The sequence below is a fragment of the Ixodes scapularis genome, unplaced genomic scaffold, assembly GCF_016920785.2.
Source record: "Ixodes scapularis isolate PalLabHiFi unplaced genomic scaffold, ASM1692078v2 PGA_scaffold4__175_contigs__length_147842914, whole genome shotgun sequence".
Lineage (NCBI taxonomy): Eukaryota > Metazoa > Arthropoda > Arachnida > Ixodida > Ixodidae > Ixodes > Ixodes scapularis.
In genome coordinates this window covers 82,443,016-82,504,862 of record NW_024609879.1, presented here as the reverse complement: position 1 = coordinate 82,504,862, position 61,847 = coordinate 82,443,016, and the positions used below count along the sequence as shown (strand labels likewise).

Here is a 61,847-nt window from a genome sequence, read left to right as displayed (position 1 = left end):
ATAGCCGCAACAGCTACGACCGGGTTCGATTTTTACACCGTAGACTGGTTCCGCTCAAGCCTAGCTACTTTCAAAACCAAGAGCCACAACGGTTGAGAGCTGAGCGATCGAGCTTGATCCACATGCACACAAAACGATTTCCTAAAAAACAAATAAGAGTGCGCTCGAACTATGTACAGGGGTGACACTAAAAACATTATTGTGGATTGTACTCAGGGTTAGCAAAGCACCAGTCAATGTGCGGCCAGCAACTAACGTGGTTGGCCCGAAAGGTTGGGCCTTCAGCCACAAGGTCTTTGTGGCCCCCGGGGTCATTTTCCTCAAGATGCCGAAGTCCGGGGAACGAAAGATTACCAGCCTTTGGACTGGCAATTGGACGAGGATGAGGCATCCCTTCAGCCTGAGGCAGCACTGCTGCCGTTGGAAGGGCGACCACCACCATCAGGCCTACGCTGACCAGGACCGTGTTGTCCAGAACCAGCTTGGAGGCCCAGCATACCACCTGCAGGTTGCAGACAGGCAGTATTATAAATACCTGTTTGCGCAACAGGCGGAAAACATGCCACTTAAATGAAAATGTGTCCTTCCTTGGCTAAATACAGCCCTCGAGGAGCTCAGAATGGCACAAGCAGAGCACAAAGCAACAAGGGAGACACAGATTGCGGCTATTTTTTATGGAGAACAGTGCAAAAAAGTCTTAGCCCTGCTAGGGCAGGCTGCTCAACAAGAAGGCCCATAAAAAAAAGGGGGGGGGATTGTAAATATATTAAAATATTTTTTCTTAGTCCTCTTCAATGCCCCCACCTTTAGTTTCTAGCATGCACAAACATTCCACTTCATTATTTCGTTTGGAAGCATGCAAGACTAAAGAAATGATGGCTTCATAGAAAGGTTGCAACAACTTTTACACACTCGGCCAATTAAAAGCGAACATCATAACCACAAAAACACCTGCCACGGCCACACCTCAAGCAAAATGTTTGCCTTCCGCACCATTGCATTTGTACAGGCTTTTTGAGACTTCACCGCCGAGTGGCATGCAGGCAGCGTCAATGCGTTTAGTATTTGTGTCGTGCCGTGAATGCCGTGAAGTTCCGTGCCGTGAAGTTCACTGGCACTGCAGTTTTGAGGTTATTGATATATTAACTCTTCTGGTGCTGGAAAATCACAGTGTCTGCACAATACACCAAAATAGGAACACGCACAAGCTACGGCACAAAGCGAAATCATATTTGGATACCATTCAATTACTGTTGGCTCTAGGGAGGGTCAGTGGCGTACCACAGTTCGGAAATTGTATAGCAAAAACTCGCAATGCAGAACCCAGGGACCCTGAGTTCAAAGCTCGTAGCTCAATCCACACCCCTGCCCATTGCACAAGAGAAAGACACCATGTTTGTTCAACAGGAAACTATACTGTCTCACCGTCACTTGGCAAAAAGCAAGTGATATGGTCCCCTCCAGCCAATCGGTGACAAAGGCAAAGCGTAACCCAAGCAGCTGAAGAAGTGGGGAAGGCGGAACTTGGGAAGTTGCTTTCCCTCCCCTGAAACTTAACCTGTAACTCAAAATTGTCCCAAGCGCAAAATTAAGATACTCGGAACGTACCGCACCCTTTAGAACAGAAAACAGCGTGATGTACCCAAAAGCTATAAATCTAACAAACTGAGGTAATAGGACCTGTGAGGATCATGGACACAGAGAAGTCAGGATCGGGTGTTTCAGCTCATTGTCTGTGGGGTTACAACAACAAACAGAACCCTTCACTCCACTTATTGTGATGCTCGATACAACTGTACTCAGCAGTTCTTTTGCCAGGCCCCATGATACAGCTGCTGTTTGCCATTCGGTGCAGTCTGTCTACAATCAAATTTTATCTACAACCTGGCATGGTGGCTATCTTAGGATACACTGTGCACATAAACCGGTTTGTTCATAGCCTGGCTATTCAATGCGCAGTGTGCCCTTTGCGCTTTAGAAAAATGTAGCTCTGAGACATCTCACAGACACAGTTTTTCTGAAAGCAGCTCTCCATAACACCTACCTTTCGATTACAAACCGTGTTGTTCCGTAAGCCTGGTTGTACGCACACTCCACTGGCGCAGTCGGCGATCGGAAAGGCGCTATCACCCACGCCCTGCACGGGTAGCCGCAATGGTCAGGCCGCCGTACGCGCCCGTCGCGACGTTCTCCCCGTCACTGCTCTGCGACAGCACGTAGGAATCGTGGATGCTTCCGGGTCACATGGCACCACAATCAGGATCCTCGAGCGCGCGTCCACAATCAGCTGCAAGTTGATAGAGTGACCGTAGTGCTTGTTGACGAACAGTTCCTCGTGCACGGCGGCCCTTGGATCCGAACGTGGGTGACGTCGATGACTCCCACGACGCCCGGAAAGCCGCCCATGACGTAAAACTTCTGCTGCAGTTCGGGGAGTTCCGCTGCTGTTGACCACCCGAAGGAGGAAACATGGTTTACACCGTCAGTTGAATACTATAGCAGTTTTCATTGCCGACATAGTCCTCAAAAGAACGAAGCTTGCCGCGAGATATGATCAATACATGTCATTCGCTACCGTTTTGAAGAGTCTGCTCCTTTTCAAAACTCACTCAAGTATCCACCAGCTGTTTCCACTGACAAGTTGTGAAACTCGTTATTTCAAAACTGTTTTCGTAATGAGGAACTCACCGTGATACGAAAGACCGTGCCGCACCAAAGACAATAAAAATAGAGTGAGCTTGGGGAAGGACCACTACACAACGTTTTGAGGACGCAGTGACGGCGCTGCATGTTGACCAGAAGGGGGTTTTAACTGACGAAAACAAAAGTCTCGATTGCTCCAAAATTACTTCGCGGCTGGCCGCTTAATAAATGTAACATATAGTCAAAGAGGAACGTTAGAAATAAGACTGTTTTCTCACCTCCAAGACTCCGGTGATGCGCATGTTGCTGTCGCGGCGAAGGCGAAACCGAAACCTCGTCAGAAACGTCGAAGGTGTCGAGGGGGCGAAATCGGTCCTGGAAAACACGGTCCGACGGTGCCGCGGAGTGCATTCATGCGGCGAAGATTGTTTGGAGCCGGTGTCTTGTGGCCACGTCCGACATTTTGTTTACTCTGAGACCGCCAGTGAGCCTCCTCGGTTACTGTCTCAAGATCTGAGACTAGAGTTGAGTCAGAGACTCGGTTTTGGTCTCAAGTCCAGACTAAGTTTCGTTTCGAGCAAGTGGCTAACCTCTGAGACTGTCTCAGTTTGGGTCTCCGTTTGGGTCTCAGTTTGGGTCTTAAATCGGCCGCCAGCTAATTTGCTACCGGGCTGTCTCCCGGCTTGAGACACAACTTGAGTCAGAGACTCGGTTTCAGTCTCAAGTCCAGACTAAGTTTCGTTTCGAGCAAGTGGCTCACGTTCGGTCTCGGCTGAGACTGTCTCAAGTTGTGTCTCAACTCTTTCGAGCAAGCGGCCCCAGCATTTTTCAGCGAATATGCTGGTCTTGCCACGGTATTTTACTAACGCGAGGCCATGCCGCGAAGTCTCAACGGTAACGACTTGCGTTCGCAGTAGCTTTTGTGCGACGACATGATGATCCGGCGATGGTGTCGCCATCGGAAAGTTCGAAGCGGACGCAAGGCTTAGCATCGCTGGGCCGCTCGTCTGACGTCGTCTTCTTTTTTTCCTCTCGTTGGAGGTCTGCGTTCCCTGCCTCGAGTCGCCTGTCAATACAGTGCCGGTGTTATGTTCGTGTGTTTAGTACATCCGCATGGCGGCGCCAGCGGCGAGCAGTCTGGCAACCGGGGACGCATGCGCCATCACGTTCTGCGCTGCGGCGCGTGTGGAACATCAAGTCGGACACAGACCGTTGTTGGAGCTAGTCTGGCCCGCAATAAATGTTGACGCCACGGAGTGTTTGTTTCCTGGAACCCGACATAACAGTGGCGACGAGGATGGGATTCCTGCAGGACGGCGGCACTGCGGCCGCCAAGGAAAGCTAACTCCGTTGCCCGGCCGCTCAGCATGGCCACCGCTCCCACCGAGGCCTACATCGAGGCTTTCGACTTCTCCCGACCTGAGGACTGGGAGGATTACGCACAGCGGTTCGAATTCTTCCTGGATGCGCAAGGTATCACAGATGCCGGTAAGAAGCGGGCGACGTTCCTCAGCCGTTGCGGCTCCGCTACGTTCCAGTTGGCCAAAGCGCTCGTGGCGCCGGCCCCGCTCGGGGATACGCCCCTCGAAACAATCCTCACCGCGCTGAGTTAGCACCTGGCCCCGAAGCCTCCAGAGCTTGCGAGGCGACACGAGTTCCATCGCCGTGATCAGGCACAGGGAGAGTCTGCGGCGGCCTACCTCGCTGCCCTTCGTACCACAGCGCAGCATTGCCAGTTCACCGCCCTCGACACTGCGCTCCGGGATCGTTTTGTGTTCGGGTTTCGGAGCGACAAAGTGAAGCAACGACTCTTGGCTAAAAAAGAAGTGACCCTCGCCAGTGCTGTCGAGGAAGCAATCGCTGCCGAGGTCATCGACCGGGAAGCCTGCCGCGACTCCCGCCCAAGCGTAAGCGCACCACGCATCGAGGCCGTGCACCAGGGGACAAGCGCGGGTATCGACAACGAGCAAGACGCCGCCGAGGACGTCTTGCGCCTAAGGATAGACTAGCGGAGGGACCCGGAAGGAACGGGAGGCGCCTTCTGTGCTGGCTGCGGAGGCTCCCACGAACGGCGGCTGTGCCGTTTCCGGGATGCCCAGTGCAGGGGCTGCGGAAAAACGGGTCATATACTTCGAGTCTGCCGGTCCCGAAGGCCACGGGACTACCGCCAGAATTCTGAGACGGACTGCAAGACGCCTCGCGTCAGGGCCACGACTCGCACAAACATTGCCCACTGCGACGATCAAACCGTGACTGCTATCCACGATGTGCCCGCGCCGGCCCTGAGGAAGATACATGTGGAGGTCATGCTTGAGGGCAAGCCATGCCAAATGGAGGTGGATTCTGGGTCAACTTTTTCGCTCATTTCTGAGGCCACAGCCAGGCGGATCTTCCCAAATGGCTGCTTGCCAGCCCTGGAACCACTGGATATCACGATGAAGGACTATCAGGCCAACCGCATCGCAGTGCATGGCTATGGCATGTTCAGGGTGAAATTCAAGGACTTTGATGGCCTATTGCGTCTCGTCATCGTCAAGGGTGAGCGTCAGAGCCTCCTGGGGCTGGACTGGTTCCCAGCCCTGGGCATCAACATCATAGGAGTGCAGCACATCACCCAGCCATCTCATGCGATCAGTAACATCCTTAAGGAATTTGGGTCCGTGTTTGATGGAGCGTTGGGATGCTACAAAGGACCACCTGTGCAGTTTTCACTCAATCCTGAGGTCATGCCCGTGCGGTTGAAGGCAAAAAGAGTACCCTTTGCTCTTCGGCCAAAAATCGATGCCGAGCTAGACAAGCTCATACAACAAGGGGTGCTGGAGCCTGTGGATCAAGCTAAATGGGAAACACCTATTGTCACGCCCTTGAAGGCAAATGGGGATGTGCGTATCTGTGCAGACTACAAGTGCACGATTAATAGGGCATTGCAACAACATGCATACCCAGTGCCAGTCGTGAACCATCTCCTGGCAGCCCTTGGAGGTGCCACAATCTTTGCAAAGCTTGATTTGGCACAGGCCTATCAGCAGCTGCCAGTGACCGAAGAAGCAGCAGAGGCCCAGACCATCGTAACTCATAGGGGAGCTTTCCGCGTCCGCAGGCTTCAGTTTGGGGTCTGTGTCGCACCCGGCATCTTCCAAAGTCTCATGGAAGACATCCTGAGGGGACTACCGGGTGTCATCGCCTATTTTGATGACGTGATTATTGCTGGAGCCTCACAGGAAGAACTGCTCGTTCGCCTACGTGACGTTCTAGGACGGTTTCAAGCCGTAGGGCTCAAGGTCAAGAAAGAAAAATGCCAACTCGGTGTGACACAAGTAGACTTTTTAGGGTTTCGAGTGGACGCTGAGGGAATACATCCGACACCGGGAAAGACCGAGGCCATCATGAATGCCCCATGCCCTGCAAACAAGACTGAACTACAGGCATTCCTGGGACTCCTAAACTTCTACCATGCTTTCCTACACCACAAGGCAACCATTGCAGAACCACTGCACCGTCTATTGAACAAGAATGCTAAGTGGGCCTGGGGCCGAACACAACAGAGAGCCTTTGACGCGGTGAAAGAGCTCTTGGCATCCAACCAAGTCTTAACACACTTTGATGAAAAGAAACCCTTGATCCTGGCTTGTGATGCCTCCCCATACGGAATAGGAGCTGTGCTGAGTCACCACATGCCTGATGGGAAAGAAGCACCTATCGCATTCTATTCCAGGACACTGTCTACCACCGAGCGCAATTATGCTCAGATTGATAAGGAGGCGCTTGCAGTGGTCGCAGGTGTAAAAAAGTTTCATGACTACGTATGGGGCCGCCTATTTCAGATCCACACGGACCACAAGCCACTTCTGAGGCTGTTCACCCCTGACCGTCAGACACCGCAGATGTTGTCACCACGGATGCTGCGCTGGTCGATATTTCTAAATGGGTACCAGTACTCTCTCCTCCATCGGCCTGGGAAGCGGCTGGGCCACGCAGACAGCCTCAGCAGAATTCCCTTAATGCAACAGCACCAGGACGACCCGGCCCCAGCAGAGATCATTATGCTCCTGGACATGCTCCCAGAACCCCCACTCCAAGCCGCTGACATCGCCACACAGTCTGCAAGGGACCGTACCATGTCTCGTGTACTCAACTGGGTGTGGAAGGGGTGGCCACCAAGGCACAGCATCACTTCTGAGTTCACACCATTCGTGTCAAGGCAACATGAGCTGTCTGCCCACAAAGGTTGTTTACTGTGGGGTGACCGTGTGGTGATACCGCTGAAGCTACGGTCCCGGATTCTCGAAGCCTTGCACGCCGGACATCCAGGAATTGTTCGGATGAAGGCACTTGTCCGCAGCTATGTATGGTGGCCAGGAATGGATGCGGCTATCGAGGAATGGGTGCGACGATGTTCTCCCTGCCAGGAAACACGGCCAGAGATGCCCCGAGCACCAGTCCATCCATGGGGGATGACCCGGGCGCCGTGGTGTCGCCTGCACATTGATTTCGCAGGGCCGTTCCAAGGAAAGACATTCCTGATCATAGTGGACTCCTATTCAAAGTGGCTGGAGGTCATCGCAGTGTCATCCTTGACATCGCTCACCGTGATCAATGCCTTACGGAGGCTGTTCGCAACACATGGTCTTCCAGACACAGTAGTGTCGGACAATGGGCCACAATTTACGTCCGCCGAGTTCCGGGAGTTTCTGGAGGCCAACCTGATCCGCCATGTGACATCTGCACCTTTTCATCCATCTACACATTTCCAGGCTGAAAGGATGGTGCGAACCACCAAGGATTCTCTGTCGCGCATTGTGCAGGGAGATTGGTCACGGCGACTGGCAGATTTCTTGCTACAGCAGCATGTAACTCCACACTCAAGCACGGGGCGATCACCGGCCGAACTGTTAATAGGCCGCCGGGTATCGACCATGCTGGACCGGCTGCATCCCGACAGGGCTCCGGCCAAGTCATCCCAGCAAACAGGACTGCTGCCAGTGCCACGCTCATTCCTGCCTGAGGACCCTGTATTTGCACGCAACTGTGGCCGTGGCCCCCCATGGGTCCCCGCTGTGATTGGCCGAGCGACGGGGCCAATCTCCTACGAAGTGACCCTCCCAGATGGCAGGGTGTTGCGGCGGCACGTTGACCAGCTCCGGCGCCGGGCAATGGCGCCTTGCACAAGCGAGGGACCGGCACCAACAGAACAACAGCCAGAGGTCTACCCCACACAAGGGCCATCATCAAGGGAAGTTTATCCTCGGCAAGGGATACCTCCAGGGCAAGTGAGCAATGAGCCAGCCGAGAGTTCGTTGGAAGAGCAGCCAACGGCTGAACCCTCTTCAGGCGACACAACCATGTCCCAACCTGTGCCAACGACCGCACCACGGCCAGTGTCGCCGGAAGGACTAGAGGGGGATCCTGAACCAGCGACCCTGCGCCGTTCGCAGCGAACTCGGAAAGCCCCATCCCGCCTGCGAGACTTTGTGCTGGCACTGGCCGAGTGTTGAGCCTGAACTTAGGGGGAAGGGGTGTTATGTTCGTGTGTTTAGTACATCCGCATGGCGGCGCCAGCGGCGAGCAGTCTGGCAACCGGGGATGCATGCGCCATCACGTTCTGCGCTGCTGCGCGTATGGAACATCAAGTCGGACACAGACCGTTGTTGGAGCTAGTCTGGCCCGCAATAAATGTTGACGCCACGGAGTGTTTGTTTCCGCGAACCCGACATAACAGCCGGTATCGCCGTTTTTCTTCCCTGTGGACTCCGTGGGGCGAGATGAAAATGCAGCGCTCATCATCCAGTGATAACAACAGTATGTATGAGCGAGATTAGCAGCACGAGTGAACTGCCGGCACCCCCAGCACCGGGTTCCTTTGCTAGGCATTGCCTGCGCCCTCGCTTGCAACGGTGGATAAATAAACGAAGTGTAACTACTGAAACGACGTTGTACGGCGTCATTTGCTCGGCAGCAGTGGCGGCAAGGAGAGCATCCGCTAAACCTCGTCGTCGAATTTTTCAGAAGTCGCATCTGCTGACCGCTGAACGTATTGGCCCTGGGATCGTCAACTTGCGTATCTGCTGACCGCTGAACGCATTGGCCCTGGGATCGTCAACGCACGAAGAGACACGAGGCAAGCCAGCGAAGCCACGTCATCAGGGATCTGCGATAAAGGCGATCAGCGCGATCGGCCAGTTCACATTTGCTCGGCAGCAGTGGCGGCAAGGAGAGCATCCGCTAAACCTCGTCGTCGAATTTTTCAGAAGTCGCATCTGCTGACCGCTGAACGTATTGGCCCTGGGATCGTCAACTTGCGTATCTGCTGACCGCTGAACGCATTGGCCCTGGGATCGTCAACGCACGAAGAGACACGAGGCAAGCCAGCGAAGCCACGTCATCAGGGATCTGCGATAAAGGCGATCAGCGCGATCGGCCAGTTCACATTTGCTCGGCAGCAGTGGCGGCAAGGAGAGCATCCGCTAAACCTCGTCGTCGAATTTTTCAGAAGTCGCATCTGCTGACCGCTGAACGTATTGGCCCTGGGATCGTCAACTTGCGTATCTGCTGACCGCTGAACGCATTGGCCCTGGGATCGTCAACGCACGAAGAGACACGAGGCAAGCCAGCGAAGCCACGTCATCAGGGATCTGCGATAAAGGCGATCAGCGCGATCGGCCAGTTCACATTTGCTCGGCAGCAGTGGCGGCAAGGAGAGCATCCGCTAAACCTCGTCGTCGAATTTTTCAGGTTGGTGAATTATATTTATAGGATCGTATACGTATATGTTCCTCATTTCCTTGCCGCTGCTGCTGCTGCTTCTGTGAAAAAGCATTAGGTTCTGTGTTGAATGGCCAATGGCGAACCATTTGACTCTGATTTGTGCATGCATTGTAATCAGTCGCTTCCAGATGATGGCATGTTTTCTAAATGTTGTGACTGTGAGTATGCCTATCACCTGGGTGCTTGCTCGGGTGTCAGCGAAAGCACGTTTAAGTCTAGGGGGGAAAACGCAAAGAAAACCTGGAGATGCCCGACGTGTCGTACTTCAAAAGCTCGGGGAGCACAGGCGCAGAGCAGAGACAAACGAGAGCCGGAGCTTGACTTAGGAAGACTGCTGCTTGAAATGAACAACAAACTGGGCGATCTCGTAACCATACGGGAAAAGGTGGACTCGTTGATGTCGGTGAAAGATACTGTCTCTAACATTGAAAAGAAAGTCCAGGAATTGTCGGATAAGTATGACCAAGTGCTCGCGCAAATGAAGGAACAGTCTAAAGAGATCTCCGACCTCAAAAAACGAGTTTCAAATGTCGAGACGCAGGGCAGCACCGAAGAAGTAAAGAGGTTAACACTAGAAGTAAACAGCCTGGAGCAGTATAGCCGACGGCAGAACTTAGAAATACATGGACTTCCACGGAGCGAAAATGAAAATCTGCTAAGCAAAGTAAATGAAATCGCAAGAAAACTAGAGTTGAGTGAACTGACGGAAAATGATTTGGATGGGCTACACAGGCTGCCGCCCAAGCAAGAAAAGAGTCCGGTAATCTTGGTACGCTTTTTGTCGCGGGTGACGCGTGATCAGTGGCTGGCGAAACGGGGCGGCTTAAGAGATAGCGGTCTGAATGTCCGCTTCTTTGATAATTTGACTGCCTCCAACAAAAAGCTGCTGTGGATGACGAAGACAAAGGCTCGTGAACAAGGGTACGCGTTTACATGGCAGAAAAACGGAACGGTGTTTGTACGAAAGGCACAAGGCCTGCGCGCTATTAAGATTGAATCCGAGGATGATCTCGGCAAAATAACGTAAAATGGCTGACACAACATTCATGTCCCTGTACTACAGCCAGGATACATTTAAACAACTTCTGCAAGATAACGTATCGTTTCTTAAAAGACATTTTTCTATTTGTCATTTGAATGCGAGGAGTATTGTAAATAAACATGATGATGTTACTATGTTTTTGAACTCTCTGAGTTATAGTTTCGACGTCTTGGCTTTCACGGAAACTTGGGTCTATAATACAAGTGATCAGGTTAGTTTTGAGGGCTATAAGAGCGAAGGCGTATTCAGATCTAATAAAAAAGGAGGGGGCGTTTCACTGTATTTTCGTAAAAGCATAGGGTATAGTGTTATGTCCGAATACTCGTATGTAACTAGGGACTACGAATCAATTGTTGCCATATGTGAAGGATCCGTAGTGGCTGCTCTATATCGTCCACCTTCTGGGGCGATATCCGAATTTATGAATTACGTAGTTAAACTTTTGGGGCATATTACCTCACTGAATTTAAGAATCATACTAATAGGGGACTTTAATATTGATCTGTCGGGCTCGCATCCGCTGTGCCGACAGTTCCTCGATACTATTGAATCATTCGGGTGCAGTAACGTAATTACTGCGCCAACAAGAATAACTCGGGATAGTGCGACCATAATTGATTTATGTATCACAAGTGACCTACCGAGTGAAACAATTTCTGGAATCTTTTCCTGTCCAGTCAGTGATCACTTACCTATATTTTGCATTCTTCCTTCTCAACGCAAACGAATAGACACAAAGCACTCTGTAGCTATCACAACTTGTAGGAGTATCAATGCTGCCAATATAACCAAGTTCTATGACCTTGTATCAAAGATTAATTGGGATGACTTATACAGTCAAAGGGATCCAAGTATTTGCTACGACATTTTCATAACTAGGATTAAAGAATGTTATGACGAAGCGTTTCCTTTGCGAAATGTTAGAAAACACAAAAAAATAAGAAAACCATGGATCACTCATGATATGTATAGAAGAATAAAACGGCGAGATAAACTTTATGCTACTTTTATCAATACAAGAGATGAGTCGGTGTTACGCGAATATAAAAAGATAAGGAATAAGCTAAACGCAGACATTAAGAAAGCACGCAAGCAGTATTACGGCGATAAATTCGCGTCCGTTTATAATGATCCCAAAAAAGTATGGAACACGGTGAGGTGTCTTACCTCCCAGCCCCACAATATACTTCCAAATGAACTGGTAATTGATGGTATCTTATATTCGAATTCCTTCCTTGCTAACAAGTTTAACGCTCACTTCTTAAGTTGCGGCGCCTGCCCCACTACATCCGTATCAAGTAGTAGCTATGAGCCTTATATGTTGCCAGCTGCAACTACAAATTCAGTTTTCCTCTGCCCTGTGACGGAGGCGGAGATAACGAGGCTCCTCCAGAATTTAAGTAATAACACAGCGGCCGGATCAGATGATATAAAAGCGGCTCCGATTAAGGCAATTACGCACTTCATAAGCTCCCCTCTAGAACATATCTGTAACACATCGTTATTGACTGGTATATTTCCGGAAAAAATGAAACTTGCCAGAGTTTGCGTTATACATAAAGGTGGTCCACGCAATAATATAAATAACTATAGGCCAATTTCTGTGCTACCTTTATTCTCAAAAATTCTAGAGCAGGTAATCAACGTTAGGCTTTCTAGTTACCTTGAAAAAAATAACATAATTGTAAAGCAACAGTATGGCTTCCAGAAAAACAAATCTACGGAAAAAGCCTTGCTATATATAAAAGATAAGCTAATTAATAGTTTTGAAAATCAATTATATACAGTAGGAATTTTTTTGGATTTTCGCAAGGCATTTGATTCGATTAAACATGACATTCTTCTAAAAAAGCTGACGCACTATGGCATAAGGGGGATAACTTGGAACCTAATTCACAGCTATTTATCTCGACGATCACAATATGTAAAAATCAATGAGTATGAATCGCAACTAATGAAAATAAATTACGGTGTACCTCAGGGGTCAATTCTGGGACCATTACTTTTTCTGTTGTACATAAATGATATAGTAAACATTCCGCAAACTCCAGATATTATACTTTATGCAGACGACACCAATGTGTTTTTTACTCATAAGGATCTTAGTGTAATAGAAGGCTTATCAAACATTTGGTTACGCGAACTTGCGCTGTGGCTAGAGTCTAGTCAAATAGAATTGAATATTAACAAAACAAAATATGTTATTTTCAAGCCTGTGCATAAGCAACTCTGTAGTAACTTCTCGGTACAATTTAGAAACTCAGAATTAGAAAGAGTGTCCTCCCTAAAATTTTTAGGTGTCTGGTTCGAAGAAACCTTAAGCTGGACAGACCACATCAATCATATTCGCTCTAGCGTATCCAGATCTATTGGAATCTTGTATAAACTTAAACATCTCCTTCCCTGTTGGCTTAAGTGCCAACTCTACTACAGTCTTGTGCAATCTCATTTACATTATTGCTTACTAGTTTGGGGAACTACAACAAAAACAAATCTAGACAGACTATTCGGCCTACAAAAAAAAGCTGTTCGTTGCATCGAAAACCTTCACTATACCGATCATTCAGCCCCATATTTTGTCAAATATAGAATTTTAAATATCCATCAGCTCTTTCTTTTAAAGCTAGCGATGATAATATACGGCGAATACAGCAGTGACCAAAATTATTTTTGTGACATCTACCACCCTAAAACAACACAATATAATTTAAGAAATGAAATATACACAAAGCCCAAAATACGGACGAATTATGGCTCCCAAGCTCTAGCGTATAGAATACCACAGCTTTTGAACGATCATCCAAGTGTTTTTGAATTAATGAGGAATGCTACTTCCCTTATTGCCTTCAAAGGCAACATGAAACGTTATATTTTGCAATAGGAAATTGCGTTTTGGTTATTCATTGGGTTGAACAGCGTATAATCGGCTCTGATCACCGTTATTTGTGTTAATTCACTTGAAAGCTCATTGCTCCCCTGCCAGTTTGTACTTTAATAATTCATTTTTCTGTAGAAGGATTGTTTCGTTTTTCGTTTCGCACAGTGACACATTTTTTGATAAGATTTATTGTCGTTTTTACTTGTGTTCATTTCTAGTCTGTTCTGATTCTCTGCTGAGCAATGTACAGGGTGGTGGGGCCTCGTCAGGTAAATCTGTTTACCTTTTGCCCCTCCACCTGAGACTCAAGGAGTCCAAATAAAGATTATTATTCACTCAGTTGTGAACCGTGCAACTCCTGCCAAGTTTTCGTCGCTATCAATCAAATGGTAAGTGACGATTGCTATAGCGGCCTCCTTTGCACCTTCGATTGCATGTAGGGAGGATAAAACCAGTGGTATGCACGATACCTACCTTTTCCCGGTGTCGTTTGAACTGACATTCTTTGTGTTAACGCTCATCCGAGAGAGCTATAAAACATTAACAGTACTAAAAGAAACGAGCTATAGAAGTAAACAGACAAAGTGCAAAGCTTGTTAAATAGCGCGAATCTTGGCAAGTGAAAGTTAGCTCTCCCCATTTCTAACACGAGTCGCTGTTCTCGTAATGCTCGGCATTACGAGAATGTAAACCATAAAACTCGGCATGATAGTAAAGACTGAGGTTGTAGGCAAGCCCTATAAGCTCAGCCTCGCTATTGCACCGCACAATTTGTGAATTGGGGTGATATCCATACAGATATCAATACGGACTCTCCGTTTCCGTTCTAACTGCGCTTACCACAGGCGGTGACCCAGTTGGTCGACGTGCATGGAGGAACTCTAAGCTCTGAGTTGCACCTTCTAAGCCTTTGGGCCAGCCGATTCAAGGAAGTGGAACAGTGCTGAGGGATTGGAAACTCTATGCTGCTCACTTACGGCCCAGTGGAATATGTAAGGCAGACCTTAAAGACCTCAAAAAGCCTTGACCAGTGCAATGAGGTAATGAAGCACAACATCACGTCAACAACATGAGACACGGGAGACGTGTACGACACGCATCCGATTTTACAGCATATGAGTGGTCCTTAAAAGGACCGTTTTGTTTTTAGGGTTGATCCCCCTTGATGTTGACATCACGGGTCGTCGAGGGGCCCCACACTGGACATGTCACTCTCAGAAGAAGTGTCACCTTCATTAAGAGCGATGACGATTGGCTCGATGTGAGCACTTGTCGTTCCTCCTTGTTTGAAGCTTTCTTCCACTTCGACGACATGCCTCACAGCGTTGCACCAGTTACTAGCCGTGACCTGCTCAGCTTCTTCTTTGAGGAGTCTCTCAACGTCGCCAATCTTGAACATTGTGTTTCGGGCTGCGACACGATTCTTGATCTGTGCCCAGATGAGTTCAATTGGGTTGAACTCACAGTGGTAGGGTGGAAGCCTGACCACTGTGCAACCAGCCCTTTCTGCAGCAGTGTCCACACGGTACTTCACGTACTGCGGCTTGACCGACGACACGATCTCAAGGAGCTGCCTCTTCAGCATCTTGGCGTCCCAAGCAATACCTTTCGACGTGAGCCAGCCCTGGATGAGCTCCTTCCGGGAACTGGTCGTCGGCACCGTTTCTAACCGCCGGGAATGGTACGGGGCATTGTCCATTACGATGACACTCCCCGTCGGCAGTTTTTGGAGGACATCGTCGAACCACTTTTCGAACCGAGGGCCGTCCATTTCCTCGTGGTAGTCGCCGGTTTTTTTGCCGCGGAAGACGTCCAGGCACCCAGGGACAAATCCATCTTCGCTGCCGATATGCGTAACGATGAGGCGCTGGCCCTTCCCCGACGGCTGCTTCAGGCCCGTTGTGAGACCTCGCATGAAGGCGTCGTGGGACGAGGTCACAGTGCTGTCCACCCACACCGTCGAGGCAGTGTGCCCGGCCGTCACCCACGTCTCGTCGAGGTAAAAAATCTGGCGGCCCTCTTGCCTGTGACGCGTGATGTCCCGCAAGTGCGTCTGCTGCCAAGCAACGATGTCGTCTCGCTCGACCATGAGCGAGTTTCGAGCCCTCCTTTCTAGCCTGAAGCCGATGTAAAGAAGGAGACGACGCACGGTCCACGCCTGCAGCGAGGGGAGTTCTGGGCTTGTGCGGAACTCGGCTGCTATCTTTTCAACCGTGGGCATCTCGATCCGGCGAAAAAACCGATGCACACACGATCTTAAGGCACACAGCACGAGGTCACCGTACTTGGCAGTACGCCGCTTCTTGCCTGCATTTGTTGGGCGCTTCCGAGAGGGTGACGCGAGTTGCCCATCATTCGCACTTGCCTCCTTCTTGATTGCAAGCACACTGGACACGCTGACACCTGCCAGTTTGCTGACTGCCTTGCAGGCCTCAATCACGTCGAGGTCGGGCTCCGTATGCCGCATCCGAACGTACATGTTCAGAAGGAGCTCTCGTTGGCCGCTGTTCAAGATGTGGCCGCTCTTGTGCTTCTTGAACCAGCGTTTTGGCGTAGACGGTAGGTCTCTCGACCAAGAAGAATCCGAAGAATCACTTTCCGCAGCTTCCTCGTTGGGATCCATGACGGAAAACATGTGGAACACACAACCGGAGAACGACTTTCCAAATCGCGAATTCGTCGAAACCGGAAACGCAAAAGATTTTCTAGTCAACAAATCAACTAAACATACACCATTCTTCTATAAAGTATATAAAACTAAGAAAAATAAGGTAATTTGCATTAGTTACGAAATAATAATGTCCTTTATTTTTTTTTAGTTTTTCAAAAAAGTCTGGTTCTCGACTACCGAAACCGAAACCACTGGAAGACAGAAGTTCTGACAGCTATTTAGACAGGAAATCAGTTAGAAGGCGGAACATTAGACATGACCCCTGTCCATTAATACTGAACCCGTGCGTGGACAATAACGTATCTCAACTTCTTTAAGTATCGTGAATAAACTAAATTATTTATGTATTGGCATAGAAGACGTTTCTTTGAGAGGGATAAAACGGCGTTGCTAGGGAGCTATTTTCTTTGACGGCGTAGGCATTTCAAGCGGCGCTTTACGCTTGTGGGCGGAGCTCCAGCTTCTTTCTTAACCTGTAACCGACTATAGATGGAGTTCTGCCGCCGCGAATGTCACGTGACAGCACAGGAGGCCTCGCGCACTCTTGAAGCATTCGAGCGAACGCATGATTTCCCGCAAGATCTCGAGGATTTTGCGGAACGCGTTTTCAACGCGATCGGCGCGCCGCCCACGTTTTCTCGCTAGTTTAGGCGGCCCTTTACACGGTAAAAACACCCGCCGAAGCAATATTCGGCGGACGAATAGCCACACCTCTCGATCTCATGATACTATGGCTTACGAACGAAGATCGAGAGATTCCCAGATCGGGAGTAATTGCAGTTTATTCGGTCGGACAACTCGTCTACGTAAGGAATTTCAGCGGAAGTCGGGCCTTCCAAGTAAAACTTGAATAGAAAAGGCTCTATGTTGGTTGACCAGAAGGTGTCATCTCTCTGAATACGTTCGATATCAATGCCCTTGTGTGTAAATATAACCAAATCACAAAACTCTCTTTCTGTATTGTGTAACTGTCCTTCTATTTGATAGTAGAAGCTATAATGGTGATTTGGACCTTTCACACCAGGCTCCTTTTTCTTATTTTTCGCCTCATTTAAGTATGCTTCAAGAATCTTTGGGAACGGGGACACTTTACGTCAACGAGGCCATTTGTTCCAAGTAGTCAATCAGGGAATTCTGCTAGAAATCCGTCCCTCCTATTAACGAATAAGCCGCACTTCTGCACAGTGCAGTTTTCCTGTTCCACGTACAGTTGTTAAGCAGTATCCTCATTGATTCTACCATATTCTGTTACGGGCGAAGAAAGGCTTTGGGTGCAAGATACTTGAAACAAGTCTGGCACTGTACGTTGTGGTTCGACACCCACTAATGTCGTCGTCCTTATAGAGCCTCATCATTTAATCGTTACCTCGCCACCTCATATTGCTCTTCATCAACAAAAAGTACAATAGGCTACCGCCATATTACAATCCAATCATTGAAAATTTGAGTCGTTCAGTCCTTCAACAAGTTTATTATTTATATAATGTTATTACGGTTCATTACCTCGAGACGATCGACGTCCATCGTCGATCTTTAAATGCTTATACCTGTACATAAATTAGACGCACAAGGGGGGGGGGGGGGGGGGTCGGTGGCCGAGTCCATGGTGTAGCGCACACCAGCTCGGAGCACTTGGAGCGAAAGCTCGCGCTGCAGAAGCCACCCCGCCCCTGCCCGTTTGGATCTGGAAGAGCATCGTACCGGCGTGCGGTCGTGTATCAGTACTGTGCGGTTCACGTTAAAGACCCCAGGTTTGCGGTTGTACCGCAGTGGCTAAATTGCTCATCAACAGCTGAGAGTCAGACGCCCACTAAGGCGGACTAACTTCCGGCTGTATAAACATACGCACAACAATTTTCAATTAGACGCATCATAACAAAGAGCACAACTTGCCGCCTCTTTTCTTTGGATGCCTTCTTTTAAACCAGCACAAGCTCCCGCGTTCTCACTTTTGAGACGGTTAGAACGGTCGCACATAAAACCCGCGTTTCTCCTACCCGGCCACTTCCTCCTCTCTTTATGTGTAGTTGGTTATAAATAAATAAGCTATAATAATGGTGTAGTATATATTCATATTTATTTTCAGTTTCAGTCAGGGAAAAGGAGTTTCGCGGGAACTAGAGCAAATAAATTAGCTGCGCTTAGAGTATCAGCACTCTCTTCCCCGACAGTGGTGTTAACGCCTTCATTCTGGTGCTTGTGCAGAGCAGGCGCAACTGCCGATCGTCATGATTCAAGAGTGCGACATCCTCAGCATTAGGTTCGGTGTTAGGAAGCTCATGTAATGTTGCTTTGCTTTGTCGCACACTGTTTAAAGGGGAGGACGGAAAAGCGTTTCTTCTGATTTCAGATAAAGCTTCAAATAACTGGCCACCATGATTTTAAGCCACAATATGGCCAAGTGTCGCTACTCTGACGCGTAGCTTATTTAATGACACTATTCATTCGCTTGTGCAAGAGGCTTGTAATACGTGGAGGGGCCATGACGCAAGCCCCGTGGATTCCAGAAGCCACTACCTTTTAACACCTGCCTCTTCCTCATTGTTCCCGCTTGTGCCAGTAAATTAGGTACGGTTCAGAGTTACGACACTTGGCCGTTTTTGGATTTGGATTTGGATTTGGATTTAGTGGCGTCCCCTTTGTAACGGGTGGCCTCTCGCCAAAAATTCCGGCGATGGCCTGCCAAAAAAAAAAAAAAAAGGCTTGCTCAGCCTAGTTTCTAGCCAAGCCTAGCCGAGTTCTTGTTCTGTTGGAGCTTCGGTCGGGTCCACGGTGTGGGGCAGGTCGACTTGGGTGGAAAAAATTGGTTGTCCGGCTTGTGCTTGCACGTCCGGCCCAGCTCGCCTCTCCCACTTCCACAGCCGCCAGGAAATCTCCCACCACTGCTCTAGTCGGTGCTTGGTGGTCTCGACGTGTTCCTCGCCGTCATCCCCCCGCTCCGCCGTCCGGAAGCCCAGCGCGTCCGGCAGATGGTCCACCTGGGCCGGTTTGCTCAGGCTTGCTTATCTTGCGGCTGCGGACGCGGCCGCGGCCAGGAGGGATTTTTACGTCACGTGACCAGCTCCATGGGGACAAGGAAGTACCTAGCGTCCCTGCCTAATGGCGGAGAGATCCGCATCGCTTCAAGCACAAAAGCCTAATTTCGCTCGCAGAAACTGAATGGAGGGACATTCAACTGGAATCTAATTGAACGCCCCTTTATACTGTAGGAGCGGCAGGTAAAGTTACGGCCAGGGGGGACAAATAGGAGCCAAAATAACAAAAAAAACCACACGAGACAAAAGCGGTAGCAGTATTTTTACATACCTCCGCCAGCTCCGCGCCCCGCGCCTTTTGTTGTGGTCGAGAGGTTAAAGGAGCTGTGCAACGATATTTAATTGGAATGTTTTTCTCTCTACACGAGCTTACTGGCACACCTGGGACTGAAGGATACTCACACGCAACGCCATTGGCCAAGAAACTCCTTTGTTGCGGTGTAATTTCAAGGACAAAAGCGATCATTTTCATTCAATCTCTCCTTTGCAAAATTTGATGACGTAACTCGGGGATCGCAGTACACCCAAGTGACGATATTTGAATGCGGTTCATAGATTGGGCCCGAGCATTGCGTGGGCACTCGACTTGGGCTCGTGACAATTGCTAGCTCGAGAAGCATTCGGGTTGTGACCCGTGTCCAATCGCTGCAAAGACGACAACAGCCGAGCCATAACAATATCTGGAACTCAGCGCGTGTCCTGCGCTTTGCCAACCCCAGCGCGTGGCTATGATCAACACTGGCGGCATATAATCGGCTCCAGATCACGTGGCCTCTTGTTCTGGCTGCGAGTTGAGGGGGTGAACGCTGCTCGTTTTTCTTAAATTTTTTTCTGGGACTTCTTTTCCGTGGGGTGAAAAACAAACGCGTGTTTCATAGGTCATTAACGTTAAGGATCCGTTTTAAGCGGTATTTGCGCAAAGTACAAAAATTGTTGCATCGCTCCTTTAAAGCGCCGGTACTTGTCGTCGCGGCGTGAAAGTTCCGGGTTCAAATCGCGCTAGGGACTTCTTTTTTTTTTTTTGTATTTTGCGCGTGTCTTATTTTTGAACTGTGGTCCTTTTTTGGAATTCATCCACTTGCACTACTGCGCCTTACACGCTTTTACTGTTAGTCCCACCTGTTCAATCGAAACACCGGGAAGAAGAAAAAAAAGATCAACGCAAGTTAACGCGCTAATGCAATCATTTCGTAATGTTCATTAAAAGGAAACCAAGCTGACAGCATCAGTATGGCTTTCACACAAGCGGAGCCGAAACAAGCATCCTTTCCCCCGCATTTACAATTTTATCTATTTTCAAATAACGCTCTTGCTACGATTCCTTTCAATAACAAGAGACGCCTATTTAGGACTAATAAAAACTGCAGTTGTAGCAAGAAAAAAAAATAAAACAAGCAAAAAAAAAAAAAAGACTAGCAGCTGTGGATACATTGATTGAGCGAAATCCTACAGGCAAGGCAGCAGGTCAAACGTCTGAGAAGGTAGTAAAACTGAACTAAAAGAGATCATACTTTTACTTGCATGGAATGAGATAAAAAGTATATTTATACTCTTTACATTTTGTTGTGGCAATCGTTTGTAATATGAACACATTACTTGTTGAATTTTAGTTAGACTAGCAGACGATCACGACCGAATGCAAAAATGAATCAGGCATTGACCATCGCAAACCCTCTCTCTAATGCAAACACCTAAAATGACTTTGGATCAAGAAATGGAATTAATTATAATTAATTCCATTTGTTGATCCAAAGTCAGGTTAGGTGTTTGCATGAGAGAGAGGGTTTGCGATGGTCGATGCCTGATTCATTTTTGCATTTGGTCGTGATCGCCTGCTATTCTACTAAAATTCAACAAGTAATGTGTTAATATTACAAAACGATTGTCACAACAAAATGTAAAGAGTATAAATATACTTTTTATCTCATTCCATGCAAGCAAAAGTATGATCTCTTTTAGTTCAGTTCTACTACTTTCTCAGACGTTTGACCTGCTGCCTTGCCTGCAGGATTTCGCTCAATCAAGGTATCCACAGCTGCTAGTCTTTTTTTTTTGCTTGTTTTATTTTAGTTTTTTTTTAATTGCTACAACTGCATTTTTTATTAGTCCTAAATAGGCGTCTCTTGTTATTGAAAGGAATCGCAGCAAGAGCGTTATTTGAAAACAGATAAAATTGTAAACGCCGGGGAAAGGATGCTTGTTCCGGGTCCGCTTGTGTGAAAGCCATACTGATGCTGTTAGCTTGGTTTCCTTGTAATGAACATTACGAAATGATTGCATTAGCGCGTTAACTTGCGCTGATTTTTTTTTTCTTCCTTTGGTGTTTCGATTGAACAGGTGGGACTAACAGTAAAAGCGTGTAAGGCGCAGTAGTGCAAGTGGATGATTTCCAAAAAAGGATCAGAGTTCAAAAGTAAGACACGCGCAAAATACAAAAAAAAAAAAGAAGTCCCTAGCGCGATTTGAACCCGGAACTTTCACGCCGCGGCGACAAGTACCGGCGCTTTAACCTCTCGACCACAACAGAAGTTGTTTTTTTTTTCTTTATTGCATGGTAGTTACAGCAACATTCATGTCATTCTAACAGCACTGCCCAGCTCTTTTGCACAGCGTATTAAAAATCACGCATTTCGAGGAGTGATTTTAAAATACTGGTCCACTCCGGTTCAGGTTCACAGTTCAAATACACACTCTGTACTTGTTTTACAAGGTTGAAGAAATATATCCGCACTTCTTTTGCGTCGAGGTCAGCATGTCGAACAGCCATACGTGATCTCCAAATGCTGCACAAAGCTAACAACATAATCATGTCATAAGGAACTTCATTATCATTATCCACATTAAGCAAACGTATCCCTGTTGGGGTTACAGGTAATTCTTTCTTTAAAGTGCGTTGGAGGACATCCCATAAAAATACCGCGTCCCAACAAAAAATAAACACATGTTCAATAGTCTCAGGTTTCTTACATAGAAGCCAATTTACCGACCATGGCACATAGATCCCTCTTTCTTTAAGCCAAACCTTAACTGGCACGGTATTCGTGTGTAATTTATAAAAGAAAGTCTTAACAGCCGCGGGAACACACATCCTTTATACACGTCTAAGCACATCGTGGCCATGTTGGGACACACCTCGATACAAGGGCATGGGGAAAACACTCACAACTAAATCGCGATAGAGCGCTTTTTTACTGACATCACAAAGGTAATTCAAAGAAAAACGTGCTGTCAGAAACCCCGTCGTGTCAACAACTTCTTTAAAAAAACCAGTGATTCTTGTTGGCTCGCCGCCATGAGAAGAAACAAGAAAAGATGGCAAATGTGGTGACACTTTTGTTTGGATCAGTGTGCGAATGAACGGGTGCTCTTGGTCTCTAAAAAAAAAGAAGCGTGACACAAGCTGCTTGACAAAAAGGTGGGAAAGCCCCACGCCACCGTTACAAACTCGATGAAAAAGATTGTCTCGTCTCATCGGCTCATACTTCGAGTTCCAAATAAACGTGGCGAAAATTCGATGAAATTTTTGAACATTAGTTCGCGCACAATGGATGACCTGAAGAACATACCAGAGCTTCGCAATCAGAAAAACGTTACAAACAGTCGCTCGGGCAAAAATGGACAGCTCGCGTTGATTCCAACGAGAAGCACGCCTGTCCAGGTCGATAGCGACACCCGACCAGTACGTTTGGCTATTCCGGAAACTTTGCAATGGCACCCCGAGGTACTTGCACGGCACTGTGTCCCAGCATACACCCTCGAATTCTGAGGGTGTAGTGGCCCAAGCACCATGCCAGAAACCACGGCACTTTTCCCAGTTTATAACAGCACCAGTAGCGTGGCAAAACCTTTTAGCCAAAGTTATGACTTCGGTAACGCTTTCTTTGTCCCAACAAAAAACAGCAATGTCATCGGCGTAACTCATTATTTTTACTTCTGCATTATAAAATTGGAAACCTCGGACACGTTGACTATTTTTTACGCTTAAACAGAAAAGCTCTAAATACAAATCAAACAAAAGGGGAGACATAGGGCAACCTTGTCGTACCGACTCTCGTACGTTAATAACAGAACTGAGCTCTTTGTTCACTATAAGCCTTGTTGTACAGTCCTTATAGGCCATCTTTACACCTTTTAGGATGGCGTCAGCAACATTGACATGACTCAAAACATCAAAGAGTACATCATGGCTAACACGGTCGAATGCCTTATCTAGATCTATCTGTAGCACTGCAACCTGCGTGGTGCTGTCACTGCAGGCCTCCAGGACGCTACGAGCCACATGCACATTTGTCAAGATAGTCCTCCCCTGTATCCCACACGTTTTATGCTCGCTTATTATCTCACATGCGACACCTTGAAGGCGACGTGCCAGAATTTTCGCGAAGATCTTGTAATCGGTATTGCATAGCGTTATTGGGCGATAACCGGTGACGCTGCGCAGTTTCACGGGGTCATCAGATTTCGGTATCAGGACAGTGTAGGCACGAGAAAACGAAAAGGGCAAACATTCTCTTTCATAGGCAGTATGAATGACGTTAAAAAAACACTAGCTATTAGGCTCTTAAAATTCTTGCAAAATTCTGCGCCCAATCCATCCGGCCCCGCGTCTTAGAGTTCGGCAGGTCGTCGATTGCGCGCTCCACTTCTTGGATCGTAATTTCTTGCTCAAGCTCTTCGCGTTCATCATTCGATAGCCTTGGCAGTTTTTCTAGAAGCTGGGCATAAATGTCCCTATGACACCCTTGCGCTTTGTTAGCAAAAAGCTGTGCGTAATGCTCGAGGAAGGCCTGTGCTATTTTCTCGGGATCCGTAGTAATCATTTGCTTGAATTCAATTTCGGTTATTTCGTTCCGAAGTACGTAACGCTTCTCGTCTGCCAAGGCACGCTTAGTGGGCTGCTCGCCCATTGTGTATTTTTCTGCACGGGCGCGCACTACTGCACCACGATAGCGCTCGCGGTGGAGCTGATCTAATATTTCTCTGACATACTCCACGTCTTTTACCCCATTACCGGGTCTTTCGCACTCTGCTTTACATAGCTCTATCAAGTCCTTATTTAAACTGCGTTCCTCACAACGGGCGTTGTACGAAAGAATTGACGACCTCTCAATGGCGATTGCCTTAATTTCTTGTTTTGCCAGTTCCCATTTCTCTAAAATGTCCCCTCCCGGCTCTTTAAAAGCATCTTTCAAAAACTGTTCTGCGTTTTTTAGAAAAACGTTGTCTTTCAGAAGCTTTATGTTTAGTTTCCATAGGTTCCAATTAAACTTTTTCTTTTCAGGTGCTCTGTCACCTATCGTCGCGATAACCAGACTGTGGTCTGAGAAAAAGACTGGAGTGACACGGTACTTTCCTAAATGTTCTGCTAGAGGGGCAGAAACATACACCCTGTCCAAACGCGCACTGGACGACACTTGAAAATGGGTAAAGCGCATTTCCTTCTTAGCGTTTTTTACAGTGCCCACATCAATCAGGTCATAATCCTCCAACATTTCGCCCAAAAGTAGTTCACTCTTATCAGCCTTCCGTCTTATTGGTGATCTATCCAACTGCGGTACAACACAATTAAAGTCACCCACAAGGACTAGAGCTCTATCGCAATCAAGATACCGACGTAAACCGCCAAAAAATAAAACGCGGTCAGTGGTCACATTTGGGGCATAAATGCAAATAAGCCTGAATTGATTTGACGTTAGCACAAAATCACACATAATGAAACGTCCTTCAGTGTCCGTAGTAACGCATAACTGCGACAACGGTACCGACTTCTTCAGAAGCAGGAAGCACCCTGCTGAATGACCAACTGCATGCGTCACACAGATTTCGTAGTTAGGCATGAAAGGTCTGACTGCTTCCTCTACCTGTTCCGCCTCAGCCAATTTAGTTTCTTGCAACGTACAAGAAATCGGGTTGCTCTTTCGACAATAATCGCTGTATTTGGTACTGCTTTTTCCTAGTGCATAAACCACGAACATTCAGCGTTGACCTGTAATGGCTGATTGGGACTCACAAATCATGCGCTGTGCTTCGGTGCAGACACTAAACACCTAAGCAGTCAGGGTCGAAGTTGTCTTGATGCAGCAATCTTGAACACCAGGGAACCAGGCAAAGAACGCCTTACTTGCTTTCCCTGCGCCGACGTTCCTCTTTAGGATCGTTGGGCGCGGGCTGGTAACGCCCCTTCTTCGTGCGTTCCATCCAGGGGTGTAGTTGGAGTGCTCCGTTTCCTGCTGCCGTATCGTCATCGAAGGCTCGCTTAGTTGACTCGCTGGTGTCGTCCATATCTGAAGGTCCGTTGGTGCTTGCGTCCTTCGATTCCTTGTCTGCTCCGGCATCAGAGGCTTTCACGTCGGCACCGCTGGGAGGTGCGCCTTCCGGTTGACCTCCGTTCTCTCTGGCTGCCTCCAAGGAGCTGTTTCCTTGACTCTTGCGTTCTTTGGCAGGGGTTGAAACTTCTGGCGCCAAGCCCTGGATAGTACGCTCCGCTTCCTCGGCATCCATGGCGTGGTCATTGGTCTCGGCCGTCCCGGCCCCGCTGGCCACCCTGACGTACGAACTGACACACTCGGTGCCATAATGCCCGAAGCGAAAACACTCCGAGCACTTCGGCGCCCTGCATTCTCGTCGAATATGACCTGTGCGCTTACAGCGTAAGCACAAGGGCGCCCGACCAGGGATCACAACAAGTACGTTACCACCTTGGATCCGAAGCTGGTGTGGCATGGTATCGGCCGTGCCGCCTTCGTTCAGTGTCATCCGCGCACACCTGGTCGTTGATTCGATCCCTTGGAAGCCTTCAACATTCCACTTCTCCCGGCTCACTTCCAGGACCTTGCCATACGGCTCCAATTCCTTACGCACAACGTCGTCCGGCACATCATACGGGATCCAGTGGAGACGAAGCCGTAACTCCGTGATGCTGGGATCCACGACGAGGCACCGAAGATTCTTCACCTGCAGTTCTTTGGCGTCCACGAGTCGTCTCTTTGGTTCTGCCGTTCGGAGGGTAGCCATCCAAACATGATTCATTTGGTACGCACCGAGTGCTGCGATGTCGCCGAGTACGCCGCACCTGGCCATCTCTTGTCGAAAATCCTGGATACGGTAGGGGCGCCCTTTCAGATCGCAATGCAGAAGCACCGATGTTTCACTAGTAATTCCTGTAGGCATCTGTGGTAAAACAATCTTATAGTCATCGTTCGTCGATTCACCGGAGTGATTAGAACCGCGGCCAGCAAGGGCCGTTGCAGACGCTTCCACGGAGCTCATGTTTCGAACGTCTTGCACGTTCGGCACGCGCGCTCGCACTCCCGACCACAACAGAAGACGCGAGGCGCGGCGCCGGCGGAGGTATATAAAAATACTGCTACCGCTTTTATCTTGTGTGGTTGTTTCTTTATTTTGGCTCCTATTTACCCTCCCTGGCCGTAACTTTACCTGCCGCTCCTACAGTATAAAGAGGCGGTCAATTAGATTCCAGTTGAATGTCCCTCCAATCAGTTTCTGCGAGCGAAATTAGGCTTTTGTGCTTGAAGCGATGCGGATCTCTCCACCATTAGGCAGGGACGCGAGGTCCTTCCTCGTCCCCATGGAGCTCGTCACGTGATGTAAAAATCCCTCCTGGCCGCGGCCGCGTCCGCAGCCGCAAGATGAGCAAACCGGCCCTGGGGGCACGGGCTGAGGGCCTTGCACTGCAGCACTAGATGTTCGGTTGTCTCCTCTGCTGCTCCGCAGGCGACGCAGGTGAATGGGGCCCCAGTGTCATATCGCGATCTCTACAGCCTGGTCTTGAGGGTTCCCGTGCGTGCCTCGAAAAGCAAGCCGCTGCCCCTGGAGTCATCGTACAGCTGCTCCCGCTAGATCGCACGCTTCGAGGTCGCATACAGTCATTGATGACTTTCGTGTGGCCGACTCCGTCCACCTTCGCGTCTCGATCTGCCGCACGTGCTTCTTGAGGTCCGTAACCCCCTCTCGGAGCGGCCGGCCGTCCAGCAGGGTCGATGGTACCTCAAACTTCCCCGCGAGCCTGGCCACCTGTTTGGTCAGGCGCGTGTTTACACTCCTGTACACGAGGTACTTAAACACCTTCTGGCCCATCGCTCCTCTCCGAGGCCGCACAGACGCCTCTCGTAAGCCAGCTTAGCCACCGCTTCCCTCGACTCAAAAGCAGACCACCCGAGGTCCCCCTGCACCCCTTCGTTCGGAGTGCCCCTGTGTGCCCCGAGTGCCATCCGCCCCGCCTCCCGCTGTCGAACCTCTAGGAACTCCCGAGTCTGGGACGACGTGCACAGCACCCAAATCGCGAAAGTCAGTCCGGGCACCATCACCATCTTCCACAGGCTACGAGCAACCTCGTAGCGGTCGAAAGCCCACATGGACGTTGCTGCCAGCACTCCCTTTCCCCTCATGGCCTCTGCCCGGACAGCCGATTCGTGCGCTTGGATGTAGTTCCTACCCGTGGACAGGTGTACACCCAAGTACTTGTAGTCCGTGACACACTGCACAGTCTCCCCCTGCAGTACGAGCGGTGTGTCCAAAGCCCCCTCTACATTCTCAGTAGGCCCCCACTTCAGCACTTTGCACTTATGGGAGCTGAACTTTAGGCCCAGTCTGTCCCCTTGTTTTGTGCACATGTCCAGCAGCTGTTGCATCTCTTCACAGGTGCCCGCTGTCAGCACCAGATCATCCGCATAAAATAGTCCTGGAAGATGTTGTCTCACCATTTGCCCATTTTTCATGTAGGACAGGTTTAGGCCTCTCCCACACTCCATTGTGGCTTAAAATCATGGTTGCCAGTTATATGAAGCTTTATCTAAAATAACAGGAAACGCTTTTCCGTCCCTCACAAATGTTTAAACAACTCGCGACAGAGCATTGCAACAGTGCATCAGCTTCCTAGCACCGCATCTAATGCTGAGGAAGTCGTACTTTTTGATCATGACGATCGGCAGTTGCGTTTGCTCTGAACAAGACCCAAAATGGCGGCGCCCAAAACAATTTTGGGGAACGAAGTGCTGATACTTTAGAGCTCATTTAGTGACTCTAGGCATGAAGTGAACTCGGGTGTATTATTTTCCTCTTCGTCTTTATTGTTAATTGATTTCAATCATATCGAAGAATGAACACATTATATCACGCTACGCGTGTGTAATTATTTGTCTTAGACTTATTGACCTGACCCAGTCCTTAAACCATTGATTTATTGATAGTAAATCTTCCAATATATTTTTTTTAAATGTGAAGGTAAAAATACACGGAGATTGATGGTGATACAGACGCCAATGCTGCCCTCGGAAATTTTTTGAACACTAGAAATCAGCAGTTTGTCTGCCATCCGCCAGGTTACGCAACAAAACACCCAAACAGTTTTTAATTGTTTTTAAGTTTAGCTAAGCTCTACACCCATTAAGAAACCAAAGCAAGATCATTGTGAAAATTTAATACATCGCTATGTATATCTATTCTAAACAATAAATGTTATTAGATGCCAATACATCTGTTGGATGTCCAAGAACGTTATGCGTCAAAAACAGGTAAGTTTGAAGGGCTCCTGGAGCGTTATGACATCGAAAATGAAAAAAAGGCATCTTGGGCAACCATTGTAGCTCTAAATGTTATAAAAGATTTTATCATAGTTTATTTATTTCCTCAGCGGCATTTGAAGTACCATGCTTCGAAGCACAAAAAAGTGCTACGTTTGATATAAAATATCTAAACAAAAAAAAAATTACACAACATTAAATTTTTTTCGCATATTACCAATTATAAGCACTACATCTGTAGCTAATTTCATTGCCCTAGTGCTAGTCATTGAAAACATATTTGTACTGAAAAATGTCAATTTTAGGGCAATATTTGGAGGGATGAAAAAAAAAGTAGTGCAAATAACAAAAAAGTGTATCGTTACATTCTGCTCCGACATCATCTTAACAAAACTGCTATATTGGAACCGTGCTATCTTTAATGGATCGTTCATAACACATGAACTAGCGGAGCAAGTGAGGGTCTGCGCCATCATATTCGCTACGCTACAAACGCGCATGAACAATAAAAACCAGCACATACATAATATCAAATAAAAGAGGATTGCATTGCCTTTTGAATGACATCAATCCCACAAAATAGTATTTAAAAGGAGATGAGTAATGTCCTGCCTAAAAGTACCTAAACTGCCACATTCAGTGGGACCGTGGCCTTAAAATGATATTATTCAACTGGTCGTTACTGCATCTGTCTTTACTCCACCCGTACCAAAATATTATTTAGAGGCTGTTTAATATTAGCATTTCATAAACACTTTATTATAATTATAAACTTCAATATTCATGTCATATAAATACCCAGGTAGCACAGTTTCTCGGGCCAAAATAAGTTTTTTGTGCTAATCTAGGGCCCTAAAAAGCGGAAATGACTAAGATATGAGCGAAATTTGCAGGAAACCTTGCTCGCTTTACATAGAACTTTGAGCCTTTTTTCTTGCAACTAAAATACCACCCATTATATAAAAAATTGAGCCCTACAGAAGGTTGCGAATAAATAAAAAAACGAAACAAAAAGTGTCGTCTTTTTTTGTTTTTGTTTTCTGAATTTTTTACCGTCCTGCACGTACATCTCGCGCGCACCTGTGATTTGAATGATCGCGTAAAATCACATGACCTAGTTATAATTATACAGGAATGATTCGCACACATGTGACATTCTCCCGAAGTTACACCGTTGCTGCAGCATCTGCCTCTAAAATTGTCCTGGAAGCCATGTCCAGCGCTTCGAGCTTCTTCGAGGAACGACTCGCTCTCGTAGTCGGAGGCGGCGGGGGAATCGGCAGATGTGTGAGTCTCGCTTTCGCCAAGAAAGGCTGCCGAGTCATTGTGGCTGGAAGGAACTTGGACAGAGTTGAGGACGTTGCCAAGTCCCTGCCGGGTAAGAAAAATGACGGCCACAAAGGGACGCCATTTTTTCATTTTTTTTAGCTATATTCTGCTAGCCAGCGGTAGGAACCAACGAGCCACTCAGGTAGCGCCGTAAGCGCAACTTCATGACGTTCAGCTTCTTTCAATGCGTGCCCATCCGCCGGTTCGCCGTAACTTTACTCTTAGTTTTTGTGCATGAGCTTGTCTTTCTTTTAGCGGAGTCACACCACTTATCACGACATGCAGAAGACAGTCTGCCAGCCATCAGGCACCGCGATATCCGTGGTTCGAATACAGCGTGCCAAGCTTCTCCCTAAACTCGCTGTCCTACGGCGTCCGAAACACGGATTTCGCGTTCGATCGCATTCGAATCTTTATGCTGACTGTCTTTTGTATGATGTTCAAGCAGTGTGACTATCACGATCGCGATGGCGAAAGGACACGCTTTTCAGTGCGTGCGCTTGTTTATACTTTTTCTTCGCCGTTTCCACGCTTCAGTACTCTTGTTCCGCAGCGCCCTTCCCTCGCAACCATCCCACGACACAGCACGCCCATCATCAGGCGAATTTCGATTGTCCCAAATGGAGTATGGCGCTCACACGCGGATGTGGATATGCTAGTCCTACAAAGCCTGCCCGATCCGGTCGGTCGTCAACCAGTCTATCTATGCTGGAACGCAAACTAAATGATGTAGAAAACTGCATTGGGCACTGATTGGCTATTCTCTCGGGTCACGTGACATGATGTTGAAATATAGTTTTTCCCTATGGAGTTCGAGCTATGCTCGTAAAATGATGCAGTTGGCGGTGACGTCAAAATGTCGTCACGATGCACTTCGACGATGCAGTTAACTGATTGGTCGAGACGAAGCCAGAGATCAATCTGCATCGTAAAAGATGGCGACCCTAACATATGCATCTCTACTGTTGGGTTAGCTTGCGGGTCGAGTTTTTAAATATCACCGGGATGCTTTGGAGACGAGCGATGCGAGGTTTGTTGGCGAATACTGGCTGACCAAAGGGGTGACTCGCTGGCGGTGCAACCAGCTTCGCGGAAAGCTCCAGCGTTGTCGTGAAGGGCCCCGTGTGCTGACGGTCGAACAACAAGTCCTCGCAGCTCTACGCTTTTACGCCGTTGGCGGCTTCCAGGGAACCGTCGGGAGCGACGAAACGATCGGTGTTCACTAGTGCTCTGTGAGTCGCGTACTTGGTGATGGCATCAACGCTATCATCGATTGCCTCGGATCGAAGTGGCTGTGTTTCGAACAAACTCAAACAGAGAAGGTGCTCACAAAAAGGAAGTTCTTCGAGCAATGCAAGTTCAGCGGCGTGATCGATAAATATTTTAAATACTCTTACACGATTCAACACGATTGTGATTTCATTTGAGTGCACCCCATATAAGCGATTTGGCTGAGCGAAAAGCCAAGCAAGCAACGGTAACAGGCTTAAGTTGAGCTAGTTCGTTCATACTTCAGGTAGAGAGAGAGGGAGAGATATACTTTACCTTAAAGCAACTACTTCAGGTAAGGCCAGCTGAACTAGAATAAACATACACATAAAGAAAAGGCCATACACACCGTGGGACTAAGAAGTGATTTTCTTTTTCCTTCTCTTCTGCTACAAACCCAACTTGAGGGAAATATTCTGTTTTCTTCTTTTTTGCTTCCTACTTTACCGAAAATTTAACCCCAGAAGGAACATTTTTTCTTTCTCGTGCAGCAGGAGAGACAATGCACTAACGCAGTCAAATATAGCCAAAAAAATAAAATTGGTCGTTAGTTGTTTATACAGCAGGAGGTTAGTCTGCCTGAACATGGCGACATTGTTACCCACTGTAGAGAAGCAATTTAGCCAGTGCAGTACGACTCCTAGCCCGGGGTCTTTAACGTGCATCACGCAGTAGTGATACACGACCGCACGCCGGTACGATGCTCATCCAGATCGAAACGGACAGGGGCGGGGATTGAACTCAGGATTCCTGGGTTCTGCAGCGCGAGCTTTCGCTTCACGTGCTCCGAGCTGGTGTGCGCTAGCCTACTCGACGTTCTCCGAAATTCCCTGTAGGGAAAAAAGAAACGATGTAGTTTCAACTCAATCGCCACTGTTCGGCGACGTCACCGGACACGTCACGGTGCAGTTATCTTCCGATGTAGTTTGTTGGCGATGGAGATTAGGCTCCTCCCATCGGCGACGTCACGATGCAGTTTCTCCACCGCTTTTTCTAGCATAGACAGACAGGTCTCAAACATCTGTCCGCCGTTGCGTTCTTCAACCTCATGTATACTTCATGCTGTTATTTGCCGGCGACGTAACACTCAACCCGTGAGCTCGCAATACCTTTCCTTGCTGCTGCAGACCGATTTACGATGACGTGGCAGCTCCACATTGAGACGGATATAACATCTGCCTCCACAGGAAATGTGAGCAACTCTCACTGCCGGCCTCTCTGCGCTTGTCGAACAGCTCGGAGCCAACGTACTGCGGCGTATGCCAGCTGCCGTCGTTCAACGACAGCCTGTTCGACGCTCCGGATCAGCCTACGCCAGCGTCAACTGCACCACCTATCACCGCCGGGGATAGACCAAAGACACCCTCCAGTATGATAAAACGAAAAACAACCTCCATCTCGTTACCTGGGTCGCTAAACTCGTCAAACACAAAGTTGGGCACGAAGCTCGCGGAGCTTGCTGATTGGACTCTCGCGACGTTGGCGGCACGCGGGACAAGATGTCAATCATCCAAGCTCTCTCGGTGCTCAAATTCCAGCGAGAATGTTAGGCACAAAGTTGTAGCGAGCTTCATCGGAGCGCGCTCGAGCAACACCGTGGGGCCAGCCGATTGACCGGCTTCACTGATGACGTCACGCCTGCGTGTCCCTACATCCCTACGCCGCAATAAAGTCAATGATGCGTAGATTGTAGCTAGGCGGGCTGTAAATGCTCTGAACTTTCTCGTCGCAAGATCGTCGTTTGTGGAAGTTATTGCTGACGACAAAGTGACGTTTCACAACTTTGGGAAGGAGTTATTTGAGGCCAAAATCTTCGCTTCGGAATCGAGGCGAAGATTAAACTTTGTGATATTGTGGAGCCGTGCGCGGTGTACGCGGTTTTAGAGCTCATTTTCCGCCACTGTCGACAACGCCACCGGGGTCACCCACAGGCGTTATGTATAGACCGTTTTATCGTGGGTAGCGCAATTTTGAGAGCGAGAGAGAAAAGGGGAAAGGGCTACCGGCGCTTTCCCCCTTTCTGATTGTGTAGAAACAGTGGAAGTCTCGGATGAGAGGCATGGCCGGTGTTGGGCGTCTGCAGTGCCCCAACTTCTTTCGCGCTTTCTTCTACGTTTCAAACTCCCAAACTTAATTAGAGCCATGGTCTTTGATGGCGACAGTCCCCCGGTCATCGGGACACCATTGCTGGGTGATAGGGTGCACGAATAACGACAGAAAGCGTCGAATACTGTCCGAGGGCTTATATGTAGCTTGCATGGAATCCGGCAAGGCAAGTACGGCTGGAATGTTTTTAAGCTCCATTGCTTTCCGCATGACTGGAAATGATGAACCATTTATGCATTTTTGCTTGCAATGGGCCTATTTCAACGGAGCCGCTTTTAGTTGTAATCAACCATCGATACACGAAACGGGAACCTCAATTAACTTTGTAAACGCCCGGAGCTGCTACATATCGTCTTTCTGTGCTGTTTTTATCTTCGTGTCCCTGTTCTTATATTTCCTTGTGAATGAACGACGAAGACGCTCTAGGTGTACTTTTATCGAACCGCAGAAAGCCTCGAAGCAGCCACGAATTATTTTACTATTTGATGCAATATTTTGGGTACTCACCTCCAATTTCTATAGCTTGCACGTTCGCTGCCGCTGTTCCCCCCGTCGCAACACTGGCGGATGCCATGACTCAAACAAAGAAACGTGCACACTGGGCTTGAAAACGCAGATCGCAACACACGAGACGTTCCCTGCAGCGACTATCAAGCGCCTCAAAGCGCCTTAGTCAACGAAAACAACCCACCAGCGGCACTCCAAGGAGCGCTTTTACCGGCTCTCTCGTATCGGGCAGAAAATCGCGATTAAAAAAAAAAAAAAAAAAAAAACTTAATAGACCTACGTTTTCAACAATTTGCAGCCTCACCCGGCGGCGGAAATAAGCCTTCAACTAAGTGTTGTAGATGATAAAATCGATTCAGTCACCACTGCAAATTATCACTATTAAGATAAATTCAGTTACGAAATTTTACAAGCTGAAACAGCAGTTATCATGAGAAAACTCGCACGCACATTGCGAGCGTACCCCATGTTCATCGGTTGTACAGCGTTCCGTGCGCTCTCCATTCACGAAATGTTCCGAGCGAAGTCGAGAGGATGGCGTTGAGTAAACGCCTTTTCGGTTTACGGACGCAATCCACTGCCCCCGGAGACAGGGGTCATGTGGAAAGCGATGAAGCTCAAAGACGTTCCAGCCGCTCTCGCCTTGCTGGATTCCTTGCAAGCTACATATGTCCTCGGACAGTATTCTATGCTTTCTGTTTTTATTCGTGCACCCTATGACCCAGCAATGGTGTCCCGATGACCGGGGGACTGTTGCCATCGAAGCCTCTGGCTCTAATTAAGTTTGCGAATTTAAAGCAGAAAAGAAAGCGCGAACAAAGTTCGAGCAACACACACCCAACACCGGCGAAGCCTCTCATCCGGGACTTTCACTCTTTCTACACAATCAGAAAGGGGGAAAGCGCCGGTAGCCCTTTCCCCTTTTCTCTCTCGCCCTCCTTCAGTAAAATGGTCTATAGAGACGTCGGTAACGACTGAGAGATGAGGGGGAGAGGGGGGATGGCAAGAAAAAAGCCGTGGAAAGGCGAAAGAAAAGGTATAACCAATACAAACACACACTCAAATAGATGTCAGGAAGGGCGGTAGAAATTGTTCGCGAGGGAGGGAGAGAGAGAGAGAGGGGAGAGAGGGGGTGGGGTGATAGTAGTGAAGAAGGGGGATATCCCTGCCCCCGAAGTTTTAGAGCGCATTGCGCAAGTCCTATGCGCCCGTTTCGAGCTTGAGCGGCGTCGCCGTGGGCGTAATCGCGCGCGCGTTGCATTATGGGATGTTTTTTCACTAAAATTAGTGGGGAAATTGACGTCACGCGATTTTAACACCAATTAGGTTTCCCCGCTAAATGAGAGGGGTGCAGGATAGAAGGAGGGGGGGGGCTGGAAGGGCATACCCTCCCCTCCTCCTCCTCAAGAGCTGCGCTTTAATTCGACATTACAGAGAACTGTAAACGTCTGTCATTTTGTTTTATTATAACTCTCTGAAATGCTATAGTCCGGGGCTGGTGGGGAGGTATCCCCCCCCCCCCTTACACCCTTATGCCCCTTGCGCCCCCTTTTTCGACGCCACTTGGGGTGGGGGGGGGGGGGGTGAATCGCCCCCCTCCACGTTCTTCTGTTTCGACGACCCTGCTTAGAGGCGTTCCAACTGAGCGATGACCAGGAACAGCACAGCGTGCAATTTTCGAAATTATGGTTCTAGAGATTCTGGAATTAAAACGGGGCGCGTTCCACAAGCTTCCGAGCTGCCATGAGAGACTTTCAATCGAGAGGCTTCTGCCAGGACTCGTGTGCAGGCGCGTTCAGTGACGTGCTTTTATAGTTCATAACTTTGACGTCAGGGTCAGGATGATCAGTTGTAAACGACAAATTTGATGGCGCGTGTTCGAGTTGACGGTGAAAAGTTTGGTTGTCTACGATGAAAGCTTGGTGTCCTCGCGTTCTCGAAACATCACCGTCAATGTTGACAAACTCACATTACTCTTATTTCAATTGATGAACGCAGAATTAATCCCAGTTTGGCTAATTTTTGAAAGTTTATCATAAAATGATTTTACCTCCCGCTGATGGGGGACAACTGCCCGGAAGCGAAATCCGTCTAAGGTGCAACTCGGTTGGTTGTGACCTAGCCACGTCGGCCTATACCCTGATCAAGTTCGAAAGGCCGCGATAAATAAAAGGGACGACAGGGACTTTTCTTTTTTAGTAAATTATGCTTTATCGGCGGAAATAAGAACGATATAAGACTATACACTTTGACGGTGTTGATTTTAGAATGCAATTACCCAAGCCTCTACTGTGCTTTCTAGATACCATCAAGGTCGCAGCTGATAATCTTCATCGTGACATTATACGTATACGAACCACGTTCGTCTCTGCGTGCTTTCTCGTGCTGCTCTAGCCCGGCGCCTAGGGAGTAGTAGGATTTTTTGCCCTCTCAATGAAAAACGTCACGAAGATATACGAATCTGCGGGTTTGTAAGAAAAAAAAACTTCGCTGCAATCTTTCGGCTCCTCCCCCCGCTATGTCATAACACAAAGAAATTTGTGTCTGACGAGTTTAGCGACCCTAACCTCCGATCCGTCAAAAACAATATGCCCGAATTCTGTGTGCTCACCGATTCCTGCATGCCCTACCTCCAAATTCGCCGTAAGTGAGACTATGTTGAACAGCTCTATTTATTACAGCCTGCTTATTGACCTGACAAGGTTCAAAGTCTACCGAAAAAACCGTAACGGAGCTGGGGGTGGAGTTCTTGTCACCATACCGTCATCAATTAAGTGCGCTAGAAGACCTGACTTGGACCGAGATGAAGTTGAGGCCGTTTTTTGAACCTCCATAGAAAAGAAGGACTTCATCTATGTGTCGTATACTGCGCACCAAGCAAAAAAGCAGAACGCTATAATTTATTAATCATCAAGAACTCTGTCACCCTCTCAAAAAAGAGGTACACAATATGCTGGAAGTTGGAGATTTCAACGCTGACAATCACTGGTCTGATGCACGTACACCTGTACCCACAGGGCGAAATGACACTGTCCTTCTCGGCTGCATGGAGACACTCGGACTCACCCAAATGTGCAAAGAATTAAACTACAACACCAGCAACAACCAAACCTCCTACTTCGACCACATATTTGTGTCTAACCCCCCAATCATATCAAATTGTTTCACAGGACCCAGCCTCGCAGGGACCGATCGCCGAGCAGTAATCACAGATACGTACCATCATTTGCATAATCCAGACCCCCCCCCCCCCCCCCCCCTTTGCCCCCCTGGACGTCTCCACCGATTCGGAAGGTGAAATAGTAACTACCTCAATCGGTGTTCCAAGATAACCCTGAAGATTCGTACAACACATGGCTCGACTTCATGCATGCCATCAAAGCTGGGCGCGTCCTGTCCAAATTAAGCCATAAAAAATCCCGATCACCATGAATAAAAAAGGTGATACTGCTCCAAGCCCGCAGAAAGCGTCAACTGTTTGCACAGGGAAAACGAAACAACCCTACCGCTATACTTGAGGCAGCCCTCCCACTGCAGAGAGATCTCAAAAAACGCATAAGACAGTCGCACCGGCACTATGTTTTCGACATGGCACAGCGGGCAATGAAGGAACCAAAGATATTTTGGGCCTACATAAGATGCAGCAAGAAGAGCACGCCTGCTCTGAACATATGCCAGAACGGTAAAGTTCTCAAGGACCTGGAAACTTCCGAGTTATTCAGCAACCACTTCGCTACAGTACGGACGCGCCCAGCCCCGCCCAGTCGCACTATGACTCCTCCCCATTATCACCGTAGCTGGTCACCCACCACTGTCTGTCGAATATCCTCTTCACCGAGAAAAATGTCAAAAAGGCTCTCAATCGACTAAGACCCTCACAATCACCCAGCCCTGATGGCATCCATCCTGCGCTCCTGAAGGCAAGTAGCCTCAAACTAGCCCCATTAGTGGCTCGAGTGTTCTAGCTGTTCCTAGACAACGGAAATGTCCATTCATCGAGGCTCTACAGAGCCAAATAAAGATTATTATTATTAATATTATTATTATTATTGTTAAGGCAAACCTGCACTTTGCCTCGATTATTTTCTTCCGTCACAAATAAATGTATTATTATTATTATTATTAATATTATTATTCTTTAGTACGTGGCATTGTTGTTTTTTGAGGCCACTGCAGTTAGGTTCAGTCATACAAGCCCTGGATGGCTTTGACGAACCTGACTTGTGACGTGGACATGCTAGTTTTCTTAAATAAATTTATTATTATTATTATTATTGTTATTATTAATATTAATATTATTATTATTATTATTATTATTCACTTTGAAAGCAGGCCCATGCCACCCCAATCTACAAAAAAAAAAATGAACCCCCCCAGACAAACCAGACTCCTGCAGGCCGATCTCCACAACATCAGACGTCTGCCATACTATAGAACGAGTGGTGAACTCTTCGCTACACAAGTACCTAAACGCCTACACCCTTCTATCTCCACCGCAAAACGGATTCCGGCCCCGACGGAGCTGTGAGACGGCCCTGCTCACCATTGTCCACCAAATCAGTGAAAACCTAGACAATTCTACACCATGTGAACTGGTGCAGCTCGACTTCACCAAAGCCTTCGATAAAGGAGATCAGCAACTCCTGCTTGTTAAACTGAAGAGCACGAGTATAAAGGGCCTTCTCCTCTGTTGGCTGTTCAAGTTCATCCGGAATGGCAACGAATGGTTTCCTACAATGGATCGAAGTCCTAGTCTCAAACTGCCAAATGTGGAATACCCCAAGGCACAGTACTTGGCCCGACCTTCTTCCCAAATTTCATCAGCGATATTGTCCAGGTCATAAACTCCACCGCCACCATGTACGCTGATGACCTCACTCTCCTTGAACGGAATAGATAACCAGAAGACTATAACCAACTGCAACGAGACCTCAACCAGATCCAAAACTGGACTATTACAAATAAGTTGCCTCTAAGTGCATCAAAATTGGCAACAATTCATTTTATCCCCCCCTCAAAAAAAAAAAAAAAAAGCGCAGAACGCACCTCAAACCTTAGCAATCAATGAATCCACCTTACGCCAAAACGCGAGAATAACTCTGCTGTGATTTACCATGGACAGTAAGCTACACTCCACAGATCCACTCCATCGCCTCACGCGCACAGCGAAGCGAATGTTGGGTTCGTGCAAACAACCAGCAAACGACTGGGGCCCACGGTGCTTGCGCAGCTCTACGCTGCTCTCGCCCTGCGAATACTAGAGTACTGATCGCCCATCTGGTCACCGCAAGGAGCGTCAGCCCAGACAATGCTGGAGACCATACAACATAATGCAGCCTACGGCACCTATTGCTAAACATCACCAAGCCCTCGCTTCCCGCCAAGTGACATCCCGACATCCTAACAATTAAAAAACACCGACGGGAGCACACTGGCCCACCGTAGAGACGTAGCCACCCTGCGGCTGCTGGCCACACAATTGGTCATGGGATCCCACAGGACAATTACCTCCGCTTCCACGACAACACATGCCTCCTGCGAGGCGTGAGACTCTGGAGAGCCCTACCTGACCATATCGTCACCCTCCCAATCACGGACAAAAAAGTGACAGGGCTATGCAGGGCAGCTGCAAAACACCTTCGATCTCACCCACAAATCTCACATAATTTTATTCATTGTACATAACCCACATCCTACCACTGTCACTATCTCATATGCATAAATCACAAGACTCTACATCGACATCATCACGTAGACGGCCACATAAATACTTGTGTACGGGCGGCAACGCCTTTTATTTGGCCTGTACCTAACGAGTACGAATAAATACGTAGGCTTTGACCACGCTGGTAAAACAAAGTTCATGATTTTTTTTTTCTTGAGTGTATGGTTTTTGTGCCACTACTTTGAGCAGCAATTGTTCTTGCCGACTGGCGAGCCTTTACGTGAGTGCCGGGACATTTTGAGTGCCGGGAATAATTTTTTTTCTGACATGACGGACGCAAATTTCGGTCTCAGTAACACGGTAGCAAGCTCCGTGACAAATGTTCATTCATAAAATAGGTACCATTTAATAGACGACAAGTTAATTGCTGTCCGCGTGCCTCTAACCTATGACATTTTTTTTAATTGTAGGTTTTCGCGACGCGGTACTCTGCAGTCGAAGCTCGACCTCGGACGCTAAGCTCACTCTTTTGAGCGGCCTTAATCGGCCTTTGTTTATTCAGAACTGCATCTTCCTCCTTTTTACAGTGGACGAATACCGAGTTCATTAGCAATTTTTACACCTCGGTGTCCAATATACAGCGGGGAGGTTGAATGACGTAGATTCCCGATTCAGTAAAAACGAAGGAGCGCACCTGAACGAAAGTTTTACCAAAAATAAAAGAAAGCAGCAAAACGCGACACTACGAGTGTTCTCACCGCTTTCGCGTCTATAACGCTATTTTCAGAGTTGTATACCGTTATTGTTAGGGTGGAGGGGCGTCGTAAATGACGAAAATGTATTGTTTGCCATGCTTTGACCGCCCGGGAATAAAGCACGATGATGTCGCGACAAATAAAACAAGGGCATAACTAAAACAAAAAAACGCATTTTATCAGATGCAACAAAAAACAACTAAAACAAGAAAAAAGGCAGCTGGCATTTTGTGACGGCGACTGAAACGAGAGCGATCCGACACTGCCAGCCACTGCCTTTTCTCATACAAGTCACCATAAGCCGCAGTCAAGGTGCCATTACATTTTACAAAAGACAGTGTGCAGACAGTAGAGAGTTTCAGGGAACCGTGTTTGCATATCCGATATGGTATACGATGGGCCCTCCGGTACTCACTGCGCATGCGCTGCCACAGACGACTCGCATATGTGCAGTTCATAGCGGAGCTAGGGCCCATCGTACCGTATACCGGATGTGCAAAACATGGTTCTCTAAAACTCTCTAATAGAGACTTTTTAGCGAATCGTTACCGCGTTCCGCGTATCGCACTACCTGAGCCTCTGAAGCGGGCTTTTAAACGGTCGCCCGGGTGATGCTGTGACCTCGGGCTGGGCGCTTAACAGGATGCTTCGAAGGCTCCGGTAGTGCGGTTTGCTCAATGTTCCCAACGAGTGTGGTTCCAAAAGAAGACGTAGCCTCGCAGACGTTCGGTTAATTCCACAATAAAAAAAAAAAAAAAAAAAAATAAAGTCGAAGAAATTTTTTTGTGCAATGCTTGCGGTTTTGTTTGTGTGTGTGTGTGTGTGTGTGTGTGTGTGTGTGTGTGTGTGCGTGTGTTTCTACAAGATCGTTTTTTGTATTTTTTTTTATTTCACCTCTGTCGATAAAATCAGCTTGGGTGTTTATTTTCGGAGTTTACCGGTATTCAGCGAAAACGCGGAACCCTAGTCATGATGTCGAGCGCATTCTCGACTTAGCCTGAGGCTTAATTAGAATGCTCCAACAGATGCACGAAAGGTAAAATGAAGATACAGGCCGGCGGGGTTTGAACACAGAGTTTTATCCTATAGTTCGCTATAGGCCTGTCTCTCTCAGCCATGGGGGCGCGAGCACGCCCGTAAAATGTGTGACTATGCAATGCTTGCATCGAACATAAAGCGCCCCTGTAGCGTTCGATCGTGCATGAACCATGGCCGCTTACAAGCGCGCATAAGCATCTTCTAACACGCGGAAACAGTGCGTCTGAAAGTAGAAAAGCAACTTAAATGAACGAGAAAAAAACGCAGCTCGCATTGTTCTATCGAAATGATACGAGTAAGTGTCTTGTAGGTTTTTGTTCTCTTGTGTTGTTCCTGTTATTTTATTCTCAAATTTAATTCACCAATACAATTGTGCGAGCTTAGCGTCCGCGAGCAATCTGAAAAATTCCATCGACCCGAAATCGAAACGCGACCGAGAAGTAGCCGGTTTCACTCCCCAAAGGTATTAGCCAAACTTGAGAGATACAGGCCCATAAAAACCCACAGCATGAGAATCGCAGGGCGTGTATTCCAAACTCCCGGCGTCCAGCAAGCGCTCCACGCCTTCCGCCGTGTTATAGCCTCTTATATACCTTTCCGCCGCTTATTACCCGGGCAAAATATGCTGAGCCACTGAGATGGGGCGGCTTGCGCAGCGTCTGATATACCGCACAGTAGAGCAACAGCGCATGCTCAGAGGGCGTTCCACAGCCCAGCAGACAAAGATGGCAGCGCGCAGAAGGCGATTCTTGGAAAGGTGTATATGCTTGCAAAGCCTGGCATATCGCCATGAGAAGCGGCCGCCGAAATGGAAAAGGTGGAGCGGAAGACAACGGATGAGAAAAGAGCCATGTGACTTCCGGCCCGCTGCGGCGAGACGCCGAAACACACTTCTCCCGAGCGAACTAGTGTGTTTCGGGTCCTCGCCGCTGCAAAAGCTGTGCGCTGACGTCCAGGTTCCCCTAGAGTTCCTGTATAGGATCCCAACGGGAGCCAGAATTGCGCGTTTACCCCCGTAGCTCAGTCTTTCCTGCATGCCATGTTGATCCAGCTCCTCACGTGACTGAATTCGGCGAATAGCGGCGCCGCGCGTTCGAGGCGCGCGGCATGCTCAAACGTGCGGGGCGCGTGCAACGTCTACTTTCCTGGGGGGCTAAGCTCGCCTCCGGCGGGAATCTCTCCGATGCCATGTCACGAGGGAGGGGAGGAGCTTCTTTTGACTCCGCCCCGGCGAGTTTCCCACTCCCCCTCTTATATTTCCGACCCCCCCGGCGGCGGCGAGTTCCCCAGCGTAGCTCCGATTTTTCCCTACGCTCCGCAGTGAAGGGTTTTTATTTTATTTAAATCGGGGGATCGGTGGCCGGCTGGGCTAGCGCACACTAGCTCGGAGCACGTCGAGCGAAAGGTCCGTTGCAGAACCCAGGATGCTGGGTTCAATCCCCACCCCTGCCCGTTTCGATGTTGATGAGCATCGTACTGGCGTGCAGTCGTGTAACACTACTGCGGGATGGACGTTAAAGACCCCAGGCTAGCGGTTTTACCGCACTGCATGGCTAAATTTCTCATCTACAGCTGGGAGAATCTTCCCCGTTGAGGCAGACCAAGTTTTAGGCAGTATCAATATACATACAGCCCAATTTTTTTTAAATTTAAATCGTAAATGACAAATAAGAATAGGTAACAGCTGGATAGCTAGGTTCGACATTGTACATGTACCTTTTTTTAGTACACGGAAGTGACGTCATCACGTCTGATTGGTTGGAAGCAAAAGTGACGTAATTTCCCTAGAAAAATGTGGGCGGAGTCGGCAAAACTGGGCGGAGTCGGCTACCGGACGTGACAACAAAATGACGTTTCGTTTTGTACCGAGTACGTTTCAAAAGGTACTTGCTCGGAACTAGGTGTCATTGGCAGCATGTTTTCAGCGGCGAGGCGTCGCCGTCTCGTCAATTCGTCTTTTTCTTTAATAGAGCTTTTTTTTTCGCCAGAAAGGCTGTATCGGGAACACCGCGATGCATTCGAGCTCCCGGAGGAGATCTTTTGGAAGCAATACCGCCTGCCCAAGATCGTGGTGCGGTGGTTGTGCGACGAACTTCGCGAGGAACCGGAGGTGGGGAGAGTGCGTACCTCGTGGACGGTCATGACTGTGGAGCTTCAAGTGTTGTGTGCATTGCGCTTCTACGGCACGGGGAGCTTCCAAGGCATGGTGGCGAGCGTGGAACACGTAGCGCGGGACCAAAAGACAGTCAGCGTTGCGGTCCGCGCCGTGTCCGTCGCTATCGTGCGTCGTCTCGGGGTCCAGCGTGGCTGGATCCACTTCCCCGAGACGCCGAGCGAGAGGTTCGACGCGGAGAAGGGCTTCAGGCTGTTCGGCAGGATACCCGGCGTCATCAGTTGCGTGGACGGGACCATGGTTTTGGTGCCGCGAGTACGTCTACGCCCTCAACGTGATGGTGGTAAGTACACTCATGTTACGTTGTCAAAACGCGCCCCAAATCTCTAGAAAAAAAAAGTATTGCCGATACGGTTTAAGTATACCGTTTTATGACTGCGGGCTGTGGGGTCTCACGACTGCGCGAGCGTGTGCTCTACGTAGCATGTGAGCCGTGAGACGCTTCTCCCAAAAATAATGCTTGTCTGTTAAAACGTGCAAGCTTCCGTAAAAAAAAAGAAAAAAACAACAACAACATTATTTTTGTTTTAAGGTAGTTAGTTGTACCTTGCATCCAGGAAGGTGTGTTGACATGCATGTGTCAGACAAAATAACTTAAAAGGTTCTGAAATTGCGAATGCTTTGTGAACCATAAGTACAATCTACTACTTGTGGATTCAGGTAATTACATGTCAATATCTCTCTCACTTTCAGGTGTGTGACGCCGACTGCCGGATAATGTGCATCGACCCACGGTATCCCGGGTGGGTGCACGACTCCTTCGTGTGGCAATTTTCCTGGCTCCGAAACCAACTCGAGCAAGGGCAGCTGCCACGCGACGGCCGGTTCCTGCTTGGTGAGCATACTAAATTCATTCCTTACGCACACGGTGGCTCCCACTGCTTGAAAGCCACAGTACCACACGTACTGTGCTTGTTGTGAGGCACACAGACACAGTTGCTGGAACTCCTTGAAGTGAGACAACACCCAAAGTTTGGCCATTAATCTCTGTTTATGTCCACATAACTCTCACACTCTGCAGGCTACGAAAGCCACACTACACCAATCTCACGACAGTGATAGACTATGCAAGGCATGCGACCGCAGTGCGAGTCGCTGTCCGGTTCGGCCCACTCACTGTTACTGTCTGCCTGTACCCTCTTGCTGGTTGGTTTTTGCATGAAGTTGGAGCTCTTTCACTGATACCTGGGGGCTCGCCTGGTCGCTTTGACGGTCGTCAGTTTGTACGGAATGGGATCAATTCCTCCTTGGCCACTTGGGGCTCGCCAAATCTGTCCTCGGGTCGTCTCTGTCCCACACACTGGATTCTTTTCCCTGACCCTTCTTCTTCGGTCTGCCTATATAGCTCCTCCTATTAGACCCTCCGTGTCCCAACCGGACCTGACTCCTTTCCAATCTAACCACCCCCTCTCTTTTTCCCATCTCCAACTCCACCGAGGATTAGGAAAGAGGTTCGTCGAACTGGCGCCTTATCCCCTTGCTTGCCAAAGACAAGGCCAGCGTGTTCTGCTCTGCCCGTGCCTAAGGTCGCGGCCACACTCCCAAAAGCAACAGAGCTTTTATCTGTCGGATGCAAGGGCCTAATAATGCACTTGCATACAACACAGCACCCCTAAGGAATCGTGCACACATCCCATACAACCCACCAGGAAAACACATAGTTACATGAAATAACAGGGAGTTTGCAGGCAAGCTGGTGCTAATTAATCATAATGTAAACTGATACTGTAGTGCAGAAATATTAACACACTTTTAAGTCCCACTTAAGTTACATTATAATTGACATAGTTGCACACAGCTGTTTTCTTGCCTTTTATTTTAAAAAGTAAAGAATGTAATATGTTCCATCCTCTACATGTGCAGGTGACAGCGGCTACCCCTTGGAGCCTTGGCTCATCACCCCAGTCCCCGGGAACCACGCGACCTCCACCGCTTGCGGCCGGTTTAATAAGGCGCATTCCTCGATCAGGTCTGTTGTGGAGCGCTGCATCGATCGGGCTGTTGAAAAACAGATTCCGGTGTCTGCAAAGGCACCGGGCTCTGTATTACCACCCTTCAACAGCCACCGCCATTATTTCGGCATGTGCAGTGCTCCACAACATCTGCCTTGCATCGAGCGAGCCAGAACCGGAGTCAGACTCCGACCCTGAAGAGTCAGAGTTGGAGTCTGAGCCGAGCTCGGACGGTTCTGAGCCGAGCTTGGAGAGGTCAGCGTCGGCTCCCGAGAGGCTGGCTCCTGCCGGCCCTCCGGTCGGCCTTCCGGTCGGCCTCTCGGACAGGGGGAAGGCTCTGAGGCAGCGCCTTGTCGCCCGGTTCGGAACCCGCCGCAGACGTGCCCGTGCGGAGCGCCACACGCAAGGGGTCCGCCGCCACGACGGTAGTCCCGACCACCAGGGACACCGTCGGGAAGCCCCTCAGCGCCCTCGCTGCGGTGGTGCCCAGCACGGACGCCACCAGCGACAGGGAACCTCTCGCCACCACGACTGAGGTCCTGACCACCAAGGACCCCGTCACATCCTTGCCCTCAGTGAAGCCCTCCCCGTGGAAGCCGTAAAGTGCACACTTCGCTTCCTGCTCCACAGTCATGGCCGTCCACAAGCTACATACTCTCTTCAGCTCCTACACCTTGTGAAGTTCGTCGCACAGCCAGCGTGCTGCCTCCGGATACGTGTCGAGTGCATCGCGGTGAAATCGATACAGCCTTTTTTTTTATTTTTATGAGCAGAAGGCACGAGACGCAGTCGACAGTGACAGAAAGGTTCGGAGGTTTAGTTGCCAGACCAACAAATCATCTGGATTGCCCCTGCAAAGAACTCAGAAGTAATTTAGACTACCTCTAGAAAGAAATGCTTGCTTTTGCAGAGATTGCTTTCTTAGTTGCTGAAATAACCAGGGATATTGTTGTCATGGACATTGTTTCATTTTACAAATGCTTCAAAGCGTCTTGCCTTCTGCTCCATTTTATTATCTCTTTTATGGTACTTCATCAAAGTTAGGTGATTGTGTTATCTCAAGACAGTGCACATGTAGTTTGTTTTGAAAATTGCTTTATTTCTTAAAGAAAAACCTGTGACTTCATGAATAAAAGTGTGATAACATGGAATGTAATATTTCCTTCTTGGAAGTAAAACTGAGCATCGACTGGAACGATGTAAGCAATTGGGCAATCTTAAGTATATATCACAGATATCTTGTTGAACACTTTGGTCTTATTTGAGCACAATAGTCAAATTTCGAAAGGAAAAAAATATATATATATTCTCTGACTAGCATACAACCATATAAACACTGGACCACTTTGAAAGAATTATCACAGATGTTGCGCCAAACATTCTTATTTGAGCACAGCAATAGCAAGTTCTCGAAAGATAAAAAAATTGTTTCTGACTAAAGCAGCCGTCACTCGCGCGCTCCCCGTTGGTTCCGCCGACCCCTCCGCTGCCCCCGGCACACCCGGCTCCTCGTCGTTCGACGTTTTGGTTTGAAGAAGGCGCGTAGCGCACATCCCGCATAATATTGGAACAACTTTCTCTCCAATTAATTCTTAAATGTATTGCAAAAGGGTACAAAAAAGCGGTTTGTTTTAACAACGCCCAAAAGGTTTTGATTGTTTTTCAATACTTTTACCTGTACTAGAACAGATGCGACGGCCAGCGACGCACAGGATTGGTTGCCGTTCCTTCGCTAAACGCAGGAACTGCTCCCCGCGTCGTAGTAAATCCTACCCCGTATCCCGCGCGTAGGGACGCCTCAGGGAATGCGTAGCTACTTCCGCTCGTCGGTGGTTGGCTCCGGACGTTGCTGAAACGGGTGACGGGTGTCAAGTTTGCGATGACGTAGCGGCGTCAAAGTGGGCAGAGCCGCCACGTGAGTGTTGCTAGGATACGCTCCTCCTTTGCATTACGTCACTTCCATGTACCTTTTCTCAAATGTCCAACCTAGCGATCCAGGGATGCTAATTATACAAACATTGCTTGGATGTGGGCTAGTTGACTAGACATTGTGATGGTTTGCTGCGCCACGTAGATGCAAGAAAAACGCTCTTGATAAAGATATAAACTAAAGCAGAGTATAGACGAAAAACAACATACAGGAATGGAGCAGACTAACAACTGAGTAATTTCTTTCTCATCTTTCTCCCCCCACACCGCCACACAGCCACATTTGTTTTGTTTTTTTCAAAATAGGATGCACGTGGAGCGAAAGCTCGCGCTGCAGAACCCAGGATCGTGGATTCACCCCCACCCCTGCCCTTTTCGATGTTGATGAGCATCGTACCGGCATGCGGTCGTGTATCACTACTACGTGGTGCACGTTAAAGACCCTAGGATAGCAGTCATACTGCACTTGCTAAATTGCTTATCTACAGTAGGTGTCAATGTCGCAATGTTCTGGCATGTTCTCCTGCTGTATAAACAACTAATGGCCAATTTGCTTGTCAAAATACGGTGTGGAGGAAGAAAGATGAGAAAGAAATTACACAACTGTTAGTCTGCGCCATTCATGTATATTGCTTTTCTTCTATCATCTGTTTTAGTTTGAATTTTATCAAGTGCGTTTATCTTGCATCTACGGAGCACAGCAACCCATCAAAATAATTGTAAAAGTCTGTAGGTAATGGTAAATTGCGTTCCTGGTTACAGATTGCCGTAAAAACACATTTGTTTCTAGGATTCACTTTGTCGAATTTGGATGTAGGATTCACGACGGGGGCGACGGTTCATTCACGGCTCCATCGCCTCAAGCCCGGTTCGCCACGCAGTTCATCGCACAGCCACCTTACCACGTCTTTCGAGAGGCGATAGTGTTGTTGGAAATGAACGTCGTCCATGTCAAACACATTGGCGTGGTTTAAATACCTATGCATACGGCAAAACACGAACGAAAACGCTGCCATTTTGGACGCTTCTCCCTGATCTCGCGCTCAACTCGCCCAAACTCGCGTAGGTCGGAGCCGGCAAGCTTTTCCCATCCGCGGCGGCTTCTGCCACGTCAGAGTGACGTCACCGCATCTCGCCGCGAGTTCCGAATATGCAACTCTCCGACTGCCTCAAACCCTCCGTTTAACGTCACGATCTAGGGAGTGTCGGCGCGTGTCGTCATGCACGGCGCCGACCAATCGCGGCGGTCGGCGAGTTTGGCGGAGAACTCGCCTCGATCTCGCCGCGCCGAGCTTAGCCCCCCTGTACGACACTTGATCCGACTCCTCACGTGATCGGCTCTCGGCGAATAGCGGCACGGCGGCCCGTGGAAAACAGACGTGCAACTCTGGCACCTGTAGGGAGCTTATACAGGAACTCTAGGTTCCCCGAGAAATGGCTCTTCGATGCTCTGTGCTACCAGATCCTCGCGCTCCAAGTCTGCGACCAGGCACCCATGGCTCCGTCGTCGAACTGCCAGGCTTTGTGAGTATAGAGGAGGCTATTGCGTTGTCGAAGGAAGGAAGCTCGCCCTGGAGGCTGGACAACTGAAGCTCTTCGCTCGCGTTATCACCATGGCAGTGACCATGGACCTTTTCCTCGTGGGCAGCGCCCTCTTGAATAGCACAACGCATTTCGGAGTGCGTCGGATGCTGCGGCCGCGCTGGGTTGCGGAGGGAAGCTGACTTTTTGCACCTCTCATTGACGTGACAAAGTGACGCTGTCCGGTAAAAAAACAATTTCAAGACCGCCGTCGCGGGAGTGTTGCCAACCTATCTTTCGAAAATACCCCTCGCCAGCATCCAGAAAACCCTACACTACCCTTCGAATGTTTCTTATTACCCCACATTTTAGCTATACGAGGCAAATTTTTGTTCAAATAATACTGTTGCAAGGATTATAATGATTCAGGGTAATAGTAATACAGTACAAAGCAACAGGGCACGCACGCACGCGCATACCCCCGTTATTCTAGAACACCATGCTTGTATGTGCTCTGTGTATCATCAGCACAATAGTGATGTAGCGAGCGCACAGACATCCCCAACCAACACGTTTAGCTGGACTACGTGGGACCAGCACTCGCGGCGACAGACAAGGCGGCTTATTACAAAAGGAAGCCAATATGAGCGGTTTATTAGCTTCTTTGGGTGTACCGCCTAGGGATTCGCCAAACTAAGGTACTATTTCGATCAACTAGGCTAATACACCAGGGTGGATAGGAAACCGGCGGCTCTTCCGTATTCCGCCGTATTCGTCGATTTCAAAGCTCCGTGGGAGCTTTCAAATGGTCTCTGTACTCGTCGATCATCGGTGATCGACGCTCTATGGGCGTGGTAAGGAAATAGTTAATTGCAACGCGCCACAGCAAAAGAGCGCTCAGGTCAAGCGGTAGTTCCAGCTATGGCTATCCGCAGCAAAGGCACCTTACATCAGCGCGTCGAAAAGCCCAGTTGAACAGGTGGCTAACGGTTCTGGTGGGCTCGGGATGATTCCGCCCGCGGTGCTACGTGTTTCGCAGGTGTAACAAGGACCGCCGGATGGACCAGAGCCATCAGAGAAAAATTGGCGGAAACCTGTCCACTGGGAAGATATCCCTTCTGGCTCCAATCTCCCTCTGTGCAACTCCCACTCCTCGCGGCTCTCCCACTTGCTCCAGCTCTTCAATACTCTCCAACTCAGAGCCGTATATTAGGCTCTGCTCCGACTTAGAGTGCTTCATACACACGCGCGGTTTTGCTTGAGTGGTGACATCTCAGCCATTTTTCGACCCAATTGTTTTTTTTTTAATGCATTTTGAAGTGCGCGATAATTTGGTGTCACTCAGCTCGAGCGCGTAACTTTGGATAATACATAGACGCCGTTTTACCGCCCAAGTCACGCGCCGAGTGCGCCAGAGAGTCACGCGCTGGCACATTCAAGGCAACCATGGATACCTTCATCCTAAACAGACAGACATGTAGGCACCCTACTCCAACTTAAAACCCCTCTACTCCAACTTGGTGTGTGGTGCTCTCTGTTAGCACGTCTTGTAACTTGTATATTTTTGTTTTGCATGATGTCGTGGTGTGGCAGCACACGAGTTGCAAAGCTAAGCAAAACTTGCATGGCAGTTTTTTTTTTTTTTACTGTGTTTTTGCTGGTTGTATAATGCTCGCCGTTGAAGAAACAACGTCCGAAACTACCCTACTTCTGGTGGGGAACTGGCCGGACGGCCCTACAACCCTACAGTTTACCTAAAATGCCTAGAATACCCTACAAGTAGGGTAATTACCGTACGGTTGGCAACACTGCGTCCCGGTTGTTTTTTGTTTTTTTTTGTTTCAAACCCAACCCAGCAAGGAGTAAAGTGCGTTGCAGCTCTTTCACCCTTGTCTCTCGACCTCTTTCAGCACTACGGTCTATAACAGATGAAGGAGTTTCCTGAGGAAAGAAGGTTCACCCCTTGCCTTCCTTAAGCGCGATCCCAACCGACGCGCATTTTTGTGCGTGCAGGCCATGCGCTTCCCGGAAATTGCGTATTTTGTGACGCCTTTGCTGTTTCTGCGGCGCTTTCTGAGTCACAACCGTGCGCGTTGGTTAAAACGGTGCGCCTTCAGATAAAGTTGAAATCATCCTACTAAGCGGGTTTCACATGCAGCGATTCTGGCCCTAGAGCGGCGCGATTTCTGCCGTCGTGGCGCTCTGGCCAGCCGCAGCGGGTGAGTGGCATAGTCCCACCAGGTTGGAAACTTTTCGCCGCGGCAGAGCGGCAGCTTCCGCGCTGGCCACTCACAGCGCGGCGGGAAATCACGTGACAGGAGAACATTTAAGAAAACCTTGTGCAAAGCTAGGACGGCGGCGTTTTCACCTTCTTGAAGCAGACGACAAGCAGAGAAAGTACGCTGGCGACTGGTTTGCGGTTTTTTTTTTTTCCGGCGGGTCGAGCTTCTTTGCTTCAGCAGTCGCGTCGGAACTGTTCAGGAGAATATGGAGGATGGGGATTGCTGTCCCCTTTCTCGGAATTTGTTTTCTAAGTGAAATACACTGCTTTTTTTTACTTTCTTCGCCTGAGTATCAACACTAGCGAGAGCAAGAGACGCTAATCGGAAGCGGCTTGTGCGATACTGAGAAAAAGAAAAGAAGAAGAACTGAGCGACATTGAGGTGTCTTTTCCAACCAAGATCGTCACACCAAGTAAGACGAAATGTATCGCGCCCAGTTCAATGACCTACTTATCAGTGAAATATCGAAGTGTCGGGTTCTTTGGGACGCGCATCTCAAAGAGTTTAGGAACAATGGGACCAAAGGCATTCTTCCATTCTTCGTAGAAGGACCTACTCCGGATAATGACCACATACCCCAATTACGAAAATGCCAAAAATGCTCCAACGCCGTCAGGAGGTTCGGGTCGGCCATATTAGTTGGAGTCTTTACATCCGAGGGAGACGCTGCCCATGACGCTGCCGAGGATGATCGAGGTTTCATCCTCCTCGACAACGAAGTTTGAAAAAAGAGAAAAGTAAGGTGAAGGTTTATTTAGTATTTTAAAAGCTTTTGTTTTTGATTTCTTTAGGTGAAATTGAAGGGAAAACTGAAAACTAAGGCCTTAAACTTGTTGTTAGAAGCCGCTGTAACCGACGGTGCACATCTCCTTGCTGCAAACAACACTGGCCATCGCAACTGCAGAAGACGCTTATGTGAAATGAAATCTCGCAATATGTGCTGCCGCGCTGCTAGAGGGAGCGATTTCGGCCGCGGAGTCGCTGCATGTCTAAACCCGCTTTATGCGCGCCCGAAAGGCGCCATGAATCATCGCGACGTCACAAACTTCGCAATTTCCGGGAGTCGCACGGCCTACGCGAGCACAAACACGCGTTGGTTTGGATCACGCTTTATGCGCCCTTACAAGTAGCATGACGTTCGCGAAGAATGCAACAGTGTGTATGCATATGTGTCGTCTCAATCGGTCGTTTCATCTGCGCAGGTAATGGACATGAAGCACTCCAGGTAGATGTGGGCCAATCGAAGTCTGTGGCTCTGCTCTTCGAGAATGTCTCCAGGCTGTGTTCTCGGCCTGCAAGCATCGTGGTTAACTGCGTCGGCATTCCAAACATTATGACCCCAATTGTTGATATGTCGGAAGAGATGTTTGATAATATCATCCGAGTAAATCTAAAGGTAATTTCGCTAACTTCGAGGCATATGAAACTAAGCTGATCATGACATTTTCAAGTCATGTGAGAAAAGATAAAAAAAAAAAACACATCAAACGGAGGTGCCTTAAGCACGACGTTAATTCGTTCTGTTTCAGTTCACATTTAAACAAGGAACACCACGATATGTTTTACGCGCATCCGGAAAAAATTAAATTATCGGCAATAAAACGCTCGAACTAAGTATATCGTCTTTTTCAAACACGGAATTCCTTTGTGGGCTGGACTTTATGCGAAGAGAGTCAACCTAAGGTGTGAGCAAATATAGTACACATCAGCCAAGACAATATACAGGGTGTTTCACGAAAGTCCGGGATAAGTAGGGTGTGAATTATTTTTGCGTAATTAACTTTTCAATATTGTGTTTAAGGACATGGTTTCAATTAGAAGATTGCTCAACATCATCAAAAAACACTAAATCAACAAATTGCAGAGCGATAAAAGGCACAGGAAGCATTTTACGGCTTTCTAAAAAACCTCACAAATTCGACGGATTTTCAAGTTTCGGTTTCCTATCGGAGCGCATCTCGGCCCAGGCGGCACCGCGGCCCGTGGAGAGATAGTGCAACCAACCTCTGCTGCGCTGTCATCGCGCGACGCAGGAGAGGCTCATTGCTCTATCTCTCCACGGGGCGCGGCGCCGCCGGGGCCGAGATGCGCTCCGATAGGAAACCGAAACTTGAAAATCCGTCGAATTTGTGCGGTTTTTTAGAAAGCCGTAAAATGCTTCGCGTGCCCTCTATTGTTCTTCAATTTGTTAATTTAGGGTTTTTTAAAGATGCTGGGGAATTTTCGAATTGAAATCATGCCCTTAAACACAATATTAAAAAAGTTAATTACGCGAAATGAATTAACAACTTAATTATCTTGAACTTTTATAACTTTCCTAAATAGGACCCTGGCCCAGGACCAAACCGACGCAAACCTTTTTTGTTGCGACGCGTAGTTTTCGAAATATCGTATGTGTCCACCTTCCGTAAAACACCCTGTATAACGCATACAAATCCCATAGTAGGCAATGTATAAACGCCCCCCAAAAATAAATAAAAAAAACAAAAAAGCTACAGAATCTTAGGTAATGTTCCGTACTCACAATTAAAGCTAATTCAATGTAAGAAGCCAGATTTAGCAACCGGCTCACTTGAAATCGAACTCCGGATTGTGGGATTCGCAACCCGACATCCTTGATTTTTAATTTTATTGCGGCGTTGCGAGAGAAGGTAACAGAGAGCAAACATGAGGACAAAATGTGGTACACGGTAGCTTGCGCGAACGGGCGACCGTCGGAGAAGAGAAGCTCCTCAGGTGACTCTATAAAATCAGGGGGCAGGTAATGACGTGCCAAAGGATAGAGGAGCCTGCATATGACGTCACGACAAAGCAGCCAATGGAGAGATTAGCGGGTGTGATAAACTTCATCCACTAGAGATTACTTCAGTTACCACTAGAGGATCCTCGAAATCCAAAGACACGGAGTACTCAAGGCTCTACAAGCACCCTCAGAAAACGCGGAAACGTAATACTTTACTGGGAGCATACGTTCTACTTTGGTCATGTGCATTAGGCAGTGGGTTTTTGAGCGCCACACCTTTCCCGAGTGGTTTGGAAATTTACCGTAGCAGAAAATGCTTGTGCATTGTGCTATCGGCGCTGTTTAGCTTTCCCGCTGCGCCGATGGAGAGGGCTGCGGCTGACGCACCGAAATACCGGATTTGCCAAGGCAGCAGACACGGCTGCTTCCGATGTCTCGACGGGTTCACACAAAAATAGATGGCGACAGCCATCCGTCCAAATTTAAAATGGAAAACCGCGAGGGCTGTGAGCCTCTAGCTGTTCCTACTAAGCAAAAGCTGTCGTAGGGTCAGTTATATTCTTTAGCATATTCAGGATCCGTGGTAACTTCCCAGTAAAGTCTCATCTTACACTCCACTCCTGAATATCTGTAAACTTGTCTCGATCATTCTGATAAATCCGTAAAGAGCATGACTGTGTCCTGTGTGCAACACAATAAAAAAAAAAAACAACTTCAAACCCCCTAACAGATCATTACTAACAATGACGTACAGATACGGCATGCCGCGTTTGTTAAATGATAAAAAAAAGATTAATACCTTTTTAATCATGCTCGTAAACGTAAATATGCATGTTAGATATAAATATAGCCATCCGTTAAAAAAATTAATGCGCGATTGTCATTACCCGACACCGTTGATGATGTGTGACTTATTTCTTGATGTTAGAGATATATTTCGACTTTAATTTAACTATCCCTTTAATCTGGCAGCAATCATAATACACTAAAAAAGTAGACCCACTGAGAAAAGAAAAAAGAAACGAGAGAACATCAGTTTACGCGGTATTTCTTCACACTCGCAGGGCACGTTCCTGATAACCCAAGCAGCGGCGCGGGCTATGACTGCAGGAAACGTTCGCGATGGGGCCATCGTGAACATTTCAAGCTTCGTGTCAAAGCTGTGCCTTCCCTACCGCGCCGCATACGCAGCGTCCAAAGCTGGGCTGGAGGCATTCACCAAAGTGGCGGCAAAGGAGCTCGCCTCGCAGGGCATCCGTGTCAACAGCGTCCTGCCTGCACTCACGACCACGCCCATCTCCGGAGCGAATAGAAAGCCCGACGAAAGAAAGAGGATGGTGGAGCTCATTCCTCTAAAGAGAGTCAGCCGCCCAGAAGAGGTGGCTGACGTCATCGTATTCCTCTGTGGTCCCGGAAGCTCTTTCATGACGGGCGCCGCTGTGGACATCGCGGGCGGGCTGTAGCTCACGCGCTTCACCGATGCCTCTTAGATGACCCTCCAAACGTGGGCACTTGTGAATCTTCGCAACCTCACCTGGCTGACGTCATCATCGCCGCCAGCGTCTCTCGAGGCGTCTCAACACTATTGAGACGCCCACATGCGTCGACGCCATGACGGAAGCGTCTGCCGATAGGCATCGTCCCTCGTCGAGCCTTAGCGGGTTTGCCGATTGCAGCGATTGGGCGATTGACTAATAATGACGTCGTTTGCACGTTTTATCTTTTATGGGGTATCTGCTTCACTCTTGTAGCGCTGGATTGTTTATGTCGAATAATAAATAAAGTATACTTCACAGTAAAGCCAGTTTCGGTCATCTGAGCTAAGTAAAGATTATGCTTCGGTTCGAGGTCAGCTACGCTGATTGGAAGTTCCATAAACGCGGAAAGGAACAAGTCCAGCGCATCCCGTTATCGCACCACACTCAATGAGACTGATATATCAGCCGGTAAAATCACCGAACGAATCACAAGTCACGAAGCAGTTTTAAAATAGAGCAGGCCCCGTGTTATTTTAAGGGGAAGCTGAAACGTTTATTTTTTTTATTGAAATACCTTAAAGGTCCTACTCGGAAGGACGTTACATGGTGGGGGGGGGGGGGGGGGGGGGGGGCCGGCTAAGTACAGCATATATAAAAAAAAAAAAACTTGCACAGGAGAGCAGTGCAAACGTGCAAGAAGTCGTGTCTCAAACAATACCTAAATGGCTGCTTATAAGACAGCGAAAACAATCGGGGTTAGTGTCGGTGTCGATGCGCTCTGTCAGATCATTCCACCTCCGTGCTATTTTGGTGAAGAAAGAATACAAGTGCGGCAGGTGAAACGGCCATTCTTGCACGCGTGATAAGGACGAGGTGTGATTAAAGAGGTCATGAAACGATTTTCCTACTTCTTTCTCCTTAGCTTTAATCCTCAACTCAAATACGAATTGTGAAATCACTTGGTCGTGACATTTCTTCGGCACTGCTGCGATGACTCCTAGGTTCCACCGTGCTTTTTTTGCACACCATAGAACTTGTCATTCCCCAGTGACAATAAGTTCCGTCAGGGCACTCATTGGCCACGAACGCGAATCCAAATATTCGTCAACGGATTGATTGTTGACGAGCACATACGTCCGAGTGACGCAGTTCTCGTGTCCAATGCGTCAGCTGGGCTTTGCTGACGTCAGTTTGGCGCCGGTGGCGCGCTTTTGGAACGGCGGATGTATCATAGTGAGAAGGTGGAGAGCTTTCGAAGGCAAGAAGGTACAAAATAGTCCGCTATATTTTCAAATGTTCGTACCGAAAAGCTGGCTTTTGACTTTCTAGCCTCTTTCTTTTAGCCAACTAGACGATATGCGATTAGTAAAGTCCCAATTTAAAATCATTCATCCCAACCCAAAATTCGTTTCATGGCCCCTTTAAATGCGACTGCGTCAGGGTGCCTTGGCTGAGGGATGGTGCATAGTAAATGCGATGTAAAGGGCATAAGCGAGAAAGCTTGCTAATTAAGGCCAGTTCTGAAGGTCGGCTTTTTGTTTTAATAAGCTGACGCTGGAATGTCGCGATTATTCAGAAAAAAATAAAGCGCATGACTCAATTTTGAAAAGCTGATCTTCAGTGGCGAAATAGGTTTGGTTAAGATCCCAGATGTTCGATGCGTACTCAAGTTTCGGCCGAATTAATGAAATGTATGCAGTTTCTCTTAAGTGAGAAGGAGAACAATAAGTGTATATTTCAGGTAGCCCAAAGAACGATTGCACGATGATAACAGTGACCGACGATGTATTTTTCAAAAGAAATGCGAGTCAACGTGAACCCTTAAGTACTTGTAAAAGGAAACAGACTCAAGAACGTTAAAATCAATAGAATAGTTATGAAAAAAAAAGGTTTCCTTTCTAAAAAAATGAAATGAGTTTGCAGTTAGAAGAGTTAAGCTTTATGAGCCAAGTCGACAAACGATGATAGGTTAGTGAGGTCATCTTTTAGTTGAATGCTACCTTTTTAGTTATAAATTCGTATGTATACAACGCAGTCGTCTGGGAATATACGAATGCGGTCGGAAATACATGAAGGTAAGTCAGTAAATTGCATTAAGAAAAGCAAGATTTAAAGGACGGGCACTGGAGGTACACCCGAAGGCAAAAGGATAGAAGTTGGACTATGAGAGTTTACGAACGTGTGCTGTCTTCGGTCTTAAAGCCAGTCTTTTATCCAGAGGATGATGTTACTAACTAATTTTAGATGGGTAAGGTTTTGCACCAGACGCTTATGCGAAACCGGTCGAACGATTTGGTGACATCAAGAAAAATAACATCAGTTTGGGAACCTAAGTCAATACAACGATGGATACCACTAATGAATCCTGCGAGTTGAGTCTCCCAGGATTGACCCTTCCGGAATCCATGCTGGTAATTAAAAATTAATTTTTTTCCTCTAAAAACCGAATGCTGTTCGAATGTAGTATATGTTCAATTATTTTAGAGGCTATGCTCGTAATGGATATTGGCCGATAGTTTAAGTGGGAGATGCGTTTACCTGATTTAAATAACGGGATAATTTTAGGGGCCTTCCAGTCACTGGAACTGAGTGACTAAGCAATGACTGTGAAACGATTGCGGAAATAATAAGAAATAGCGTTTTAGAATTCATTAAAACTTTCGAATTCATTTTGTCTTGACCACTCGAAGAAAAAACCTCAAGTTATCAATTAGTTTTACAACACCAGATCAATGAATCGTTATGCTTTCCATTTGAAAATGTTCAAAAAACGCATCCAAAACAGGAAGGGCCGTATTCTCACATGAAAATACTCCCGAAGAAGCAGAATTCAAAACACGAGCACTTTCGAGGTCAAATAGTAAATTTCCTGATATAGCGATAATACCTAATGCATCAGGTGATTTAGGGTTTATTATTGTCCACAATGTTTTGGGGTTTGTACGAAACCTATTCGGGAGAGTGATTTGGTAGGAAGAATGTCTAGTTATAGCAACTTTTTGTTTATATTCCGTTTCGCACTTCTGGTATGGCTGCCAGTCGGAGGGACTGGCACGGTAGCTGGCACGTCTAAATAGATGTTTTTTATTCTTTCTTATTCCCCAGGCGTCTCAGGCTGGTGTCATACCACGGACACGCCTTTGTAAAAATAACAGGAATATGCTTATCAATCAGGGCCCGTTTGCTCGAACCACTAACCGCGGCTAAAGTTAGCCACAGTACCTAGGAGAGGAATTTTAAGATCACGTGATTGGCTCGGTAGGGATGCGGGGAAACATGGCGGTGCCCCAGTGAGTGAGCGCCGCTCGCTTGGGAACTAATATGTCGTTGTAGTTGCAACATCGGGCGCGTTAGTCAGCAACGAATTGTGCAGGAGGCTTTCGCTTTGCCTTACCTCACCTAAACCGCAAAGGCATGGGCAATGACATTGTTTCATTTTTTAGATAGTGTTTCGATTCTGGGCACTCCTAAGCCTAAATTAACGCGATAATGGACCTTTTCCGAGAAGCGTTATGCACACGCGCGAGCGCCCGATGCCAAGCGGCGGAAATCGGTACGAAAAATCGAGGAAATTCGGAAGTAGGCTGTCGTTCAGCGAGTAGAACACGTAATTGGAGCATGTATATAATTGTGTTACACAAAAACAAAAAAAGAGAGTGGACGGAAAGAAAAACACGTCGTTTGAGTCCTGTTTTTCTTTCCCCTTTTTAAAGTCGCGTTGGGCACGCGCCGCAGCTCAGAAAGCGAAGAAACTGTAAGCGTAGCTCCCATTATCGATTGGTAGCGCGGGTAGGTCACTTCCTCGATTTTTAGTTCGTGCAGTCACCGCCTGGTGCCGTCGGTATGTGGGAAAGGTCCATTGTCGGCATAGCAACGTCTTTGGAAAGTGGATTGTTGATAGCACACAAAAGCAGACGGCGTCCCAACAGACCTTTTTTCTAAATTATCCCAGGGTGCCTCAATGGCCTTCTGTTTAGTGTGATGACACCCTTCGTAGTACCCGAGGACGACAGCACGCGCTTACGGGGAAAATAGAAAGAAATCGACGAAAACAAAATGTCGCCATAGCACAGTCAGCGTTACAGACGCGTGCAGGGACACCTTCTTTCACGCGCTTCTGAACAAAAAATAAATGTAAAAGTTGAAAAAAAAATGGCGAGATGTCTCCACCCTGAGCAAAGTGCACATAAAGGCACCCTAAATTATCCAAGCACCGAGGTGCACGCTACGACTGTAGTTGCACGCGTCACACGTGCTGGCGTCTGCAGTAGTAACCGTTCTGAAGCAAAAAGTATAAAACAAATTTTGCCTTGCACGCGCGTTCGTTGAAGCCTTATTATGATTTTTTTACTTCAAATCTTTTATAAGAGGAAGGCCAGCGCGCGTGAACCGTAGAATTACACTTCCAGCGTTCTCCTCGCGATGCTTGGATAATTTAGAAAAAAGTCTGTCGGGACACTGTCCGCTTTTGTGTGCCATCAACAATCCGCTTTCCAAAGACGTTACCATGCCGACAATTATCGCGTTCATTTCGGGTTAGGAATGCCCAGAATCGAAACACTATAAAAAAAATTCGGCGATGTCATTGCCCATGCTTTGCGTTTTAAGTGAGGTAAAGCAAAGCGAAAGCCTCCTGCATTATTCGTTGCTGACTAACGCGCCCGATATTGCAGCTACAACGACATATTAGTTGCAAAGCGACCGGCGCTCACTCACTGGGGCACTGCCATGTTTCCCCGCATCCCTACCGAGCCAGTCACGTGATCTCAAAATCCCTCTCCTAGGTACTGCGGCTAACTTTAACCGCGGTTAGCGCTTAGAGCAAACGGGCACAGATGCTCATCTGTGCGGCTCTCAAAGTTATGCCAAAAACGAGATAGAGGTGAATTTTGGCGTATTTTTATCTCGTGAATCTGAATATCACGTTCGTTTTTTCCGAAGATGTGACTAAAGGCGAGAGAACACGAAAAACCTCCGACCACTCGTGACGTCATACTAGGATCTTTGGGCCGCCAAGCGCGTGTCGCTCGTGTTTACAGCGTGTGCAATTGCAAGCTTGCCACTTGTTTTTTTTTTCGTACTTACGGCAGTCGTGACGTATATTTTTGACCTCTTTGAAAATAGCAAGAGTGCGCGTGCATAGCTTTGACAGGCGTCGAAGATGCGCGAAAGCAGGGATTCCGAAAACTCCCAGTGTGACGTCAGCCCCCTGGAAGGAAGTGCTTCGGCGGAACTTTAGAGAATTAATTTCTGCTCCCTCCGTGCACCAAATTGATAAATAATCCCGATGCGCCTGATGCTGAGCCCGAATGAAGACGATCAAAGTGTTTTTTTCATAAAATACAGAACCGCTTCAGTTTCCCTTGAGGCTTCCATTAAATTCGGACGCCCACATTCTACCAGGGGTGCTATTCTGGTCGAAAACGGGTACCTTTCGAGTTGTGACGTATCGAGAAAGAAGGGGCGGAGCCTCAAACTAGAATGATTCTTGTTTGAGGCTCCGCCCCAACGTTCGGGTTCACGCACGCGGTCAGCTAGAATCTGACGATGCCCTCCGTCGCGGTGACGTGTCCACCCAGTTGGGGCGCAGAAATCCCCGCATTTCCCCCTGTTCTTTTTGTTATCTTCTTTCTTTCCTCCGGGAGTCAAAACGTGCGAATAACGGAGAAAAGGCTACCTTCCGGAAAATGAAAGGAAACAGAGAAAAATAATATTATCTTTTTATAAAATACAAATTATTTTTCAATAATTATCACGTAAAATAAGTTTAGCTAAGATATCTCAGCTTGTTTTCTCGAAGTCTTTCGCTACGGTCTTTGAAAACAAACATGGCGAAAACCGCGGTAACGACCTTGTGGTGTTTGTGGCTCGTTTGCGTCGTTGCTTTCCCTGCTTCTGCACGATACGGATGGCATTACGAGAAAAAAAAAATATTACGTGAAGGTGCGCTGCGACACCGATCATCCTTTGTGAAGCCGCCGTGAACATAAGCTGCAAATGATATTTTCTGTTTGCCTGTGAAGGAGACTTCAAATGGATACAGAGCTGACGACGACTCTGTGGTAGTATATGACAAGTCATGAGATCGACGCAGAGTGCAACGGTTGTGAGCATTCTGTGGATAATGCAGGAAAGTTTCTTCGGGCAGTTGTAATAATGCTTTGCTTCTTTGCTCACTGCAGTGATTATGCCGGTATAGTCTCCATTAGGGTGCCTCAATAAGGAGTTTTAGAATAACGTACGCAATTTTAGCGCACGCTAGCGCTAAATTTAGCGCTTGTATTAGCGCACGCGACGCAGGGGAGTTTTAGAATAGCGTTTCTCCGCCGCGACGCAAAAGCCCAAGCATCTCGCGCTTGCGATGCCACCAAGATACAGTCAAATTTTTATTTCACACACAAAATAATGTAACTTAAAAAAAAAAAAACGAGTTTTTTGGTCCAGAGTAGCATTTTAATTTGTTTAAACATGAGAACACGACGCGAGCGGTTGACCGGTCGTGTCCGCTTGCGTCGCCTCGGCAA

General features: G+C 48.0%; 3 protein-coding genes and 1 pseudogene across 3 annotated transcripts; 2 read left to right on the top strand and 2 right to left on the bottom strand.

The window, feature by feature from the left end:
- The first annotated feature begins 6,729 nt into the window (after window positions 1-6,729).
- LOC121837799 (uncharacterized protein K02A2.6-like) lies at window positions 6,730-7,917 on the top strand. The gene is made up of 2 exons (XM_042293617.1): window positions 6,730-7,493; window positions 7,750-7,917. Exons 1-2 carry the CDS (start codon window positions 6,762-6,764, stop codon window positions 7,915-7,917), a joined length of 900 nt encoding a protein of 299 aa, XP_042149551.1. The 5' UTR covers window positions 6,730-6,761.
- Window positions 7,918-14,502: 6,585 nt separating this feature from the next.
- LOC115332998 lies at window positions 14,503-15,243 on the bottom strand. The gene has a single exon (XM_040216324.1). It carries the CDS (start codon window positions 15,241-15,243, stop codon window positions 14,503-14,505), a length of 741 nt encoding a protein of 246 aa, XP_040072258.1.
- A 3,485-nt stretch (window positions 15,244-18,728) lies between these two features.
- On the bottom strand, window positions 18,729-27,435 carry LOC115328317 (annotated as a pseudogene).
- Window positions 27,436-29,788: 2,353 nt separating this feature from the next.
- Window positions 29,789-55,338, top strand: LOC121047658 (estradiol 17-beta-dehydrogenase 8-like). Its single transcript, XM_040503091.2, has 3 exons — window positions 29,789-29,954; window positions 52,305-52,498; window positions 54,910-55,338. Exons 1-3 carry the CDS (start codon window positions 29,789-29,791, stop codon window positions 55,306-55,308), a joined length of 759 nt encoding a protein of 252 aa, XP_040359025.1. The 3' UTR covers window positions 55,309-55,338.
- Window positions 55,339-61,847: the final 6,509 nt, after the last annotated feature.

What these genes read in the sequence shown, in the direction of transcription:
- LOC121837799 (XM_042293617.1), top strand. Translation starts at nt 6,762, where the DNA reads ATGTCTCGTGTACTCAACTGGGTGTGGAAGGGGTGGCCACCAAGGCAC. An exon ending in ATTTCTTGCTACAGCAGCAT is followed by an intron (nt 7,494 to 7,749) that starts GTAACTCCACAC and finishes TGACCCTCCCAG; the next exon opens with ATGGCAGGGTGTTGCGGCGG.
- LOC115332998 (XM_040216324.1), bottom strand. Translation starts at nt 15,243, where the DNA reads ATGCGAGGTCTCACAACGGGCCTGAAGCAGCCGTCGGGGAAGGGCCAG.
- LOC121047658 (XM_040503091.2), top strand. Translation starts at nt 29,789, where the DNA reads ATGTCCAGCGCTTCGAGCTTCTTCGAGGAACGACTCGCTCTCGTAGTC. An exon ending in CGTTGCCAAGTCCCTGCCGG is followed by an intron (nt 29,955 to 52,304) that starts GTAAGAAAAATG and finishes TCATCTGCGCAG; the next exon opens with GTAATGGACATGAAGCACTC. An exon ending in TCATCCGAGTAAATCTAAAG is followed by an intron (nt 52,499 to 54,909) that starts GTAATTTCGCTA and finishes TCACACTCGCAG; the next exon opens with GGCACGTTCCTGATAACCCA.